The sequence below is a fragment of the Ascaphus truei genome, chromosome 1 (assembly GCF_040206685.1).
Source record: "Ascaphus truei isolate aAscTru1 chromosome 1, aAscTru1.hap1, whole genome shotgun sequence".
Classification (NCBI taxonomy): Eukaryota; Metazoa; Chordata; class Amphibia; order Anura; family Ascaphidae; genus Ascaphus; species Ascaphus truei.
The window spans coordinates 441,391,979-441,464,067 of NC_134483.1; positions in this window are offsets into that span (position 1 = coordinate 441,391,979).

Consider the following 72,089-nt stretch of genomic DNA (forward strand, 5'->3'; position numbering starts at 1 on the left):
CTACCTATCAGGTATATCCCAGCATGTATCCATCACAGGCTCTATGTCCGACCCCTTGGATATGACCTGTGGTGTCCCGCAAGACCTTTCTGAGGCCCCTACTCTTCTAACTGATCATCAATGATATTCCTAAAGTTTATAAGAGAGCTTCAATACCCTTGTATGCAGCTGGCCCCATCTTATGCGCACACAGCCATAGCCTCTCTGATCTCGATCACCTATTTCCATGTGACTTTGAGACATGAAAATTTGGATTTCCCACAACAAGCTGTTTTTCAAACACTAACAAATCGGTAACAAATGCTATTTGGGACCAAATCTGAATTCCAAAGCTTCCCACTGGCTGAGCAGACACCGGTCACTCCTTGACACACTGTTACTCCTGAAACATGTTTCCAATACTTGGGCATCTGGGTTGACTCCCATTTAACATTCGTGATGCACAATGGTACCCTGCCATACAAAACCTCTGCAAAACTAGGTATACTTAACCGGAACAAAACCTCCATACATCTGCTGATCAGCAATCGTATCATGCAGCAAATGCTAACACCAAATTATCGCCTGTGGGGACATAGTATCCGTCTCACTGTAGGCCATGTGGCGTGAGAGGGGTGGCCACATGGTGCGCATGTTTTGTGTACAAATCTGAATCCCAATGCAGTAATAGCTGCATTAGTTAATGTCATATTCCATTCTTAAATCACCTATAACTATCCCAACTAAATATAATTATAAATCTAATCCCAGTAATAATCTGCGTTAGGCTCAAACATTGCATTGTCCTACACAATTCTTGCGACACTCAAAAGAAACTTGCACCGCTCAACCAGCTTAAGGTAAAGATAACCCCCATGGCCCATGAACCCCTTGGTGCCCCCAATGAGGCAGCCCTCGGCCATGCAGGGCCCCCCGTGGCACCTGCGGGGCACGACCCAATTGTTCAGATTTTCCATGCCGCTAGATGCATGGCCTGGCGCACTGTACACATCCTACGCCACATGTTGCACCACCTGCCAAACTGTACAAATATCCCATGCCAAATGGAGCAAAAACTTGCCACATTGTACCAAACTCCCCTGCCATATGGCGCAAAACAGGCCCCATTGCACCATTAAAAAACCCTGCCTCCAAACATACCGCACCGAATTAAAACCCACAAGCGCAACGTTTAAGCAGTGACTACATACGCTGCCCCAATAAGGTATGGCTACCTGCAGAATATCTGCCTCGCCCCCGTAAACCATGGAGCACCTGGTGAAATTGTAAAGAATGCCCAACTTGTGTGGCCCCTTACGTACCTGATCCCCCAAATACACTCCTTCCAGCACGATATGTATACACTGTACTACACTGTACTACATGGTGTAACTTGAACCACCAAATGTAAATAACATATACTCATACACATGCCCACATATACATATATATATATATATATATATATATGTATATGTGTGTGTCATTTCCCAGAACCCCTTGCTGCTGTGGGACACTGTAAGCTGGGTGATAATGGTGAAAAGCAGGGTTGCAGACCTGCCTAAGACATGTCAATGTGCTCACAAGTGATCTTTTTATTTGAGGTATATAGCTGTATACACACAACCACCAATTTTTTTTTTTTTTTTTTTTTTAAGTTTGTTAAACCACGCAATAAATGTAACACTCAAAAACCAGCACCTATTGTTTTTTTTTTTTATGAGGCAATTGGCCCATACTCCCGAGGAGGCGGAGCTACACATGAACCCCACGCACCTGCCTCCTGTGCTCCTCCCACAAACTTTCTCCTCCTGTCACCAGCCACTGCAGGGCAGACTAAAGCTCTGCTAATACCCCCCCCCCCCCAGGAACCACATATACCCCAGAAGAGAGGCGCGAGCCACAGGGGGCAGCGCCAAGCGGGACTCCTGTGCTCGCCCAACTCCCCTGCCACTGACACTCTCCCCCTGGCACGCCCCCCCCCTACCGTAGGAGCAGCGCCACACGGGAGACCGTGCGCCCGCCTACACTGCCGGCCAGACGCCTGACATTTATTTCCCTGGGGCAGCCGCGACCCGTAGGGGCGGTGCCACGTGGGAAACCGTGCGCCCGCCTCCACTGCCAGCCAGACACCTGACCTCCCCCTGTCACTTTCGCCACACTGCAGACCCGAGCGCGCCTGCCCCCGTGGCCTGTTGATTCCTCTGAACGGCTGTAGGAGGTAGCGCTACACGAGAGACCTGCGTGCCCGCCTCCATGACTGACCCGACCACTGGGGACTGTGTCCCTCCCCCCTGGGGGAAAACCCAAAGGAGTCCCTCTCCTCACCGTGTCCCCCTTGCCCGCCGCCGCTAACTCAAACAGCAGCGGGAGGCGGCGCCACACGGAAGACCCAAGCGCTCGCCTCCCTTGTCCGCCAATTCCCCCGACATTCTCCACTCAAACAGAGAACCCTTGTCTGGGCGGGCAGAGACGCCGCACAGAAACCACTCCCCTCCACCGAGTCCCGGCATCTCACCTGCTCCTGCCCCCCACAGATCGCTCCATGCTGCACTCGGTTAGGCCGCAGATGGAGGACAGGGACGGCCCGGCCAGGCCAGACCAATCTCCCCTCCTCCCCACAATCCCTCTCCACCTGAATCTTGCCTCCCCCCTCGCCGCTAACTAAAACAAAGCGGCAACACAGAGGGGGGGAGTGCCACCTTTAAGATTCAGGAGAGGAAAATATAAGTAAAACATCCAACACTGAGGAGGAGGAAGAGAGGTCTAAACTGCTCCAACGCCACGGAACAAGTGACAGTTGCTTGTTCCTTGGCTCTAATTTGAAACCCAACCGCCCCAACTGACTCCCTGATCGCACTCGCGACCACCAGACCAGATGGGGGGGGCCGCACCCCCCGGTCAATTGCTGTTGCCACCCATACGGGCTAGGCCAGCTCTATTTTTAACACGGAATTGAAGCAGGGGGTCTTCGTTGCTGAACCGCATTACTTTCAGCCTCGAGGACCCCCTGCTTCCCAGGTCACAGTATGGGGTGCCGGTATCTCAACAAAGTTTAAATGTCCCGGTCACGTGATGTGGGAGATTTAAACAATACAGGGGGATGCTGCCATCCTCTACCGGGGCCTGTAACTCAGGTAACAGGGGGTCCCCAAGTCTGATATTAATGCGGTTCAGAGACCCCCTGCTTCAATACTGTGTTAAAAAAAAAGCTATGTGTGCTGTGCACGCGCATAGTAAGGGAAACTTCTTTGACTTTTGTCACAGAAATTGTATTTGTGTTGGTGATGTTTTAATTAAAAATCAAAATACAATTTCATTGACAAAACGCAAATAAATTTGACTTATAACGCGAGTGCTCCGCACACATCCCCTTTATTAGCTATTTGCACTAAGTGTGAATTCCTTGTGTGTATGTGCGTCAGTCAGTGAGTGTTTGTGTGTGTGTGTGTCAGTCAGTGTGTGTGTGTGTGTGTATGTGTGTGTGTGTGTATCAGTGTGTGTGTGTGTGTGTGTGTGTGTGTGTGTGTGTGTATGTGTGTCAGTCAGTGTGTGTGTGTGTGTATGTGTGTCAGTCAGTGTGTGTGTGTGTATGTGTGTCAGTCAGTGTGTGTGTGTATGTGTGTCAGTGTGTGTGTGTGTGTGTGTGTATGTGTGTCAGTCAGTGTGTGTGTGTGTGTGTGTGTGTGTGTGTGTGTGTGTGTGTGTGTGTGTGTGTGTCAGTCAGTGTGTGTGTGTGTATGTGAGTCAGTGTGTGTGTGTGTATCAGTCAGTGTGTGTGTGTGTATCAGTCAGTGTGTGTGTGTGTGTGTGTGTGTGTGTGTGTGTGTGTGTGTGTGTGTATGTGTGTCAGTCAGTGTGTGTGTGTGTGTGTGTGTATGTGTGTCAGTCAGTGTGTGTGTGTGTGTGTGTGTGTGTGTGTATTGTGACAGAGTCACTAACTCAGTAGGCTGGAATAGTGAATGGAGAGACGCTGCAGCCAGTTCACAGAGTGTTAATCTCCTCAGACAGAAAGAAGCACACCTGCAGCCTAATTATGCAGGAGGCCTGAGAGACTGCAGGTTTAAAAGCAGGAAGTGACACACACACAGAGAGCTTGTTTTTCCACAGGAAGGTGGAGAGAACTCTCCCGGCTGGGAAGCCGTTGCTGTTGCTCTGGTCCCCCAGTCCTGCGAGGAGCTAGGCTGCTGGGACCAGCTGGGACCCCAACCCAGGATAAAGATACAGATACAGATTGCTGCGAAGAGCTTGTTTTTCCACAGGAAGGTGGAGAGAACTCTCCCGGCTAGGAAGCCATTGCTGTTGTCTGGTCCCCCAGTCCTGCGAGGAGCTAGGCTGCTAGTCAGTGTGTGTGTGTATGTGTGTCAGTCAGTGTGTGTGTGTGTGTGTCAGTCAGTGTGTGTGTGTGTATGTGTGTATGTGTGTCAGTCAGTGTGTGTGTGTGTGTAGGTGTCTCAGTCAGTGTGTGTGTGTGTGTGTGTATGTGTGTCAGTCAGTGTGTGTGTGTATGTGTGTCAGTCAGTGTATGTGTGTGTATGTGTGTCAGTCAGTGTGTGTGTGTATGTGTGTCAGTCAGTGTGTGTATGTGTGTCAGTCAGTGTGTGTGTGTGTGTGTATGTGTCTCAGTCAGTGTGTGTGTGTGTGTGTGTGTGTGTGTGTGTGTCAGTCAGTCAGTGTGTGTGTGTGTGTGTGTGTCAGTCAGTGTGTGTGTGTGTGTGTGTGTGTCAGTCAGTGTATGTATCTGTGCCAGTCAGTGTGTGTATGTGTCAGTCAGTGTGTGTGTGTGTGTCAGTCAGTGTGTGTGTGTGTGTGTGTGTCAATCAGTGTATGTATCTGTGCCAGTCAGTGTGTGTATGTGTGTCAGTCAGTGTGTGTGTGTGTGTGTGTGTGTGTGTGTGTGTGTGTGTGTGTCAGTCAGTGAGGGTCAGTGTGTGTATGTGTGTCAGTCAGTGTGGGTCAGTGTGTGTATGTGTGTCAGTCAGTGAGGGTCAGTGTGTGTATGTGTGTCAGTCAGTGTGGGTCAGTGTGTGTATGTGTGTCAGTCAGTGTGGGTCAGTGCGTGTGTGTGTCCTGCTGCAGCCAGCCCCCTGGCGACAAGTTAACAACCCTCCCTCCCTCACCGGACCGGAGCAGGAGCCTTTCCTTCCTCCTCCTGCCCCGTCTGGCAGTGCTGCGTGATAGGGGGAGAAACTCAGTGCCCCTACCGGCCGGGTCACCACACTCCCCCCCACTCCGCAAATTCTGCGCATCACATGACCGGGGGGAGAGCTCCCATTGTCCGCGCATGCTAACCAGGAAGTGCCCGTGTCTGCCTGGTGCTGGAGGGCAAAGCGGAGGCCTCGGCTATCACAGCCACCATGAGCTTGCCGGCGCTGCAGGAGTGGGAAGACCTGCAGGAGCACTACCAGGAGATCCAGGTCAGTGTGCTGCTCGGCCTGCACCCGCCGGGGGCAGATACGGCTGCGCACCACGCCTCCCCACTCCTCCCGCGGTGATTGGATGAGTCAGTGGCGCCATCATAACTGCGCATATGCGGCATGGCAGCGGGCGCGGGCAGTGGGTGGGAAACGGCGGGCGTTAGGAGCGGCGCCGGCGGCTGTCAGCGGCCATGTGTGGGGTGCGGCGGCCATTACGTGACGTCACTTCCGTTTCACATTTCGTCTCCCATCTCTCCAGTTTTGTCCCATCAGGACTAGGTGCCACTAAAGAAGTTTCACTTCAATAAAAACAGGTTCATTACCTCAGCTGCTAGCCACTAAGGTAATGAAGGGGTTAAACTAGAGTACCTCGTTTGTTGGGGGTAGAGGGGGCGGTGAAGGGGGTTGGTTCCCCCATCATCTCTTCCCTTGACATAACTGGCTGCAAGTGAACTTGTTGTAATAGAAAGAATCACCCAGGTACTTGTAATAACAAAACATTCCCACTATCAAACCTACCAACCTGGTATGCATTCTTACAATACAACTGCCATCGTGCTAGTGGTACATGTAATGGCTTGTAATGAAAAATGTATTCTAGTCAGTAATTATTTTATCTACCTCTGCTGATAACTTCTGAATATTCTTAGAGATTTTAACTTTCTGCTCTTGCACCTAAAATAGAGGGTGCTGCCAAGTTATCCTGAAGAGTAAGAAAAGCTGTGATAAGAAGGTAACGTGTTGGATAGAAATGATATCATTCAAGACTCAACTGTAATTCAGTGGTACAGTCTGAAAACGCAATGTAAGTGATCCTGAAAGATAACACCTTTCAGTTAGCCATCAAACAGTATCCTATCAAGCATGCATACACACACACATACACACATACATACATACATACATACATACATACATACATACATACATACATACATACATTCATACATACATACACACATACATACATACATACATACATACATACATACATACATACATACATACATACACACACACATACATACATACATACATACATACATACATACATACATACATACATACATACATCTTATTGCACCTATAAAAATGCAATAAGGAAATGTTTTTATCTTGGGTTTTATTTCATAACGACATGAATTCCACCTCATTGGCATATAAAACAGAAAATCATTTCAGTTTTTCTTCAAGATTGCAGATTCCACCAATAAATAGGAAAATATTTATATCCATTGTACCTTGAAAGTGAGCATTGAAGAATCTCCATTGTGTATTGCCTGAAAATTACATTTTAAATTGCAAATGTTGGTTCTATTTTATACAGATGAAATATCTATACAGCATATTTAGGTACAAGCATTTTGATATTGCCTCATTTGCAATACAAGCACATGAAGTAAGGAACAGAGAAAATATATTTTCAGTATAATTCTTATACGTCTTCCCATAAGGACAGATATCAAACGGAATTTTAGGTATGTGTGACCAAAAATGACAGTCACGAATTACGACTACACCAATTTGCTGACTTATGGAAAAAAATGGCAAGTATTGATAGGAAAATGAAAAGTCTTCAGTGATAAGCTCATTAGCAGTGTGCTATAAATCAGTAGTCTAGCTGCATTTATATGGTTTAGTGTGATATATTGTTTCTCACATCTTCATGAGAATATTTATCTTTAATTAAATAGACTATTGCAGAAGGTCAGCCGTGTATAAGATATAGTGAGTCTAAAAATCCGCTGTGGACATTTTGCAAAGCTTCCATCCACACAGCAAATCTTTTTTTTAACATGTATTTTCTAATAATATTTGATGCAGTTTGTAACTCTACTGTATGTCTGAATTGTCTCCGGGCTGGTACTGTATGCGATACAAAGCTTTGCTTGGTAAATCTATAGTACAACAAGTACAAAATACAGCACCTTCTGGACCATATAAGATTAAAGTCGTTAGTTCTGAGTTGATCTAAATTGGTCTTCCTTTATTGAGTAGTAATAAGTTGGTATGGGAGATAAAGAAAAGAAAACCACAAAGAAACCTTGCTGTGATAGCATTTACAGAAGGCTGTGTAAGTGTTTTTATATATTTTTATTACACCCACCTTCATCCATTAGAAGTTATACACACTATAGTATAATCCCTCAACCTGTGCTCCCCCTTTCTTTCTGTATCCCTGTACCAACAAGGATCCTGGATAGATCCTATTGGGGCCAGAGCCATAGGACGAGACGACGAAACTGAGGGGACCCTTGTATATGTTTTTAAGGTTGTAAACATCTTGTTATATTTCCCCGGTCACACATTTTGGAGGGAGCGCCCGGGTTTTCCCCTGTTCCATGTCTAGATTAAACCCAGAACATGTTATGGAAGTTTTCCTGTTTTGCATCTTAAACTTTCTTCAGAGACTGTGATAAAATCGGCAGCAAGGCTTCCTAAACATCCGAAGCACTGCCCTGTTGCTTATGCTCATCAGGTTAAGCCTGGAGTTAATGTTGGGCTCCCAGGTTTTGCCCTGTTATTCCAATATGCATTGTACGGTGTTTTTACTTTGTGAAAGCGGTGCCACGGCTTTGCCCAGTGTTCAGGGACGGGTGGGGGTTTATCCTGCTCTTGTTCCATATCAGTTCTATTCCCCATTGTATTACTATGTTTCCTGGTAATTCCCGGTAATTTAATCACTATACCTGGGCCGTGTGCAGACACCAGGCCAAACAGCCCCCCACCGGGAAAGGCTATGGATCCCAAATCAAGTGTGTAGCCCTTTTTCTGAACCACCTACCTAAGGGACTACTGGTAGCTGTATAACACCTGCGGCTCCAGGAGATCTGAGCCTCCGCTAGCTGGGAGCCTGGGGTAACACTTACATACTTACACAGCGCAGCGCCTCCACCTGCGATGGCTCCCACCAAAGGGGGAGTGGTTCCTCGCAGGACACTTAATAAACACATACACAGTAGGAATAATAACTAAAACTTTACTAACACACATATAAAACATAACACAACATTATAACCTGTGTCCCTCGCACGAGGAGACACCCACCGTAACGTCCCGCCGGAGGCTTTCCCAACACCCGGCGAATCCCCACCCAGTGTCCAACGAACCCCTTAGCATGTCCCGTACTCCTACGGAGAGTCAATGGTTGACTGCGCAGTCACAGTTAAGCTAGGTCCCGGTGGTGCACTTATATATTTGATACCTTCCGAGCACTCCGATGCTCGGGTCAGCAGTCTTAGCAAAGGCTCAGTCGGCGATGACTCCTCCAACCGAACTCCTGCACTTGCGGACCGCTAGGGCGGTCCCCTCTGGAACACAGTCTCTGTGGACCCCAACGTGGGTCCAACCGCCTTACGGAAACAGCAACCACCTTACGGAAACAGCAACCGCCGCTATTTCCCTATCTATCTAAAGGGCACTAACGTGACAGGAACCCTAACCTAGGGCCTGTCCCTGTTGTACCGCAACCTGTAGGGCTTGGGGGAAACTCCTAGGGCCTGCGGGGTTAATGACCTGCCCCACTCCCCTCGCTCGTCCCAGTCCTACCTCTAGCTACTAACTCGCTAGTACTAACAGCGCCTGCAGCAGACACACTGCTCACACAGTCAGCCTGCAGACATCCACACACGCTGCACACACTGCACTCAGTACATGCAGCGACAACACACAACAACAATACACCGCACCTGGAACCCGCAGCAATAACACACTACGTACACTCAGCATCCGCTGCACACCCTGTGCCTATTTGTCAGTGCTCACAGCACTACCCGCTGTGGCACTGCGAAACCTGCACCCTCACACACCTAAGGGTGACCTCCCTATCTAGGGCCGTCCCTCTTCAGTTACCCCCTGCCCTAACAGGGATTTGGGGCCTGCCTGGGACTTGGGGAAACCTTACCTGGTGCAGGAGCCACTCGCTCCCTGCACCCTTCCTTCCCCTTCCTCTTCCTCAGCCTGACTGACGTGACACTAAGCCCGCGAAATGTATCCTTTCTCCTGGGTGGGAATCCTCCAGCCCTATTGGCTCTTATCAGGCACCTGGTGCCTGTCTCCCTATGCCTCCTGGGAGTTGTAGTTCCCAGGGGGCTGTCTGTGTATTGGGGCCGCGTGCGCACTTGCCCTGCGCATGCGCGAACTACTAATGGCCGCCGCAATCTCTCTCTCTCCTGTCCTGCCCTCGCGCGACTTCTCCCTAGCCGCCGAGTCCCTCCTGCGCATGCGCGACCTCCTAAGGGCTGCCTTCGCTTCCTACACCTATCCGCGCATGCGCAATCCCGCGCACGCTCGCGCGATCTGTCATGGCGGCCCCCGCTAGCCGGGTGCGCCGCTGGAGCTCCAGGGACGCCGAGCGCTCCCTGCACTGGCCCCCACCCTTGCGAAGTGCCGGCGGGTCCGTCGCTGCCTCCGGCGGCACCTGCGACCACATGGCACTCGCGGAGGGGGGTCAGTGAGTGACAAATAACCTCGGGGTTACATTCTCCCCCTCGCAGAATCCCAACGACCTCGCTTGGGTAGCAAGTGTTACACAATGAAAAATGCATGGCAAACGGTACATCACATACAATAGGCATTTGTTCACCGGTACCCAACATACCCGCATGGATACCCGAGGCCAGCTGAGTTTCAAAGTGGAGTGCCCCTAACTGATTGGGTGAGGGTATCCCACCTTGACTCCTGTGAGTCTTTTGGAGCTCAAGGTCAGTCTCTTCCGCCAAACCACCGCCTCCCCCTCGTAGAAAAAATAGTAAGGGGTCCAGGGTATTGACCCTTGCCGGATCCTCCGGTTTTGTCTCACGGGAGACAGGGAGGTTCAGTCTCTTGCCTCGGTCCACTACATGGCGAACAAAACGCTCCATCGGGCGCATGGGAGAGGCCGCAACTACCAGAGCGGTCTCAGCACAGTCTTTATCCGCTCCAGCAATCCCTTTAACGGTGACATCTTCTGCGGACAGCACAACCTCTTCGTGCAGGCCCGAGTCTTGAGAAGTGAAGAAGGGGGTCATCGGGAAGCGCATACCATGTTAAAACAAAAGACAAATGCTTATAGTGCAATAATGTAAAGTCAAAGATGTGATTTTAAACTGCTAGCTTGAATGGATGTACAGAATACTCACAAACGTGAGATAGATACTGGCACATAAAGGTATCTTTAAGGGTGGCTGTAATCCGTGCAAACGGGATATCACCAGACCGGTAGTCTTCACACAGGACCTTAATGCAAGACGATACTGGACATAGTGTAGACTGTATAACACATTTAATACAAGATAAAAACAAATCCAATCAACTCACATGATGTGTGTAATAAAAAAGCATTTAGATCACGCATGGATCTCTGCAACCACTGCAACCGGATGGGACTTCTCTTGGGTTTCCCTCTGTGCTAGCGTGCGTTCCACGAATGCGTGTCACCGGCAGCCGGAAGTGACACGCATTCGTGGAACGCACGCTAGCACAGAGGGAAACCCAAGAGAAGTCCCATCCGGTTGCAGTGGTTGCAGAGATCCATGCGTGATCTAAATGCTTTTTTATTACACACATCATGTGAGTTGATTGGATTTGTTTTTATCTTGTATTAAATGTGTTATACAGTCTACACTATGTCCAGTATCGTCTTGCATTAAGGTCCTGTGTGGAGACTACCGGTCTGGTGATATCCCGTTTGCACGGATTACAGCCACCCCTTAAAGATACCTTTATGTGCCAGTATCTATCTCACGTTTGTGAGTATTCTGTACATCCATTCAAGCTAGCAGTTTAAAATCACATCTTTGACTTTACATTATTGCACTATAAGCATTTGTCTTTTGTTTTAACATGGTATGCGCTTCCCGATGACCCCCTTCTTCACTTGCCACAAGGATTGAGAAAGCAATTCTACACCGGGTTACAGCTGCATCCGCCGTTTGTATAAGTATCACTATTTATTATATTATGTGTTTCACAGGTCTGCTTTAAGTAACACTATATATATGAGCGCCACACTTGGTATACCTCCCCCTTCACATATACCGAGTCTTGAGAAGGCCAAGCTTGGAGATTCCTCGCGCAGGAGTAAGTGTCGCTCCGGTCCGTTGTACCGGATACCTTGATGAGGTCTAATCCGCTCTCCGGTCTGCAGAGATCTTCTGGGGGAGACACCTCCACCAGGACGCGATGACGGGGTGAGCCCATCGCCCGGGTGACCCTACCTTTGGAGTCACCAGGCTCCACGATCACCGGGGAGTTCACACCCGACACCCCTGGGTAGTCAAAGCACCCCTTTCGTTGTTGGCAGGTACTGATCCCAAGCCTGGGACCGCTGGTACCTCGGTGGTAGGCCGGACTGGCCGTTGCAGGGCACACGGGCCCATATCATGGTCTGCATCAGCTGAGGTGGTTCGCTCGGTGACCTCACTGGAGTGGTCCGCCGGCAGGCGCATCACCACGAGCGGTTGGCCGCTGGAGTCACCAGACAAGGATGGGGGTATAAACACCTTACCCTGGGATTCCGGGATCTGCGGTTCTGGTCTCTGTAGTTCCTGCTCGGGAGCTGGGTCTGGAACCGACATCTGGGGTTCCAACATCTGTAGCTCTGCCTTCAGCAGCTCCGGCTCAGTGTCTATAAAGTCCATTTGGGCACGCGGCCCCTCCACCACCTCTATCTGTGAAGTGGAAAAACTAGTAGCGGCTTCACCTGCCTCGGTAGAACCATCAGGCGCATCTTTCTCCGCAGGTTCCGCCATCAGAGGTTCCTGCTCTACCACTTGAATGTCCCCTTGGAGAGGGTCTGGGACCGTGTCTGCAACAGGGGTCCGGACACACGGGTCCCTGGGGGTCTCTGGAAGCAGGGGTATGACAGACTTTAAGAACCAGGCACCGCAGCAGTTACATTGGGGCTCCTACGCCAGTGCACCTCTACGACAGTCACAGGTGGTGCTAAAACACTGGGTAAACGTTTCTCCGTCCACCTCGGTTGACTTGAAGCCTATCGGTAACTGGGACAGTTCGACTCCCTTTTTATAGGCTTCACTCAGGCAGGGGCACATTAGCACAGTGACATCTATTCCTGGCAATTGCCAGGGCTCATACACATCAGGGTGTAACCCCTGGCAGTCTCTCTCATTCTTGGAGGAAAAATCATCAGTTTCTGCAACTGTGTTCTCCTCTTCCTCTGGCGGTTCTGTGGGTTGCGACAGTCTGGGTCTCAGGAACTGCGCCTCACAGTCAGGGCACTTAGGCCCTCGGGTCAATTCACCAACGGGACAATCACATTCGCTCAGGCGGCCATGCAGGCATTCTTCCCCATCTACCACTGTCATCATGAGCGCCACGGGTAACATAGGTGACCCGTCCGTCCAGCCACCAGTCACATTGTATTCTTCACACACACATGGGCATACTACCATTGGTGAGCCTAAAGGTGCGACCCGTATGATTCTATACAGCCAAGGGTGTTTTTCTCGGCATCCCTTGCTTTTCTTAGGGGGAACAGAAATTGCTGATTGCTGCTCAAGGCACTCCCTCCCCCTGGTGGACTCTAGAGGAGGGGCAGCACAGTCTTTCAAGGAGTGTTGCGAGCTCTGCACTGAGTCACACAGTGTGGGGGCGGGGCTCTGGTTTTCCCGCCAGTCCTGGGCAGAGGCTTGCAACATTCTGGCAATCAGCCGCACATGTGCCATTTTGATTTGGCGGGAGCCGCCATTTTAGGTGGGACTCACTGTTAATGTCAATAGGGCTCTCGGTGCAGGCAGGAACTTCCAAGTCGGGGTAAATAAAGGGGCACCCATCGGTCGGACCCCCGGGCAGATTTAAGAATTGGGGGCCATCCTCCTCGCTTGTGGCCTGGCCTACATATATCAATACAGCACTCCATTGCAATGTGGTATCATACCTTCGCCCTCTGACCCACGTACCAGCTAGCCCAGGGAGCTTCCGAACCTGCGCCTGGACATCTAACAAGGCCACGCCAGCCGGGACTGCCCCCACGGCAACCACGCGGTTAGGAATCATGTTAACCTTCAAGGCCCATGCGTAGACCTCCTGCTTTGAGAGCACCCACATGGTGGAACAAAAATAGGACACAATTTAAAAAAAAAATTACAGGGCACCCCAGGTCTGATCTCTCAGCAGCGCCTCCAAATGTAGCCCTTTTTCTGAACCACCTACCTAAGGGACTACTGGTAGCTGTATAACACCTGCGGCTCCAGGAGATATGAGCCTCCGCTAGCTGGGAGCCTGGGGTAACACTTACATACTTACACAGCGCAGCGCCTCCACCTGCGATGGCTCCCACCGAAGGGGGAGTGGTTCCTCGCAGGACACTTAATAAACACATACACAGTAGGAATAATAACTAAAACTTTACTAACACACATATAAAACATAACACAACATTATAACCTGTGTCCCTCGCACGAGGAGACACCCACCGTAACGTCCCGCCGGACGCTTTCCCAACACCCGGCGAATCCCCACCCAGTGTCCAACGAACCCCTTAGCATGTCCCGTACTCCTACGGAGAGTCAATGGGTGACTGCGCAGTCACAGTTAAGCTAGGGCCCGGTGGTGCACTTATATATTTGATACCTTCTGAGCACTCCGATGCTCGGGTCAGCAGTCTTCGCAAAGGCTCAGTCGGCGATGACTCCTCCAACCGAACTCCTGCACTTGCGGACAGCTAGGGCGGTCCCCTCTGGAACACAGTCTCTGTGGACTCCAACGTGGGTCCAACCGCCTTACGGAAATAGCAACCGCCGCTATTTCCCTATCTATCTAAAGCGCACTAACGTGACAGGAACCCTAACCTAGGGCCTGTCCCTGTTGTACCGCAACCTGTGGGGCTTGGGGGAAACTCCTAGGGCCTGCGGGGTTAATGACCTGCTCCACTCCCCTCGCTCGTCCCAGTCCTACCTCTAGCTACTAACTCGCTAGTACTAACAGCGCCTGCAGCAGACACACTGCTCACACAGTCAGCCTGCAGACATCCACACACGCTGCACACACTGCACTCAGTACATGCAGCGACAACACACAACAACAATACACCGCACCTGGAACCCGCAGCAATAACACACTACGTACACTCAGCATCCGCTGCACACCCTGTGCCTATTTGTCAGTGCTCACAGCACTACCCGCTGCGGCACTGCGAAACCTGCACCCTCACACACCTAAGGGTGACCTCCCTATCTAGGGCCGTCCCTCTTCAGTTACCCCCTGCCCTAACAGGGATTTGGGGCCTGCCTGGGACTTGGGGAAACCTTACCTGGTGCAGGAGCCACTCGCTCCCTGCACCCTTCCTTCCCCTTCCTCTTCCTCAGCCTGACTGACGTGACACTAAGCCCGCGAAATGTATCCTTTCTCCTGGGTGGGAATCCTCCAGCCCTATTGGCTCTTATCAGGCACCTGGTGCCTGTCTCCCTATGCCTCCTGGGAGTTGTAGTTCCCAGGGGGCTGTCTGTGTATTGGGGCCGCGTGCGCACTTGCCCTGCGCATGCGCGAACTACTAATGGCCGCCGCAATCTCTCTCTCTCCTGTCCTGCCCTCGCGCGACTTGTCCCTAGCCGCCGAGTCCCTCCTGCGCATGCGCGACCTCCTAAGGGCTGCCTTCGCTTCCTACCCCTATCCGCGCATGCGCAATCCCGCGCACGCTCGCGCGATCTGTCATGGCGGCCCCCGCTAGCCGGGTGCGCCGCCGGAGCTCCAGGGACGCCGAGCACTCCCTGCACTGGCCCCCACCCTTGCAAAGTGCCGGCGGGTCCGTCGCTGCCTCCGGCGGCACCCGCGACCACACGGCACTCGCGGAGGGGGGTCAGTGAGTGACAAATAACCTCGGGGTTACAAGTGTATTGTTTTTCCCCAGACTTTGTGGCTGCCCCCTGAGTGGGGTAGAAGTATAACCACTGCCACCGCCGGTCTACAGTTATTCTGTGACTCTTCTTGCAAAGTTGCTGTCAGTACCTGTAGTTATTGCCTACATTGACTACTGTACTTACAGCAACTCTGCAAGAAGAGTCACAGACCCCGTACAGTGTGTTAGTCTCAGTGATTGAAACTAATATGAACTTTTCTTGTGATTTCTCCAATAAGGATCAAAGAAGAAGAGTGAGGGTTAGCATGCTTTGGCAGCGTCTTCCACCTAGCCAGTTAGGAGTTTTCCTGTATCCCCTTGGATAAAATCCCTGGTAGTCCGATCAACCCTGATAATGAGAAAGACAAATTAGCGTGACAAATTAAGGTGGCATGGGGACCTCATTGATCGGCAATCTATTCTCTTTTTTACGGAATTCAAATCCGCCACAGATTGACCACTTTCTTTCACCATGGATCAGTTTCCCAAAGGCAGATTCTGTTTTTTTTTTCCAACTACTTAAAATTTATCCGACAAATTCTAAATCCGAACGTCCAGATGGAAATCCGAATCAGTCAAACGTAATTATTATGGGAGGAGAAGCAGATAAATATCAATGTAGAGATGTTATGTGGATTCGGATTTAAGTTGAATCCGCTGACAGATTCTTTAAAATCCGTGCGGCTGAGAACCATTGGATTTTTTTTTAAATCCCGAAATTTTACAATCACATAATCCGACGGCAGATTTCATTCCACAGTTCGGATTTGACCAGGAAAGCCAGGGAAATTCCATATAACAGACAGGTTTGCCCATCTCAAGACTTCTCTTGTTTCAGCCATATATTCATGTGCCTCTTTGTGTCTTCACCTCATGCTTCTTCTTCACTTCCTTCAAGGGGTGCCTGGGGGGAAGCAATTACAGCTACCCGGATTTCTATTCTTCTCTTTTCCTCTAATCCGCACACTATTCAGTGTAAAGCTGAGAATATAGTCCGCGCTGGCACGCATGCCGTCGCACATGCCATCACACACCTCTTGCCTGAGCGATGGGTGAATTCAGCTTCCAGCGATCTGGGAGGCGTTGCGGAGGCGTAGTGGACGTGTCATAAGGGCTGGTTCATCGTGATTGGTTGAACCGCTTGTGACGCAGCCGTCGCTTGAAAAAACCTAGACAAAAACTAGGGGCGGCCTCATGGGGATTCCGCCTGTTGTTCTTGTCAAGCGCCATCGCACGAACTATAATCTCAGCATAAAGTACTATTTAAGTATGTATGGTCAGATACAACCACTGGGGGATCATGTGTTTTTGCAATCAAGGACACAAACATTCCACCTAAACATATGCTAATACTTTTATACCTTGTTGTATAGCAGCAGTTTCCCTCCCTCTGTGTCAATGTCTGAAAGTGTAGAGGAGCCACACGGCAACTAGAGAGCCGGTAGTGGCGTCCTCGTGTCCGTCATCACAGCGCCCGTCATCACAGGAACGTAATGACCTCCGTACCTCAACACGTTTCGTGTCATTTGATGCTTCATCCGGGGTGGGTCTCTGACTGTAGGTGCTGGTGTATTTATACCCAAATAGTCCCTCCTTTAGAGCCTAAACCAATCGGAGCAAGTGTACTTCCAATTACATAAGAAACAAACTAAAACATCTCTCTAACAGATATATATACACATATGTAGCCAGGTACCCTCCGGTCTCCCCGCGCTCCCGTTTCCCCCCGCCCCTCTTTAACCTCAGTATGTATGCAGGGTGAATAGAGTTGCCGGTAGTTCTCGCCCCAGGGCGCCGCCATGTTAGGCGCGCGCGCGCACGAGCGCAGAGTCGCACATGCGCAGAAGCTGCGAGGGTCGGGAAGAGCCTTAAAGGTTGCGCATGAGTGGGGCAAGGTCGCGGCGGCCATTAGAGTCGCGCAGGCGCAGTGTCCTATGCGCACGCGGTCCCAACGTTAATTGTGCAGCACAGAGACTACAGCTCCAATGATGCCCAGGGAGAAAGCTGCCTAGTGACACACGAGAGCCAATGAGATGGCTGGACTGCTTCACAAGGAAGGAAAGACTACTGCCTGCTGGGAGAGGTAGTCAGGACTCGGGACCAGGAACCTGAAGGAGCAGGTTAGGTCCACGGAGCAATGCTCCAGGGGCTAGGCCAGCGGTATCCCCCAGGGCCCAGTTTGTCCCCTGAGACACTGTAGATAAGTAACTGTTTGGTGTAGGGAATTGCCTTAAGACAGGGACTCCTTCACTTTACTCATAGAGAGAGAGCTGCTGCAGGACTGTGCCTGACTGTCAGTACAGCGTGTAGCTGAAAGAGTATCTGACTCCATAGCAGAGACTATTGGACAAGGGATCATCCGGCTCGGGATCCCTCCCCTGGGGAGTCAGCATGTGTATCCAGTTCGGCAGAGAGCCACGCAGCGCATCGTCGGATCACGTTGCGGAGTGGCTGAACATTCAAGGATTATCCTTGTTAGGACAATAAACAGGAAGGTAGTATACTAAGTGAACCAACGGGCCCTAACACAGGGAAGCGCTATCCCCCACATTCACTCTATAGCTGGTGGACACTCAGAAGTTAAGTGCCCTGGCACATTGGTACACAAAGGACAGAGGGTGATGCAATGATGGACATGTGGGCTGGTATGCATTCAGGGTGATGCAATGTTATGTGATGTTATGCTAATGATATGCCAAGGATAGTATGCCGATTAGTAAATACTGTTTCATTCCATCGTGTGTATTTACTGTCTGATTGGCCTGGTGAGGGCATACTCCCACCACGCTGGGATCCCTCATCAGTGGAGGCGCTGCACGGAGTGTAAGTATACCCCAGGCTCCCAGTGGCGGAGGCTCAGGCCTCTTGTTAGCCTCACAGGTGACAGCAGTACCAGTAGTTATAGTACCCTAGGGGTACACCCACTACACATACAAAACCATAACAAAAATGTAAATAACTTAACAAATAAATATAACAATTTATAACTTTAAACACATCTTATTGACCAGCTAGGTATAGAACAATTACTAAACAATTGATCCTATGCAGTCTACCTCATCATCCCCGTATGAGGTAACATTACATAACACCATAATTTATATAATAAAAATACATTGGCATGATACAAAGTGCAATACAAAACAGTGCATAACAGTTAAACAGGGTTCTTCTATAAAGAAGAACCTACATAGCATCATATATAATCTCTGAACACACTACGCTCAATAATAGTGAGCAGGGTCTGGCTTTTTGATTAGTTTGCATGTATGGTCAGGTACTGTCACAGAGTAGCAGCGTTTCTTCCCTTTTTCACTAACGTACTCCACCCTGTCCATATAGATGTTGCGGCCTTCATGCTATACCCTGACTAGATAGCCTACTCTATCTTCAGTGCAGTGTTTCTGACTGCTGCTCTTTGTAGCCATATAATCTTGTACTGCCTGCTATTACCAGGATTTACAATACTAGGTCAGAGAAATATACTGTAGTAGGGGGCTACATAAACTTGAATATTATCTTCTGTAGCCTTTATTTGTCCATAAGTACACATTGTTTACATTGTTCGCCAATGTATAAAGGAACCATGTTGCAGCACATTACTTTAGTATGATTAATGATCTTGTTGCCTGTAATATTTATACAAATAATGTCCTTGCAAAATGTGCTGAGCCAAACAAGCCACTTTCTTCCCTATTGGTTTCTCTTCTTCCCCACACCTCCACTGATGCCGGAAGAGAAGCAGCGGTTAAGTCATATTTCCAAACTGATTGGAGGGAGAGCTAAAAATAAAAGGGCACGTGTTTATCCCTCTCTCTAGAGAAATTGCACACTCTAAGCTTCATCCATATCATTAACAGAGATCCCTGCATTAATCAGTCATAATCCTTAGCTTCCTTCCAGGAGACATCATTTGGTAAAGTTGCATCTGAGCATAGTGGCATTTTATACTTTAAAGTTGGTGAGGGGATTATAGAGAGTTTAGAAACTTAGGAAAAGGTACAATGTGATAGAAAAGCACAATCCTAAACTAATTAATCAAATTCAATATCATGACCAGAAAATGTCCTGTTAGCTATAACATTTAGGTTTTCTCTGCCAAATGAAGCAAAAAATCAGTGAGAGGGATGTTCTTCCTGCGTCTATAAGCATCAGTGTACTGTATGAAGCTACCTTTTACCTATTTGTCGCCTTGAATGTGAATCAGGAGTTTCATGACGGTCAATAGGAGGACATGTTAGGAGGACATGTGGGGAGGACATTAAAATGTACCAAATTCAGCATCTCTGTTCATCAGTTGCCCCTTATTTTAGAATCAAACATCCCCACGTCTGACTTGGAGCAAGATTTTCTGGCTGAATGTATGCATCAAAATTATAAGACATTTAATTAATGATTTTCTTAGTTCAGATAAGAAAATGAAACGATACATTTCTCTGGATCCACTTATCTTTGTGTCGAACACAGCTGGGTCAGGCATAGACACAGTATGCGCTGCCCATTCTCGCAAGGTTTTAAACATTTTTACTCACACTAGCAGGTTTTGATTTGAGGGTTTGGAACACAGTTAACATAGAAATGGAATATTTCTCTCAAGTGCACAGCTCTTGCCAACTGATTCCGTTTGAAATTACTGATTGGATGTTTAGCCCAAATCATAGGAAGTCTAACCTAGATAACTTTTAACTCTTGCATTACTATCCTTTGCTATTTTGAGATAATGTAAATGAACGTTTTCTGTTTAAAAACGTTTAACTGTTATATTCGTGTCCTCGGTTTTCTTAATTTAAATCTGAAAGTGGACATGGTATGTAATGTTCATTGAAATCCCAGTACGTTGGGACTATGCAATGTTTTACAAATTGATATATTTTTCTCCTGGAGAGAACGATGCTGAATCGCTTTTGCGCTGAGCGCAGTCTGGTGGTGTCTCTCTAAGACGCTGCATTTGTGATATCCAAGGAATAGAAGTTACGTTTGGAGGTTTCTACAACACATGCAGTAATAGGCTTCAATAAACATATCATATCCAGTCATGGAACTAAAAGGTCAACCTGATTATTTGATTATATGTAAGGGTAACAAAATTAAGTAAATGGACATGCAATTTTACAAACTACAGTTGTCCTGATCCTGGAACATCTATATTCTTAAAAATAAGACCTGAGTGATCCTGAAAGATGCGTTGTCGTGCATCTGTTAAACAATAAAGGTTAACCAAACCATGTAAACACTCATTTTAACATACTTAGAAAAAAAAGTGTAGCAATAATAGCCTTTAAATGACTTTGCAATGTACAGGGTAATGATTCTGGGCAACGTATGTCCAAAATACCCTATAAACTAGGTCATCTGAGCATGCACTACTTTCACAGAATGATAATAAGCAGCCAGAAGCTGACGGGCATGTATTTGGCTGTATTTTTGTATCTGTACTATCCTCTGTAACAAATGTTTAATCAATAGCCTGAGGTAACATCAAAGCTAATTGAAAACAAATTAGATGTTTCTGTTGAACATCAAATACAAGGGGTTTTAATCACTCTTTTTCCCACAACACTACCTAGGTCAGTACCTCTGTGTGTTCACTGTAGCACAGAGAAAAATAAAAATAAACAAAATGATGCAGGAAGTCGGGTGCCCGTGATGCACTGTAAACAAGTGTATAGCATACACGATCCTTCTTATGGATCAGTATGTGAGATCTTAAGAGATGCAGCTGCACATAAGCAGCTGTGATGTTACAAGTCTCTTTTTCAGATCTTAAAAAGTCTACAACAATTAAAGATCAGGAAAACATAAAACACTGAAAGTTGTAAACATTACTCTAAACAAAGGTCCCTGTCAAGGACTGAAACGTTGACATAATAAACTAAACATTTATTTTTTGCACACTGGGGTGTCAGTGAAATTTTATTTTCTCTAGTTGCATTAGTTTTTATAGTTTAAACTTCATTATAGGCTAAAGCAGCAAAGAAGTAAGTGGCTGTCTGCAGTTTCTTTGTGGCTGCAGTTTGAGTGTGTGTGTCAGTAGCAGTGTGTGTGTGCTGTGCTGTTGTGTTGTATATCTGTGTAGAGGTGCTGAGCTCAAGAGTGTGTGTGTCAGTGTCAGCAGCAGTGTTTATGGGTGTAGCATGTGTGTGTAGCAGCAGTTTGTGTGTGTAGATGTGCTGTGTTGTGTGTAGAGGTGCAGTGTTGTGCGTGTGTGTTGTGTGTGTAGAGGTGCTGTGTAGTGTATAGAGGTTCAGTGTTGTGTGTGTGGGGTGTGTGTAGAGGTGTTGTGTGTAGAGGTGTGGGGGGGGGGGGAGAGTTCAAAGTTTAGTAAGTGGCTGCATTTTTTATTGTGGCTGCAGTGTGTGTGTGTTGTTGTGCTGTTGTATGTGTAGCAGCCGTTTGTGTGTGTGTAGAGCTGATGTGTGTGTGTGTGTGTGTGTGTGTGTGTATAGAGCTCCAGTGTGTGTGTATAGAGCTCCAGTGTGTGTGTGTGTGTGTGTGTGTGTGTGTGTGTGTGTGTGTGTGTGTGTGTGTCAGTGTCAGAAGCAGTGTTTATGGGTGTAGCATGTGTGTGTAGCAGCAGAGTTTGTGTGTGTAGAGCTGCTGTGTTGTGTGTGTGTGTAGAGCTGCTGTGTTGTGTGTTTAGAGCTGCTGTGTTGTGTGTGTGTAGAGCTGCTGTGTTGTGTGTGTAGAGCTGCTGTGTTATGTGTGTAGAGGTGCTGTGTTGTGTGTGTAGAGGTGCTGTGTTGTGTGTATAGAGGTGCTGTGTTGTGAATGTAGAGGAGGTGCTGTGTTGTGTGTCTAAAGCTCCAGTGTGTGTGTGCGTGTGGTGTGCTTGTGTGTGAAGAGCTGCTGTGTGTGTAGAGGTGCTGTGTTGTGTGTGGTGTGCTGTTGTGTAGCAGCAGTTTGTGTGTGTTGAGCTGCTGTGTGTGTGTGTGTGTGTGTGTGTGTGTGTGTGTGTGTGTGTGTGTGTGTGTGTGTGTGTGTACACAGAGGGGGCGGCAGTGTGTGGATATAGATAGCTGCAGTGTAAGCGTATATAGAGGTGGTTTCATGTATTTACCATTTTATTTTAATAAAAAAATCTATTTAACTATACAAAAGTGTCTATTATTTATGAAATAAGCCTACATTTAGCCTATAATAGTAATAATCCCCTCAGAATAGGGCTTCGCCTCGGACCTTCAACTCTTCCAGCCAGGGCATTATTGGCCAGTAATGCCCTGTTCTTCAGGGATTATTACTTAATTACTAGTCAGTTATATTTAATATTCAAGGACTCCATTTCCACAGGCTCATGACCACAAAATTGGCGTAAAGCAGACATGGTGCCTATATTTAAGAAGGGAGCTAGATCCCAGTTAGAACCTGTAAGTCTGACATCAATAGTGGGGAAGCTACGTGAAGGTTTGATACTGGCAGGGCCAATGACTGGTGGGGAGAGCCGGGACAGCTGTCCTGGGTCTGGCTGCTGTGGAGGGCAGGGCCGGCACTGGAAGTAACATCTGCATCCGGCTGCCGGGGCTCTGTTGGCTGCTGTACCTTGGCTCTCCCCCGCTGCGGCCTTCACTTGAGACCCACCGCCATGCACACCAGAAGTTAAGCCCACCCAGAATTCGGGCCCAACTTCCGCATCCGCTGCTGGTGACACCGGAGTCCTCCCCTCAACGTAAGAGTGTGTACTGAGGAGGGGTTATTGTATGTTTTGGGGATTAAGGGTGGTATATTGTATGTATTGGGGAAGGGTGGGTTATTGTATGTGTAGCACACTTTCCCCCACCCCCTGGGAGATATAGCGGCTACGGTCTATTATGTGCTGCTTTACCTGCGGCTTACAGGAGGCCTGAGCCTCCGCTGCTGGGAGCCTGGGGTGTACCTGAGGCGTCAATCAGTAGCGCCTCAACCTGTACGGGATCCTAATATGTGGGATAACCCCGTTAACAGGAACCCCATACAATAAAACACACGATAATACGTATAACAGTTTTACTGCAGGCAAACAAATACTGAGCATATATATATATTTATATGCCAGAAGAATGACCTAGGCACAAAAAATAGGGAAGAGAAGACCAAGAGGAGAACAATCATAGGGTAGTATGTTCAACCAAATATACCTAGTTGATGGTAAAATATGCACTCGCAGTTATATAGATAAATAAATGCCTTTATCCACCATTGTGACCAGGAACTCAGCTTGAAATCCTCCTAGAGCCAACAGAGATCATCCACACCCTCCAAACAACTTCAGTAACAGGATCCACGATTAGAATTAGTACCCCGGACACACAGCCTCTGTCTCAAGGACAGGTCCCATGCAAGAGGTAAGGTAGGAAAAACAATATAGTGTAAAGTTGTTTTTAATAAAAGTTAATATAAGATACCTCACAGGTAGTAAACTAACACTCTCGGAGTATAAAAGCGCAGTTGAGAGATTTACAGCTGAGTCTCTCACACTCAATGCTGCTCCGGTACCGGCATCTGCATTCACCCGCGATCACATCCGCATCACGTGATCGCGTACAGTCTCGCTCAGAGCTCTGTGAGTCACTGTGCAATTGCTTGTGTAGGAGCAGGCATCTGAGCATCCACTAAGGTGGATATGATTGTTTAGTCCACTACAGAACCGGAGTCCACAGCGACTATAGCGAAGCTGAGATCTGTAAGGGATCTGTATAGTCGATAATTGGCATTAGTATCTGCTGCGAGATACGCTTTCTGACCAGCAGACTTAGGGAGGATTTGTTCCTGTAAAGTACACCTAGTTTGGCATAGTTTTTGGATATCGGTTTCAATGTGCAACCCAAATGTTAAATCGGAGTCAAACTCTATGCCCAAAAATTTAAAGCTAGGTGCAAGGGCTAGGTAGGATAGTATTAGAGTTGGTTCTGATCTGAATCTCATTCATTGAAAGCTTTAGAAACTTAGCCGTAGTCCCAAATACCATTGGTACAGTCTTCTCAGTGTTTAAAAACAGTTTATTTAGGGAAATCCAATTTCAAGTCCCACAAAGTCAGATTTGATGTACGTGTCCAAGGTCAGAGAGGTTAGGGCTGGTGCATATAAAATTGTGTCATCCGCATACATGTGTATTGAAGCTCCCTTACAAGCTGTGGGAAGATCATTGATGAACACTGAGAAGAGTAGGGGCTCCAGAACAGAGCCTTGCGGGACTCCACAGGTGATATCCATGGGGTTGGAGTTAGAGCCTGAGATGGACACATGTTGGGATCTTCCTGACAGGTAGGACTGAAACCAGTTTAAAGCATGCTTCCCTATTCCAGAGCTCTGGAGTTTGTTAAGCAAGATAACATGATCAACAGTATCAAAAGCCTTTGCAAAAACCGAGCTTCCTCAAGGAGATAGATCCTCGTTATTTCAACATATTGTGTAAAAAAAAATGTATTACAAACCTCTCCCGCAGTAGAAGGGTTAACTATATTGGATTTTAAAAGCCTTCCCCATTGATAACATAGTAAAATAGACAAAAAGTTTAGTATGGTGAGCAATGAAAAGTGATGCCAGTTGTAGAGTGTGATGCAAAGCAGTACAACAGAACACCAGAAGGGTGAGCTGAGGGAAAGACTTGAGGCTGGAAACGCTGCAAGTAAAACGGATGTCAGACAAAGTTGTTATTAGGAAACAACTTTGCATTCTTTGTGTTATTCATAACAATTATTTATTTTGGGATGTTTGGTGTGACAGGCCGCTACACGAAAAATGATATTATTAATAATATTCCCTGTAATTAAGTCTATTGTAATTCACTGTCTATCACTTGTCAGAACATGCCTCATTTCCCGTGTACAGCTTAATGGAGCAGGAAATCTAGTGCACTGTGGGGTCAATGCAAAATCCTCTTCTAAAAAAAATGTGGTTTTTAAGTCGTTTATTTTTGTTGTTGTTGTTGCAATTTAAGCAGCATATCAATTATACAAATTTATATTTAACGCATAACATTTAAAAACCACAAAAGTGATTTGAGGTCTTTCATTATTATCTGGAGCTGTGATTAATTATCACATACTGTACTTCAATAATACATTTCTGTCACATTGGTTCAATACTGTTGAATTTCTACAAGACTGTGTTTGAAACAAAGATTTACTGAGGTGAAATAATCTAGACGAGTTTCCCAGCAAATGCACATCATTGACACTGCAGTGATTTTCAGACAATTGTACTCATCAATGTCCATTACAGAAAGTTAAGCTGTAAGATCGGTGGAGCAGGGATTCCCTGGACCTTGTGTTACATTAAAATGTCTCCCTGTATGGCATATGTAAGGCCTCGGATATAGTGCAGGCACGTGCGCGCCTGTCGCCTGAGCGATCAGTGGACTTCAGATCGCTCGCAACGGGGAGGCGTGGCTGTGACATCACAAGGCTGGTTCGTCCTCATTGGCTGAACCACTCACGTGATGCGGATATATATAAAAAAGAGTACTACTGAGCATGGCCAATGTATACAAACAAAAGACAGGGGTGCACAATGCTACATCCAATTGACAAAATATGTAAAGTAATAAGTATAAAGTTTAAATACTTCAATAATAATAATAATAATATTTACTTGGTTAAACCCTTTGGCCAAAGCGTAATAAACCTGCATATCATGTCAAGGTATAACCAAATTAATGCAGGTCCTAACACTAAATAACACACTACTGTGTGTGTTAATGTAGTTCCTGACTGGCAACAGTTGTTTGGAGGTAAGTGGCCCCTCCTCCCTGAGCTCACCCCTCCCCACCCTTTTAACTTGGGAGGTTCTAGCATTTTGATCAATGGACAGGACTTACTGTGGTTGTTTCCCCTCATACAGAGGTAACAGGAAGGGTTCACAGTTTAGTGTTAGGATCTGCATTCATTTGGTTATACCTTGACGAGGTATGCAGGCTTATGACGCTTTGGCCAAAGGGTTTAACTAAATAACCAAGTAAATATTATTATTGAAGTATTTCAACTTTATACTTATTACTTTATGTTTTATCAATTGGATGTAGTATTGGGCACCCGTCTTTTGTTTGTACTAATAAGGTTATGTCAATTTCTACAATAAATCCAAATGTATGCAGGTGGGTATATCAGAGATGCAGTTTTAATTATCTGTTACCCTGAACCACGACTGCTATGGATTTTTTTTAATGCAGTTGTATATCCATTACTAATTTATATGTATAGACTAAACTATATGCTCCTATGACTATTATAATTCTATGCTCTTTCATTTATGCCTCTAAAGGGCTGTTTGCCTTGTCATCCCAAAATTAAATATGTGGATAAGATTGTCTCTGGTTAAAACCCCATAATATTGAACAAGTTTCGAACTCATTTCCTTTTCAGCTCTAACATCCTCATTTTGACTGAAGAAACACCTAATTGAAAAGAAACATTCTACATCAGCGTTTTCCAAATGGTGGGTCGCGACCCGGCACCGGGCCACGGCACCAAAATTGCGTGGTGTCTCCCGTCCCCCCTGCTCAATTAAAAAAAAATGGCGGCGATTCCCCCTGCGGTCCTGCGCGCTTGCGCAGGGCCCGCTCCCTTCCTCCCCCCTGCTCCCTTCCTCCCCCACGGCTCCCTTCCTCCCCCCCCGCTCCCTTCCTCCCCCCCCCGCTCCCAACGTGGAACGGAGGAGGAAGTACCAGCTCCTCTGCGGCCCGCACGTTACGTGGGACGGAGGGGGAAGTACAAGCTCCTACTGCGGCCTGCTTCCCCCCGCGGCCAGCTTCCCGAGCTCACCTCCCGTGGCACCCCCTCCCGAGCCCACCTCCCGTGCCCCCAAGCCCACCTCCTGTCCCGGGCAGCAGGGGATATCGGGGGCAGCAGGGGAAATCGTCCGGCTGCAAGGTAAGTCACCCCACCCAGTCACTGCCTCCCACCCAAGTGCCCCTGCCCCCCTCCCTCCCACCCCAGTGCCCCTGGCCCCCTCCCTCCCACCCCAGTGCCCCTGGCCCCCTCCCTCCCACCCCAGTGCCCCTGGCCCCCTCCCTCCCACCCCAGTGCCCCTGGCCCCCTCCCTCCCTCCCCAGTGCCCCTGGCCCCCTCCCTCCCTCCCCAGTGCCCCTGGCCCCCTCCCTCCCCAGTGCCCCTGGCCCCCTCCCTCCCACCCCAGTGCCCCTGGCCCCCTCCCTCCCACCCCAGTGCCCCTGGCCCCCTCCCTCCCTCCCCAGTGCCCCTGGCCCCCTCCCTCCCTCCCACCCCAGTGCCCCTGGCCCCCTCCCTCCCACCCAAGTGCCCCTGGCCCCCTCCCTCCCACCCAAGTGCCCCTGGCCCCCCTCTCCCACCCAAGTGCCCCTCGCCCCCCCTCTCCCACCCAAGTGTCCCTGGCCCCCTCTCCAGTCACTCACATCCGTCGTTGCCTGTAATCCACTGTTTGTGTCTGGGTGCGTATAGGGGAGAGCGAGTGTGTGTGTGTATCAGTGTGTGTGTAGCAGTGTCTCTGTGTGGCTGTGTGTGTGTCAGTGGCTGCGTGTGTGTGTATCAGAGGCTGTGTGTATGTATCAGTGTGTGTGTCAGTGGCTGCGTGTGTCAGTGGCTGCGTGTCTGTCAGTGGCTGTGTGTGTGTGTATCAGTGGCTGTGTGTGTGTCTGTGTGTGTATCAGTGGCTGTGTGTGTGTGTGTGTGTGTGTGTGTGTATCAGTGGCTGTGTGTGTGTCGTTGCAGGCCCTATAGGCGATAAAATTTTTAGTGGGTCACGAAGGAGAAGTTCAAAAATAACCAGTTCACGGAAAAAAAAAGTTTGGGAAACCCTGTTCTACATGGTTCCCTCCGGTCCTCCAGACTAATTATTAGTCATTAATCTACCTTTAACATCAATATAATACATATGGGCTATGTAATCTATTCCAGTTTTGTTTTTTTACCACAGCTCAGCTGCTATCCTGTGCTTTTTGTGTGTTCTGCATTTTTCTCTGTTCTTGTTTGTTTCCAGCAGGTTGCCTAGCAACGTGACATCATCACGTCATATGACATTGCTATGCGCGATGACGTCAGACGCAGAACAAGCAAGTGATCAGGCTGTAGTGGCTGCTCAGCTCTGAAACACAGGTGATGGGGTAAGGTGATTATGTAACCCCTAGGAGTATTTATACTTGCTTTTTGACATTCATTTGGTTAGGTGTATGGTCTGAAGAAAGGACTGAATAGTCCTGCAATGTTACTATATGTATATACCTGCTCTGATGCCTTAATACAGCAGAAGTTTATTTCACTCAACCAAAGTCCCCTGTGTGCTTCCTCTATTACAATACTTTCTCATAGAGATGGCACTGTTACTGTAACCGGAGGATTCCATTTCAGAGGTCAGTTCCTTAATCACAAAGCTCCTCTTTTTCCACTGCTCAACTCACTGCCACTCTAACTGGGTCACTCCTTTGTCAGGGTAGAATTTGTTGGTTCCATGCAACTGACATGCATCATATTTGGTGCTTTCTCCGTTGTTTGCAGGGGCACAAAATCATTTGCTTTGTGAATACTTATGAATATATAACACTACTTTGCTGAAACAAGCAGTTGATCACAGTTTTGGAATTGCTGCAGTATTTTTTCTTCAGTAATGTAAAAAAAAACAAAAAAAAAATAGTGTAACAGGGTTGGTCATGGTTGCCTCTCCGCCTCCTGTCATGTAAGCTCTGATAGCACCAGGCTGTGGCAGGCAATCCTGTGGGCTTTTGACCCCCCTCCTTCTGACTCCCTGAGTGACAGAAGTGGTGGTGACATAGGAATCTGTGGGTAGCCTATCATGGTACAGATCCTGTGCCCTCCCCTTCTGGTCCTCAGGGAGGAAGTGCAAATTGGTTAGTCAGTCTGTTTCCTTCCTAAGGAGTGGATGTGAGTGCCCTCTTCTCCCAACTGGGAGGGGGAGAGGCCAGTCAGCCCTCCATTTGAGCAGGGGGGGAAGATCTGTGTTTTGGTGGGGGCTGACTCTGGACACGCTGAAGCTCACCACAACTGGAGGCGCTGAACACCTGAGGAATCTCAGACGACACCAAAAGCCTGTCCTGGTCTCCATATCACCGCAGATAACTCAGCTCTCCTGAACCCTCACAGGTACGCCACACACAACACCTGTTGCTGCAACACGTATCTCCTAGAGAGTGGGGGTATATGTGCTACAAATGGAGGTGCTGCTGAGATCAGGAGAGGCTTTAAGGACTTTAAACAGCAGCAGCAATAACAGCAGGATGCAGCAGGGAAATGGTGCATTAAAGGGGCCAGGGCCCCTGATGCTACCCCAGGGACCCTTGGGCACCCATTCAAATAGAGAAAATGACTTTCTCCTTGAGGAAACACTGGGGAGGGTACACCTTCAAGATCTTTCCTGTGAATGGCTTGGCCCGGGGAAATGCAAGAAGCAGGACCTGGTAACCTATTCTGTAAAACTAGCACGACGTACTGTGCTGTGGGGGAGGCTGTGGGGGAGGCGCACCAGATGGAGGTGTTTTCTGGGAGCATGACCCCCACACTCTTCTTCAAATTCGCGTTTCAGGGGGATTCCAGTAGGAAAATTATCCTGGAAGCGTGAACCCCATCTCTGTATTATAATCAGAGAATTGTGTGTTTGGGAATATGCTATGGATATTCTGGAGGCCAGGGTCATATGTAAGATGATTTAGCCCAGATAGCTTCAACTCGGCCCTCTTTTCAGTTCTGTTTCTTTTCTTTACTTTATTTGGGGAAAGTAGCATGAAAGACAGGCACTTGTGAAGAGATGTTGGTGTTTAAATAGTGTCTCTCTGTGGGTGCCTTGTAGTTAAGTATAGGTGAAAAGGGTAATCCTACCACTACAGCAGTTACAACAGGGTACTCACTCATCCAGAGGTGATGGTGGAAAAGGAAGTGAGGGGCAAGGGTCACACTAAAAGTGAAGTGAGACTGCACTAACTGTCAGCAAGGACAGGGGGAAAATGCGAAAGCCCATTAACTTGGAGGATCTCAGAGGCTGCAGTAACAGTTCACTGATTACATGCCCAGAGGCAAGAAATGCAACATTGTTACATATCACACAGGCACAGTATGTGTGTGCAAACTCCATGCAGCTGAAAATAAGAACTGACAGGCAGAAGCTGCAAAGGAAAGAGGGGGGTGAATCAGAAATGCAGTTCTTGTTCCATGACAATGGACTCTAACATCAAAGTCTGTAGTGTGGACTGTTTTAAGATGGCAGCAACCGTGTGGTTGCCTGTGTTCAGTATCTAAAATGGCGCTCCCGCAAAGAACATGGGACCGCATGGGCTGCAGTCACTAATTTGCAAACGTTTTGAAAAACAAGTTGCATCATTTCGGCGCCAAGCGTGGGCACCGCCTTTCAAGATGACTGGCTCATCCGGAGTCAGGTCCTCCTTCAACCCAAAAAGCCTGCCTCTAATTCCACCCGGGGGAGGGACTATCTACTAGCCACCAACCAGAGCCTGTCTTGTGCTGGGAGGAGTTCTTAAGTATTGCACTCTGCCTCATTTATCACAGAACTGAGAAACAGTGAGGAACGAATATACAGCTTCTGTTATACGTACCTCGATGGCTACCAGTGAAGCTACAGACGATTTGGAAATTACCAACTATACCCTCCCAGGCGGCTACCTGGTCGTACGGTTCCATGGCCAGGGATCCCTGGTTGCTGCTGATCCGGACGGTGAACGGACTGCCCCAGGGGTGTCGGGTGTGAGTCCCCAGGTGGCCGAGGAGCGGGCAAGCTCCATATGCCTGGTTGCCCGGGCAACTGACTCGCGTCCTGGAGGTGGTGTCCCCACCCGGTGCTGGAACAGTGGAAATCCTCCCAGGGGAGGTCTGTACGCCGCACAGCCGTAGAACAAGGACTCCAAAGAAGGCTGATTAGTGACCCATAAAAAACTTTAATGAAACAAAGTGCAAACAGTTTGTTTCATTAAAGTTTTTTATGGGTCACTAATCAGCCTTCTTTGGAGTCCTTGTTCTACGGCTGTGCGGCGTACAGACCTCCCCTGGGAGGATTTCCAGTGTTCCGGTGCTTGCTGCCTGCACGCCGGGCTGTTACTGGTGCATCTGCGTCCCCCTGCTGTACCCGGAAGTACCGGCACTGCCGTCGGTCAGGTGACCACCCACCGCGATCGAGCGGATGCAGGGTTGGCGGCAGAAGACAGTGCTGGCGGCTTGAGAGAATCAATTCATCCAGAGGAGTTGCAGGCAGAGGGATATGTAGCATCTACAAACAAGAGGACAGACCAGCCACTTCACTACATCCCCCAGCTGTGAGTTATTTCCTTCTATGTTTTCTCAAACTTTATCGTGCTTATGGTTAGCCAGTTGCTGAGAATTACACCTGTGAAGGCAACACTGGGGGATAGTGGCGATCATCACCCACATTTATTATTGTTCAAACACCAGTTCACAGCTGCAGCTACATTTTCTGAGCGCCTGGTGGGTTAACTTGCAGTTTACCCGTTTCACACCGGTGCTGGAACAGATTACATCAGCTGGGCGGAACCTGCGGAGAAGAGCCCATCCCTTACCTACCATTCCAAGAAAAGATCCGGTCTAGAGGCGTCCATCTGAGAGGCTGCAGAGGTTCCGGCACATCGGAGGAGCTCCGCGACCCAAGATGACGATGGTGCTGCTCAAGATCCACTTGCAAAGGAACCGGAGGACATCTCCTACCTCTTGATGAGTAAGTCGTCCCTTTCTTACTTTACTCTAGGTTAGTGTGGGACTGCTTCCGAAAGATGCCACCTGCTTCATGGCCCAATGTATGGGACGGGGTCATCGCGTCCCTGCCACCATGCCCTTGTCACCTCCGTGGGGCAAAGGGAAGCCCCCAATGTATGGACAGGCCATGGACTATGCTACGCCCCATACACCGGCCCTAGCACCCCATGTCCCATCCCATGCCACCCCTGTGCAGGACATTGTGGACATTGCCCAAACACCTTCTGGACCTACCATTGCCTCGTTCATGACACTTAGTTCTGTGAGGGTAAAACCTCTTGACCCTGCTGTCACCCCCTTTGTACTCTCACGTTTCCCATGTGATGTGTCCCCTGGGTTATCTCCTGATGTGAGGGATTGGTCTTTTGGAGGTGTTAGCTCTAAGGAATCTGAGGGTGAGATAATTGCAATCTAGTCGCATTAAGAGACCTACATCTAGGGATTCTTTGCAATCCTTCAGGGAACATCCAGGTCCCCATCCCAACAGTCTAATATATCTACGCCTCAGCGATCTAACACCTCTAGTGTGTCTTCTCCAATATATACAAGATCTAGTAGTCGCGGGCCTGAGCCTTTGTCAAGGGAACCCCTTAAGTGGTGGGACTCCATGTTCTGTGGATATGTTCCTACTATGAATCGGACAAGGTTTGTGTTAGTTAATGGCCCTATAGTTGACCACTGGTGGGGGGAAGGCAAATTCTCTCCTGAGGATGTAGCAGAGACAAGGAGAGATCAAACTTTGTGTAAGAGTATCTAAGGGCCCCTCTATATTATACCAAGAAGTTGACCCTAATGACCCCGGGTTTTGAGTATTACCTGGCCAAGGAGCTGTCCGGAAAATAGTACGTCTGAGTAGAGCTGACATTGCCATAAGAAATAGGTATCACCAATCACACGGCTATAATTTTTCATATGTCCCAGAACCAATCATTCAGGAGATAGATGACAACATGCATGATTGGTTGAGATTAGCCGCCACAGAGTACCTCCATTCTAAAACCAATTATCAAGAGCATGTTACTGATGCTCGTATATGTGCCATCATGAGGGAATGGATTACAGGACCTGTATACTGTATTCAAAGACCGGGTTGACGTTCGCCTGGACACTAGTGGACCCAAGGTTTACTATGTTTGGGTTAAGGATTTTGAGGGACGGGCAATTAAGAAGCCCGATCCCAAATATTATAAGTTGTTCCCCATACTCTTTATGTTGAAAGCGTTAGTAGAGTAATCATCACTGTAGTCAGTGGGTGATTTGGGTTTCTGGGTACTGTGATTGTAACATGGTTATATTTACATTCATGCTGGTGTAATATGTTATTTGTATTACAGGTCCCAGACTGACCGATGGTGCAACAAATTTGTTCCAGTAAGGACATGGAAATGTCCACCCAGGGGAGAGGGTAACAGGGCTGGTCCTTTCATGTACGCCCTGATAGCTACAGGCGGTAGCAGGCAATCCTGTGGGCTTTTGACCCCCCGCATTCTGACTCCCTCAGTGACGGAAGTGGTGGTGACATAGGAATCTGTGTGTAGCCTATCATGGTACAGATCATGTGCCCTCCCCTTCTGATCCTCAGGGAGGAAGTGCAAATTGGTTAGTCAGTCTGTTTCACTCCTTCCTAAGGAGTGGATGTGAGTGCCCTCTCCTCCCAACTGGGAGGGGGAGAGGCCAGACAGCCCTCATGGCTGACTGGCCATGAAAGATCTGAGGCTCCAGACTCAGTGAGCACGTACCATCCAGAGGCCTGGGATCCTCTGTCCATCATGTACTGCTGTATAAGATCAACTGCAGTGACTGCCACAACAATAAATCCCTTTTGCTTTTAAATACTCCTGCTTGAGTGTTCAGTCCATGGGAGCAGGGGGGGGAGAGAGATCTGTGTTTTGTTGGGGGCCGACTCTGGACACTCTGGAGCTCACCACAACTGGAGGCGCTGAACACCCGAGGAATCTCAGACGACACCAAATGCCTGTCCTGGTCTCCATATCACCTCAGACAACTCAGCTCTCATGAACCCTCACAGGTACGCCGCACTACAACACTTGTAGCCGCAACACGTATCTAATAGAGGCGATGCCGTGCGATGTCACTCCGCATGACACTGCGGCGTCATTTGGTGCCGCGTTGCCATGGCGACGGGTCACACAAACGCGTCTGAACGCCGATAAGTTTGTTGCAGAGGCCTCACGCGATCCCCTGGCATTTTATTTGAATGGCTCGGGGAGGAGCGCGGGGCCTCTGCAAGCGCCCGCGCTCCCCCAAAAAATCTTGTGCCCCCCACCGCTCTACACTCCGAAAGCCAGCACTAACAAAAGTGACCAATGACCTACTTCCAGATAAATCTAAGGGTAATTTCTCTCTATTAATTCTCCTGGATTTCCCTGCTGCCTTCGACACTGATCACCCTCTTCTCCTAAACATTCTTCACTCCATTGGCCTCCGTGACACGGCCTTCTCCTTGCTCACGTAATACCTTTCCAACTGATATTTCAGTGTTTCCTTCTCTGGTGTCTCCTCCTCCTCACTCCCTTTTTCTGTTGGAGTCCCACAAATGCTCTGTCCTTGGCCCTCTGCTCTTCTCACTGTATACCTCTTCTCTTGGTGAACTAATACAATCTTTTGGCTTTCAGTATCATCTTTATGCCTATGACACCCAAATCTATCTCTCCTCCCTTGACCTCTCCCTCTCTCTCCTGTACCATATCTTCAACTGTCTCTCTGCAATCTCTTCCTGGATGTCTCACTGCTACCCGAAGCTTAACGTGTCCAAAACAGATGGAATATTCTTTACCCCTTCCACTGCCACTACTACACCAACACTTTCCCTCACTGTCAATAACACCACAATCTCCTCAACACCTAAAGCCCGCTGTCTAGGGGACTCTGATCTCTCTTTCATTCCTCACATTCAGTCCCTCACGAAGTCCTGCCGTCTCCACCTCCAAAATATCACCCAAGATTCGCCTTTTCCTTACTCACGATGCATCTAAAATCCTAATCCACTCACTCATCATGTCCTGCCTCCATTACTGCAACCTTCTCTTAGTTGGCATTCCCCTTGTCCGCCTCTCCCAACTCAATCCATGCACAATTCTGCTGCTAGAATCATTTACACGGTACCACTCACCGCTCCACTTCTACTGCTCCACTCTGCAAATCTCTACACTGGCTTCGCATAGCCTCTAGAATTACATTTAAACCCTAGTAATGACTTACAAAGTTCTCAATGAATATGGAAGGTGTGTGGTGCTCCAAAAACAGCCTATTATCTTGAAAATAAACTTGATTGAGAGTTGACACCTTGATAAAGAGCTTACGCTCGAAACGCGTTGGTGGGGGGCTCTGTACCCCATAATGTGGTTGTTTTTTGCTGAAATCCATTAAATTATTCTTTTTAATGGGCACACGCTCTCTGGGTGTTCTTTTATTTTTTGGTTTTGTACTGCTGGTGCCTGCTTTTTCCCTATCCATCTTCAAAGTTCTCAATGACACTCCCTTACATCTCAGCCCATCTTCACAAATACATACCTTAATGCAGGGGTGCGCAAACTGGGGGGCGGGAGATTTGTCAGGGGGGGCGCGGGCGGTTGCAGAGGTCCCGCGCTCTTCCCCCAGGCATTTAAATGAAATGCCGGAGGATCGAAGCGAGGACTCTGCAACAATAAAACTTACCGGGATTCGGACGCGGTGATGCGTCTCCATGGCAACGCGGCGTCAAATTACGCAGCGGGGTCATGTGACGTGATGTCACAGGCGTCAACTGACGTCGCGGGTTACGTGACATCACGTGACCCTGTGCGTGCTGCCAGGTAGGGGGGGGGGCGCGAGATCCGGAGCAGGGAGACAGGGGGCACAGCAGGAAAAGTTTGCACTCCCCTGCCTTAATGCCCTCTACTTTCTGCCCACTGCACCCGCCTTTGCCCTCACCTTATTACGTCACCTGACTCCAATCTTCAAGATTTCTCCCATGCTGCTCCCTCACCCTGGAATTCCCAACCATGCACTATCAGTCTCTCCCCCAGCTTTCAGATGTTTAAAAGACATGCAAATGCACATGTGATATTTGTATTTGCTGTTCTATACACATACATGTTATGTTATATTATTTCTTACCTGCAATATACATTTTCATATGTTACTTTGGTATTGATAAGCCTATATAATGCTCAAAGTTGAAGAAACATTATTTAATATCTGCTCTGAAACTGACTTGTATAATATTTATTTCAGTGTTACAAAGTGTACTTAAATATTTTTTATTAAGCTGTTTCTGTTTCTGAACCTTTTCCATCTCTGAAGGATTAAACATAATCTGGTACTTGAGAAGTCATGTTGTTAATACATGACTCGTTTGGCTCTTATCATTGGGCATTTCCTCCCTATCATCAATGCTTCCCCACTCCTGTAGTGGAACAGTGATTTCCTCTTCTAAAAATAGGAGAGGAAATGTGTACACTAAAATATGCTTTACATGATTACACACACCAACACGCAGGGCCGCCAAGGGGGGCGGACAAAGGATACTGGCGTCCTGGGCCCCGTGAGTCAGGGGGGCCCGGGCCCCCTGCCCGGTTTGGCGCCAGTTAAACTAAACTTTAAAAAAAAAAAGTGCCGGGTCTCCCTATTGGCAGTGCCGGAAGTCAGTTGCTGGGTATGCTTCCAGTGCGCCAGCGTGAGAGGGAGGCCCGGCGGGTGCAGGAGCAGCCTCGTGAGACAGGTGCTTGCAGCCTCGCCCCCCCCTGCAGCCTCGCCCCCCCCTGCAGCCTCGCCCCCCCCTGCAGCATCGCCCCCACCACCGGGACACCCCCTGCGCATCGCCCCCCCCCCCCCCACCCTTACCGGCATCTACTGGACCCGACATGATCATCCACAAGGTAAGTCTTTTTTTTAATATGATTTGGGGGGCTTGGGGGAACTTTTATATGTATTGGGGGGCTTGGGGGAACTTTTATATGTATTAGGGGGGCTTGGGGGAACTTTTATATGTATTAGGGGGGCTTGGGGGAACTTTTATATGTATTAGGGGGGCTTGGGGGAACTTTTATATGTATTAGGGGGGCTTGGGGGAACTTTTATATGTATTAGGGGGGCTTGGGGGAACTTTTATATGTATTAGGGGGGCTTGGGGGAACTTTTATATGTATTAGGGGGGCTTGGGGGAATTTTTATATGTATTAGGGGGGCTTGGGGGAACTTTTATATGTATTAGGGGGGCTTGGGGGAACTTTTATATGTATTAGGGGGGCTTGGGGGAACTTTTATATGTATTAGGGGGGCTTGGGGGAACTTTTATATGTATATGGGGGGCTTGGGGGAATTTTTATATGTATTAGGGGGGCTTGGGGGAACTTTTATATGTATTAGGGGGGCTTGGGGGAATTTTTATATGTATTAGGGGGGCTTGGGGGAACTTTTATATGTATTAGGGGGGCTTGGGGGAACTTTTATATGTATTAGGGGGGCTTGGGGGAACTTTTAAATGTATTAGGGGGGCTTGGGGGAACTTTTATATGTATTAGGGGGGCTTGGGGGAACTTTTATATGTATTAGGGGGGCTTGGGGGAATTTTTATATGTATTAGGGGGGCTTGGGGGAACTTTTATATGTATTGGGGAGTTTTTTTTAAATCTATTTGTGTGTGTGTATATACTGTGTGTATATACTGTGTGTAAATATACTGTGTGTGTGTATATATATATTTACTGTGTGTGTGTGTGTTTATATATATATATATATACTGTGTGTGTATATATACTGTGTGTGTATATATACTGTGTGTATATATACTGTGTGTATATGTGTATATATATATATACTGTGTGTATATATATATACTGTGTGTATGTGTGTGTATATATACTGTGTATATATACTGTGTATATATGTGTATATACTGTGTAACCCATCTACTCCCCTCCCCCCCCCCAGTCGCAGATCGGACCCCTAGGGTGTACTGAGGGCTGGCTACATGTCTCTTGGTGGTGCATACCTGTGAGGAACAGGAGAGCCTGAGTCTCCCGCGATGGTATGGGGGACAACAGGGACAGGCTTCTGGGGTTCTTGCCTTCATCTTTTAGTGGTGATACAGCGCCTCCATCTCTGGCAAGCCCTATCAGGGTAGGGTGAAATCCTTCCAGAGAAGCCCCCTCAATGGAGCAAGAGATTTCAGTCTCAGTCTTTGGTAAAACAAGCAGCACTGTATTGTCCACACAGCAGCACACAGCATACAGTGGCAGCAGTACTCAGGTACAGTAGATCCTCTCCTCCTCCAGACTGTTCCCCTTCAGGATGGGCTGTCTGGGACTCTCACTGTTCCCTGCCACCACCCCAAGGTACAGACACTCAGGGTGGGGCTAGCTTTTCCCTCACCCCCTAGGCAGGGCGAGGGGCACTGGTCAACCACAGGTCTATAAGCTCTACTCAGGTCCTGCCTGAGTTCCTCCTCCAAGTGTAATACATCACTCCACTCTGAACATAGGACTCTGCTTAGACTGACTAAATTGGATGTGCACTGCCCTTTATGACTTTGGCAGGCCCCTCCCCTATGTCTCTTGCCTTAGACACAGAGTCAGGGTGCCTACTTCCACCAATCAGGGCAGGGCTTGAAGTGGGGGAAACCCATGATAACTACTGGCAGCCTGCCCTTAGCAGGACTTACACCAGTAGGAGGAAAGACATATAGCCCAAATTCTTACCAGGGCTACAACTGTGTATGTGTATATATACTGTGTGTGTGTATACTGTGTGTGTGTGTGTGTGTGTGTGTGTGTATACTGTGTGTGTGTGTGTGTGTGTGTGTGTGTATACCGTGTATATGTGTATACTGTGTGTGTATACTGTGTATATATACTGTATGTGTATACGGTGTATATATACTGTGTGTGTATACTGTGTATATGTGTATATATACTGTGTGTAAACTGTTTATATGTGTATATATACTGTGTGTATATACTGTGTGTATATACTGTGTGTATATACTGTGTGTATATACTGTGTATATGTATATATACACTGTGTGTGTATACTGTGTATATGTATATATTACACACACACATTCCCAGTAAGATATCTCTCTCTCTCTCTCTGTATGTATGTATGTGTAACGGGTTTCCCCCCCCCCCCAATCGCAAATTATACTGTGGGTGCGGAGGAACATACGGTGTTACCATAGGTGTGGTGCATTACCTGTTGGCTCGCAGGAGGGCTGAGCTTCCGCCACGGGGAACCTGGGGCAATTATACTAGGGGTACTCCCTTACAACGATGCAGCGCCTCCACCTGCGATGGCTCCCACCAGAGGGGGAGTGGTTCCTCGCAGGACAATCACTAATAACCAATACTCACACACAGTGATATATAATAACTGATACCATTTACTTAGGAACATAAGATAACACATAACATGACAGGTTGGAGACACTAACTGCGACGTCTCGCAGTACGCTTCCCCAACACCAGGTGATCCCACCCAGTGTCCAAAGAACCCCACCCAATGTCCCGCACTCTTGCAGAGAGTCAATGGGTGACTGCGCAGTCACAATTACACTAAGGGCCCGTTGGTGCACTTATGACTGTATGATACCTGCCGAGCACTCCGGTGCTCGGGTCAGCAACACTTCACAAAGGGTCAGACGTGCGATTAATCCGTCTGATCCCAACCTTGAGTTATTCTCTGTGGCCCCGACTTGGGCCCGAACTCCTTAACTGGAACCGCAGCGTCCGCTGAGTCCCTACCTAACACTATAACAACGTGACACACACTGGCCGTCCCTACAGCACAGCATCCTTAGGTGGCTTAAGGAAAACTCCTAGGGCCTGCGGGGTGCCTATCCTATGCAGGTAGGTCCCTGCACCCACCCTACTCGTAACACGGGCCCTGGGCCATGGCTCCCCGGATTGGTTACTGCTATGAACCCCCCAGTTGCCTCACACTACGCGCAACGCGGACCTGGGCTATGGCTCCCCGGACTGGTTACCGCTATGAACCCCCCCAGTTGCCTCACGTCGCTTAACTCACCTAATTCCTGCAGCAACGCTCTGCAGGCTAACATTCAGCCCACTTGTCCCTTTCTATTCCCCAGCTCTAACTACAGCAAGTGACAGGGGTCCCTAACTTGAGACTGTCCCTGGCAACACTCACTAACCTAGTGGGGAATCAGTGCTAACTTGGACCTTAGGGCCATTGGCCTAGTGCAGGGAGTCCCTGACTCCTGCACCCTACCTCCTTCCCTGGGCTGCTCCTCACTCTGACTCCTAACGTGCTGCAAGCCCGCGAAAATGTATCCACTTGCCTCTACAGCCTTCCTAAACCCTATTGGCTCCCTGGTATCACGTGGGGCACGCAAAGGCTCGTGGGACACATAGTCCCAGCTTATAGCCTCCCCTAATAGGCTAGGGCTTTGCAGGCATTTACTACACTCCTCTGCGCATGCGCGAGCTCCCTGGAGTCCTCCCGGCGCTCCTAGCCCTTGCGCATGCGCAACGCACCTCTCGCTGGCGGCGCCCTGCTCTGTGAGTCGCCGGGACCGTGGTAACATGCTCGGGGCCTTAGCGACGGCCCGATCGCGTCCCCGGCAACCGGCCGGCACTAGGGGGCAGCGTGCTACTCCCTGCTCTGGCCCTACACTCGCGCGATGCCTACCTAACTCCGGGGCCCTTCCTGCGCATGCGCGATCACTGTGCATGCGCGAGTGGCTGGGGAATGGCTGCGCCCTCTCCGCCCGGCTCAGAGAGCGCCGGGATCCCCGTGACACGCGTGCGGCCTTGGCAACTGGCCGCACGCGTCCCCGGCAACCCCCGAGCCGGGACCTGACCGCCCTCACCCCTGCAATCGCTGAACGGAGCCGCCATTGGACGTGGCGGCCCCCGCGATCGGCAACCAGGTGAGGGGGGTGCTGACCGGTTGGGGAGACCAGGTTACATATGAGAGAGAGAGAGAGAGAGAGAGAGAGAGAGAGAGAGAGAGAGAGAGAGAGAGAGAGAATGAATGAATAGGTTATATGTATTGTTTTTTTTATATGTATTGGGTAGGTGGGTTTATTGTATGCATTTGGGGGCGGGGAGGCTGTATATATTTGAGGGGGCGGGGATTTTTTTAAAATGTATTTGAAGGTGGAAAGTTTTTTGGTATATATCTTGTGGGAGGGGGAGGGAAGGAGTGAGCGTGGGGTAAATGACAGAGGGAGAGGAGAGAGGGGGTGAGTGAGGAAAAGAGAGTAAGGCTGCGTCCTCGCTAGCGGTGAGCGGGCGGCGCTTACCGCGGTTACTTACATATATAGATATATGTAAGTCCCTGCTCATGCGGTGCTCGTGTGTGGGCACAGACGCTCACCCACACTCGGCCCTTATGTAAACAAAAAAGACTAACTTTCTAGCGCACTCAACTACCCGCAATGCCCCCCGCGCACGCTTGCGTAAATGCCAGGACACCCGGCACTCATGCTTGGAGCGCTTTCCAAGCATGAGCGCGCTCAGCGCCAGCAGGGCCGCAGCCTTAGTGAGAAGCAGAGGAGAGAAATACATGCGAGGCGGGAGAGTGAGATGGGGTAAGACAGAAGGGAGAGAAATACATGGGAAGGGGGGAGAAAGAGAGGGGGCTCGTGAGGTGTGAAATGGGGGGACGGGGACGGTGGGAAATACCGCCGACACGGGGATGGTGGACCCTGCTTAAAATGTTTGTCCCAGGCCCCGATTTCTGTTGGCGGCCCTGCCAACATGGGCTACTTGCTTTACATGAATGCATTTTTCTTTTATATTACAGTCATATTAACCTTTTAATTCCATAATGGATAAAACACTATTTTCATTATTGCTCACATACAGTACATTATTACTGTAACCTATACCTGTGCGTAATAGGTGATCACTTCATAAACTCATACCGTTATTTAAAAAAATAAAAATGCATTTATGGTCACATTATGACTAAATCAAGTTCAGCATTGCTTTACAGTAATAAATGTGTTGGACGTTTTAAGTGTACAATTTTTACTCTATAAACAAATGATGATGTCACCATAGGGGGACATAAACCACCATCTGTAACCAAGGAAGACGGGATAGTGCTGTTCACCTTTTCAGTCTGCTGCTCCCATCACCTTTGACAGAACAAGCAGGAAGGGCGGCAGCTGCGCCAGGCGCCTCCACAGCCCCAGCATAGTGGAGATGCCGGAATACCACCCCACCCATTTGCACGTCCATCAGGAGTAGCAGACCCCTCTCACTGAAAATTGGTTAATTACAAGGTTTGCAATGCATAGCTACACCGGGGTTAATAACAGCCAGTGAAGGGTTGATCTGGGACAATTTGCTTGACTTACTGTAAGTCACCATGGCCACTTTTTCTGTGCTACACAGACACAACATTGGGTTTTTTTTAAGCATCCAGCTGGACTGTTGACGGAGGTGACTAGGGGGAAGCATAACAAAATATACATTTATCTTATAATCATAAATACCCTCAGAAGAGGACATTACTGGCCAATAATGCCCTCACTTCAACTCATACAGCCAGGGCATTATTATCCAATAATGCCCTCTTCTTAGGGGATTCATGCTTCAATAAGGCATGCAAATATATTATACTTATTGTGTCTAGTGTAGCCAGGTCTCCCCAGCCTGTCAGCACCCCCCTCACCTTGCTGACGATCGCGGGTGCAGTCGAGTCAAATGGCGGCACCGCGCGGCGATCGCAGGGGTGAGGGCGGTCAGGCCCCGGCGCGGGGGTTGCCGAGGACGCGTGCGGCCGGTTGCCAAGGCCGCACGCACGTCACAGGGCTCCCGGCGCTCCCGGAGCCGGGGGAGGAGGGCGCCGCCATTGCGTATCAGTTCGCGCATGCACAGTAAGCCCCCGGCTGCCCGACAGAGTCGCGCATGCGCAGAAGGATCTTCAGAGGTAGGGAGAAGTTGCGAGTGTAGGGAAAGGCCAGGAAAGGTTGCGGCAGTCCCAGATAGATCGCGCAAGCGCAGAAGAGTTCAACAAAAGCCAGCGAAGCCCTAGCCTACCAGGGAAGGCTCTGAGCAGGGACTACGAGTCCCATGAGCCTCTGTATGCCCCACGTGACCCCAGGGAGCCAATAGGGCTGGAAGATGACTTGGCAGAAGAAGGAGATACATTGTTTGGGCTGCAGCTACGCAGTCAGTTGGAGCAGCGGAGCAGAAGGGGAAGGAAGGGTGCAGGGAGCGAGTGAAGCTCCTGCATCGCGTAAGGTCCCCCTCTCCCAGGTAGGCCCCAACTCCCCACCAGGTTAGTGGGTAATTGATAGGGACGGCCCCAGTTAGGGACTCTGCCCTTAGTGTGAGTGCTGTCTTGTCAGAGTCACGGCTGTCAGTGCTGTGAGGTCTGACAGGCAGGCTCAGTGTTTGTGCAGCACGGTTGCTGCACGTACCAAGTAAGTGGCCGTGCGTTACTGCAGGGCCTAGTTGGTTAGAGTCAGGACTGGGAAGAGCTAGGGGGGCGAGATAGGCCAGTTAACCCCTTAGGTCCCAGGTAGGTCCTCACTCCCCAGTTTGTGGTGCTACAGGGACAGGCCCTAGGTTAGGGACCGTGTCATGTAGTGCCAGTGTTAGATAGGGATCAGCGGATGCTGCAGTTCCAGTAAAAAGGTCTGGGTGCAAGTCGATACCCAGAGATCAGAGACTATCTCCAGGGTGGGATCGCCCCTGGCGGACCCCAAGCAAGGATTCACCGGACCGGATCAGACGGGATCCAGAACGACTGATTCTTTGTGAAGTCCTTGCAGGTCTGAGTGCAGGAGCACTCGGCAGGTACTCTATACGTGCACCAACAAAGATCATAACATTCTGTTAACACATAGTGGCAGCGCTGACCACGGGACAAAGGGGGTTGGGCTGTGGGCACCGTGTGGGGATGTTATACGGTGGTGATGTTCTGAGTATGATGTATTAGTTATCGTTTATTCATTCAGTAAATCTGTTATCCATAATACTGGTGTATGTGGTTTCTGGGTCTGTTCCTATGTTAGGGTCATTCTACATTTCCATAGAATCCTACATAGGTGGAGGCGCTGAAACCGAGACCGTTCCAGAGGATTCACCCCAGACTCTCACTAGCGGAGGCTCAGGCCTCCTGCGAGCCTGCAGGTATATGCACCACACCGGTAACACTATATGTTCCTTGCACCCACAATATATTTGCGATTGGGGGTGGGGGAGAATACCCGTTACACTAGTAAAAAAAAAATCCTTCTTCTGTAAGAATATGACGTTCCCTAACAGAAAATGTTTCCTTAGGTATTGTCTGCATTAATGTACTGGGTAGAATTGTAGAAAGCCTCATCTGTTGGGAAATGCTGCCCTTCTCCACAAACACTTTCATGTGTTCTCATTCAACTGCCAAGTACATAAATCATGTTCCATATCATTTAGACATTACTGTGACACTTGTAGCATCATTTCTATATTAGAGCATTCAGAGAACTCCATTACTCTCACATGGGATCTAAGGCATGGGAAATGAATGCACGTCATATGTTTTGGTTGCACGTTTAGCAGCTTGGGGTTTTCTGCCACATTCACTCTTTTTGTCCCAGATGCAGGTTTCTGAAATGACTGCGCGTGTGTTTGATTTCCAGAAGAGGTCTGCGTATGTTGTTTCTGTGCACCTGTTCTCTTTCAGATATTATTCAGTTAATTGAAGATTTACTGTAGTTCTTGCTGTTTCTGTGAGAAAACTTTGTGTATGCCCCAGTTCTCTGCTAGTACTTTGTGACAAATTAAATGCAGCACACGACAAATTAATATGTAAAGGATGTGATATATGCTGAAAAATATTAGTACTGTTTGCGCTTTCCATAACATTGGGTGTCACTTGTAATGAATTGGCCACTGTGCTGGAATGTTCCTCCACCACCTAATGAATTTGCACTGGCACCATGATACTTTCTGCTCACATTATTATGTGCATCCATTATGGAAAGTGTCATTGCAATTGCTGACTTACAGGTAATATATTAAACTGTTAATGCAAACAGCTTTAGTAGGTGAGACTTGCAAATTATTGATGGAAGTATGTTCTACCGTTCTCTTTATATGCATTGATGTTAGATAGTTTGAGGTAAAATTTTCCTCCATTTGCTAATGTAACGGTGTTTCTGACCCGGCCTGACCCACCCAATCTCACATTGGCCCCTGTGGTCTAACCGGTCCCCATTACAGTGTGGTAGTGTCTGATGGTGCACCTGTTGGCTACAGGACTCCTGAGTCTCCCGCATGATGGTGTGTGGGGAGAACCCGTCCAGACAGGCAGCTGAGGTAGTGTGCTGAGTCTCACCTAGTTCCAGTGCAGCACCTCCACCTCACCAGGGTCCCTGCGTCCGCATGGGGATGATCCTGACGAGGAACTCCTCGGTGGTGCAACCTCCTGTGTAATCATTGGACTCTCACACACAGGGGTTTCTCTGATCAGCTCCATCTTTATTGTCACGGTGGGCATAGCTGCCCTCCACAATGGGGTGTATTTAGCCGATCATCTCGCCCGTGCTCCCCTTTGATAGGTATGTCACCTAAATCAGGGATTCACTATTCCCGCAGGATTCACTGCCCTGTGCCAGGTCCCTGGACACAGTCTCCCATGGAGTTACTATAACATAACTGACACTCTAGCAGAACTTAAACTACTCCTCTTAGCCGAACTCCTTCCTCAACTCAGACTTCAGGTAGAACTTTCCAGCAACTAACTTTTAGACACAGTGCTGTGCCTTATGTAACTTCTGAGGCTGACACACCTCTGACATCACTAACCATGGAGTCAGAGCATGTGACCAGTCCCATCCATACACAGGGCACCCCACCAGGGTGTGAGGGAAAACCTCCATGATTACTGCTGGCATGCCCACACTTACCAGGCCTTGCTGCCAGCAGGAGAGATGACTGTAGGCATTTTACATGACCGCTACATTCTCCCCCTGGTGAATCCCATCGTCCTCGCTGGGACCTAAATTTGTATACCTCTTTCCAGGAAGCACTGTAAAATGAATGACATACATAATTAGTCACAACATTACAGTACATAACTTCATCACACATAGTAACAGATACATCCTAACTTTGGATGATAACAACCCGGATTACTCCCTGATGGAGTATCCATTACTGGTACTACCATACCCTCTTAAGGTGGCTTGCGCACAGCATGGTCCACTGGGCTTAAAGCAGCAATGCTGTAACCCTCTGCGCGACACTTCTCATGTAACCCGCCAGGATCCCAATCTTCTTCCCCTGATCCTTCCTCCTCATCAGTGCCATATCCCCTATCCTCACCAGTGGAACCCATTTTAAACTCAATTTCTCCCTCCATGAGGGGTTCAGGGACATACAGGTACTCCAACCTGTGGGACGCTTTGTACTTGGCAATAATGGCCCTTTCTGCCCGGCTACACCGGGTTAGCTCAGCATTCCCTGCCCGTCCGGGCAGCACCCATGATAGGGGCTCATCAGGGTCTACTGGATCGGACATAATGTCAGGATCCATGGGCTCTATTTCCCTGCGCTCAATTTTGAACCACCGTTCCTGTAGCTCTCTCTCCCTTTGCGCAGGTGTAAACTGTCCTACTGCCCACCATCGGGTCTCCTTACGTCCCCCAGACCCCCACTCTAGTGAGTCCCCCTCCTCTGTATTCCCCCAAGAAGATATCCCCGCGGTTCTTTCCGAGCGAGGCTTGGACCATAGGTATGATCCCGGTACCTTTTCCTCTGCCGAATCGGTTACATTAGGTACCCACCGGGCCATCGATGCCATACCCAGTTGCCCTCCACCCCTGGAACCCCCCTCTGAAGCGTAACTGTTCAGTCTCTCCCCAGTCCGTTCCTCACCGGTTCCCTGGGACCCTCCCGACATTCCCAAACTGGACGTGGACCCACGGGAAAAGGTGACAGGGACAGGGGCTTTACCTAGGGCATGGGGTTGGGCATAGGGACAGGAAATGGGCATCCGCGGAATTCCGACCCGCTCTCTGCCCTCGGATAGTCCCGTATCATTGTGCGGACGTGCCGCTGGTTGGGCCTCACCCGTCTCAGCTCTCCTCGCAGCCTGCCAGCTCTTTGTTGACACAGGTGATCGGGAAGCACGGCCCGATCGCCGAGGCGTTGTTGTCATCTCTCCGATCGTTCCGCTACCTCCGCCGGAAGTGACGTCATCACCGGAACCGGATACTCCACCATCTTGCGATGGATCCCCAAGTGGGATCTCTTCCTCCACAACGACATCCGCCGCCGGAAGTGATGGTTCTGCTCTCCGCTCCGTTCGGGCCTGGGCTAGGCCTTCCTCCTCCGTTGCCACCACCGGCGCCTGGGGAGGGTAAGGATGTATCTCACCGCTCCGTCGGCTCGGGATGGAATCTTCTCCTTCCACGCTGTAAGTCACCACGGCCGTGGGACTCCGCCGCTCCGGTTGTCTCTGCACCGGCGACACGAGACTCCGCTCCGCCGCGACACAGGTAAGTGCCGGTTCTTTTCCCGTACCGCTGTAGTGGTCCGCCGGTAGGCGCATCACCACCGTCGTTAGGGTCGCTTGTTCCTCTTCCGAGGAGCCGAACTCCGACTCGGGGAGTGGCACTCCCGCAGGGGACCGACGGTGAGGTTCCGGGTTCTCACCGCGGTTGTAGACCCCTCTCTCTTCAGGCTCCGTTCTGATCATTAGGAGCGATCCCCATTCTCCGGGATCAACTGGTTCGGTGCAGGCCGCACGCGGGGCATCAGCCGTCAGCATGGCTGTGTCCGCCCCCGCCTTTACTACCAGGGAGCCTCCTGGCAATAAATAGGGATATACCCCAATGTCCATCTCGCTCTTTGTTGTGCTGGTTACGGGAGACACTTTGCACAGTGGTCTCTCCTGTTCACCAGCTCGCAACTGTGGGACAGGAAGCTCACACCCAGCTCCTCCCTCAGACAACTCGGGTCTTGGCTGGCAGAGATAGAGACCCCTCCCCCTGGTGAATATTTGGGGAGGGTCCCACAAGTTAATTGGATGTCCTTTAATTGAGGCCGCACCTCTTTCAGTCCTGGAGGGCGTGGCTTCAGGTTTCGCGCCATACCTCCCCGCAGGGTGGAATTTTTCTTTTGGCGCCAATCACGGACAACTTTCTGCAAGTTTTGCATTTGCAGCATTTTCTGCAACTGGCCCACGCGGTCTCCCCGGGTAGCGGGAACCGCCATTTTGGATCGCTCTGCAATCCATATTCGCAGCAGCTGCAACCTCATATTCCTCTATCTCACCCAATAGCCTCCCGAAGGACAGGGGGACACCCCGCATCCAGGAGCACCGCATCTTAGCCACGACAGGATGGTCAGGTATCGCTCCTCTCAGGATTTGATCACAAAAGTACACCTCCACCTCAGTGGCCTTAATATGATCCCCCTTTCGCATCTCCTGTAAGACGGCTCCAATCCGCAGGAGGAACCCAGGTAGATCCTCTCCGTCATCCTGACGAAGACTGAAGTACCGCTTCATCAATTGTCCCATGTCCTCTTTACACGCACACACACCATGTGCGCTCTCTCCATTAGCCCCCGTCCGCCATTTTGGACTATCCGCACCGCGCGGATCCTCCATTCTTGCGGTCGCCATTTTCTCGCTGCTGTTACTGTACATGGGGCTCCGCTCTGCGGGGCTGCCACCACACCAGTACAATAAAGATTAGCTTCAGATGCACCACCACATGTGTACCTTATCTAGGTGTGACCCAGTATTGCACTACCTCAGGCTAGGCTCACTCTCTCAGTGTCTGCTGTGACTCCTTCCTCCCAGTCTGTGCTCCCTACGGTGAGTGTCTGGAATGGGCTAGGTACTCTGGCTCTGCCATGCAGTACTTGGGGCGTCTACCTGTCTTGGTCAGCCTAGCACAGACCCTCTCCAGGATTCCTGACCATGTTAACAGGCTATCCCTTCTGGCATCCTACCAACTAGCACTGCCTCAAGGTGACTCGGTCAGCTATAGCCCTGCTCCAAACCCCTCACCCCTTTCAGGCCCCTAGGTTGTCCCTGCGAACTGACAATATCCCGTCAGCCCCTGACCACCCCTAGGTCCGTCCCTACGCAGCACAGAGTGGCAGCAGACTCTATCCCTGTTTCCCAGTGTGCCTAGCTAGAGCCTGTCCTGATGACAGATCCGATCTCAGCAGCGCCTCCAAATGTAACGGTGTTTCTGACCCGGCCTGACCCACCCAATCTCACATTGGCCCCTGTGGTCTAACCGGTCCCCATTACAGTGTGGTAGTGTCTGATGGTGCACCTGTTGGCTACAGGACTCCTGAGTCTCCCGCATGATGGTGTGTGGGGAGAACCCGTCCAGACAGGCAGCTGAGGTAGTGTGCTGAGTCTCACCTAGTTCCAGTGCAGCGCCTCCACCTCACCAGGGTCCCTGCGTCCGCATGGGGATGATCCTGACGAGGAACTCCTCGGTGGTGCAACCTCCTGTGTAATCATTGGACTCTCACACACAGGGGTTTCTCTGATCAGCTCCATCTTTATTGTCACGGTGGACATAGCTGCCCTCCACAATGGGGTGTATTTAGCCGATCATCTCGCCCGTGCTCCCCTTTGATAGGTATGTCACCTAAATCAGGGATTCACTATTCCCGCAGGAATCACTGCCCTGTGCCAGGTCCCTGGACACAGTCTCCAATGGAGTTACTATAATATAACTGACACTCTAGCAGAACTTAAACTACTCCTCTTAGCCGAACTCCTTCCTCAACTCAGACTTCAGGTAGAACTTTCCAGCAACTAACTTTTAGACACAGTGCTGTGCCTTATGTAACTTCTGAGGCTGACACACCTCTGACATCACTAACCATGGAGTCAGAGCATGTGACCAGTCCCATCCATACACAGGGCACCCCACCAGGGTGTGAGGGAAAACCTCCATGATTACTGCTGGCATGCCCACACTTACCAGGCCTTGCTGCCAGCAGGAGAGATGACTGTAGGCATTTTACATGACCGCTACACTAAGGTTGTAAGATTTTATACTTTGGTTCTCAAAATAATTAGTACATAACAAGCAAGCTGCACCAATTTGAGTCAACACAAGTGTAACGCTTGTTCGTCTCTGGTCTGACCCACCCAATCTTACATTGGCCCGTGTGGTCTATCCAGCCCCGTTACATGTCTGTGTATGGTGGTGCACCGGTAGGCAACAGGACTCCTGAGTCTCCCGCATGATGGTATTCGGGGATGTCAACAAAACAGGTAGCTGAGGTAGTGGGTGACGAGTCCTACTTACATCACGTGCAGCGCCTCCACCTCATCAGGATCTATGCGTATGCAGGTAGATGGTCCTTATGAGGAACTCATTCTTGGTGGTGAGGGCCCCAGGAGAGTAATTGCAGACTCACACCATGGGGTTCTTGGTAAACAAGCTATATTTATTGTGCGTGGTGATAAGGGCCAGCTGCCCCTCACAGTCCTTGTCTCAGCCGCACATTCTTCCGTGATTCCCTTTAAAAGGTACGCCCTCCCAATGGAGTGGGATTCCCTCTCCCCGTAGGGAGATCACCCCTGTGCCAGGTCCCTGGACACAGTTAGCCTTCTCTGGCTTGATATAAATTGATGCCACTAGTTACTGCACTAGTGGGCACCTTTAACTGGCTGCTTCACCTTTGCACCATCAACTTGCAGCAACCACACGCACTAACTTTAGGCAGTGCAGTGCCTTATATACCTCAAGAAGCAGGCACATCTCTGATGTCACTAACTCGGGACTCAGAGCATGTAGCCACTCCCATCCATACATAGGGCACCTCACCAGGGTGTGAGGGCAAACCTCCATGATTACTGCTGGCATTCCTGTAACTTACCAGGTTTTACTGTCAGCAGGAGAGATGACTGTAGACATTGTTATGTTAGGCTGGGACCTAAATTTGGTGTACCTTTCTTCAGGAAGCACTGCAAAAGGAACACACAATCAAAAGTCATAACAATGCTTTTCATAATTGGTTATAACATAGCGCTCACTGACCAGCAGGGGCGCTCAAGATTTCTTTGCACAGACCTCATTGACTCTCTCCCTAATAATAGTGATGAGGATCTGGCTTCTTCACTTCTCTGCCCGCCATGTCGGTCACTGTTATACTATACTCCCTGGGCAAGCCACGTTCCCCTCTATACACCACCTTATGCATATAGATGCTGCGCCCAATACTCCAGACGCGCATCAACTGGGATATACGTTCCTCTGCTCTGGGGCCCTCAATGGCACCTCCCTTGGTAACCATGTAATATTCAATATCCTCCCTGAGCCACCCATCCCGGCGGTCCTCTATCTCCTGCATGAGGGGTTTGGGAACATATGGATATTCTAGCCCATGGGTTCTTTTATATTTAGCTATAATGGCCCGTTCTGCTCGGCAGGCCCTTGTCAGCTTAGCACTGCCCGCTCTCCCTGGCAATACCCATGACAGGGGTTCCTCGGGATCCACCGGATCATCCAACCCATCGGGACCCAGGGGTTCTATTAATCTTCGCCCAATTTTGTACCACCTCTCCTGAATCTCCCTTCGGTGATCCTCCTCCGTAAACTCCCCTGTAGCCCACCAATGATCTACCACCCCATCCCGATCCCATGATGAACCGGGTCCTATCAATCCAGGTCACATATCCCTCAAATAAGGGGGCCCACCATCGGGTTTCCCTGACTTCTTCTAGCGATTCCTCCTCAAGATCTCCCTCTTCTGGTACACCCCCAGATGATATACCCGACATACACTCGGACGGTGCTTGATTGTCCGAACCCTTTTTCTGACTCCCAATAGTCACGCTCACATTACTGGGACAGTCACTGGACACCGACACCTGCCGTGTAATCCTCCCACCTCCCACTGACCCATCATCAGAGGTCCCATAGTCCAGGCTCTCAGTCCGTTCATCGGAAGCGACCTGTGAATCCCCTGACATCCCTAAACTAGAAGATGACCCAAAATGGAAAGTGAATGAGGCTGGGACTTTAACTACACTGGCGACACACTTTATTGGAGCTCGGCTAGTCCCACGAATTCGGGTATACCCGGGTGTATTGAGGTTTGTGACTGTTTTCTGCCCGAGTGCATTGAGGTATTTTCCAAGCAGGGATTGAAGCATTTTATTCCCGCTGGCTGCAATACTGCACAGTATATATATATATATACTGCATTACAATTCATGAATTTATGCCATCTGGTAGACACGCGAAGCATTGCAGCCTATTAAATCCTAATCATTATCATTTAATAGATCAGCCGCCCGTCAGCCAGGCATGAACCCAGGCTGGGAAGGCAAACACAACGGGGCTTGTCAGAGGTGAGGAGCAGCGCATTCCAGGTATCTGCCAGGTACATACTGGGTATTTGCTCGAATAAAGTGTGTCGGTGCAGTAGGGCCTGGGGTCTAGCTAGGACTGGGGTTTGGGGATAGGGCCGCACCGTCGGTATCCGCGGGGCTAGGACCCGCTCCTCTCCGCTACCTGGTCCGGTTCCGCCGCAGGGACTCTCCGTCTCTCCGGTCTCCCGACTCCTCGATCGCTGCGTCGATCGCCCGCTCCTCTTGGACTTGGGTGTCCGACCTCCACTGCTCAAGCGACGGGGCACGATCATCTCCTTCGACCCTCCACTGGAAGTGATGTCCGGACACGCACGTGTTCCGCCGCCATCTTGGGTTGGGTCCCCAAGCAGGACCTCTTCCTCCACCACGATATTCGGCAACGCTTTTTTCCGTCGTGGCGCCGCCGGGGCCTGGCTCTTTCCTTCCTCAGCCAGCACCATCTTGGGAGCCTGAGATAAGCATGGACTCTACTTACCACTCCAGGGCGTTGGAGTGGACCTGCCGCCATCGGATCCGCTGGTATGGTACGACTTCGCCGCGGTATGGGCGACACTTGGCTCCGTTCTTCGCCGACACCGGTAAGGGGCACTCTTTTACTTGTACTGCTGCTATGGTACGCCGGCGGTCGGGTCGTAACGGCAATAATGCTGAGGGACTCCTCGTCCGAGGACTCCAATTTGGCGTTTGGCCGGGGCATTCCGCCTGGTGATTTGCGGCGGGGGCCCCTCTTATCACCGCGTCGGTGACCGGTTTTCTCGAGCGGCTCTGTTTTGATTACCGGAGCGAGTCCCTGTTCACTGGGACTCGTAGCCTCCCTCCAGAGCGCACCAGGAAGTTCCGCAGCCAGCATAGCGGCATCTTCCGCCGCCTCTACTGCTTGAATCGGCACAAAGGTTGGCATGGGCCATAGATATTGTAGTCCACACTGGGCACATCGTGCGGTAGAGCTCACCGCTCCGCCCGGCAGTCGACACTGCAAGCATAGGCATGCTACTGTCTCTACGCCCTCTACTCGAAGGATCAGGAAGCCTCCTGGAGCCGAGTAGGGATGCGTTGTTATCAAAGGCCCTTGTTCTTGTTTACAAGCCATAGTCACTAATGTAGGTGCTCGCACTAGTGGTCTGTATGGCTTGCTGGTTCCTCGCAACTGAAGGGCATGGGCTGGGTCACCAACCCTTCCTCAGCTTTCTCCATCCGCATCTGCCAAGACAGGAAACCACTCCCCCTGGTTGAAACTTGGGGGATGTCCCATAGACTTGTAGGCTGGCCCAGCACAGGGGCGGAACTAGTCACAGTCCATGTGGGCGCGGCTCTAGCTTTCGCGCCATACCCCCCAATAGGGCGGGGTCTCTCCGTTGGCGCCACTCCTGGCCAACTTTCTGCAGATTTAGCATTTGCAATATTCTCTGCAACTGGCCCACGCGGTTTCCCAGGGACGTGGGAACCGCCATCTTGGATTGCACTGTCAATCAGATTCATTGTTGAGGTAGCGTTCGATTGTTTGTATGTTGTATGACAAGTCCATTTCGTGCCTCCCATTTCACAACACTGTCTCCTTCACTATCCTCAGGGTCAGTACCCCAAGGTCCTAAGCGGGCCATACACGGCACTACTACTGTCTTCACGCCATTCCACAACAGGCTCACAAAAGTCTCCTCTGTAGCTGGCTCCTCTTCCTCATACATCATCTCATATTCTTTCTCTCCTTCGGCCTCCGTCAGCCATACTTGAGCTTCCGCACTGCGCCGATTCTCCCTTCTGTCGGTTGCCATTAGAATACTGTGTCTTGAATTATTGTACATGGAGCTCCACTCTGCGGGGCAGCTGCCACACCGATACAATAAAAATGCCTTGTGCACCACCTTGTGTACCTAATGTAAATCTGATTCGTGTTCACACTACCTCAGGCTAGGCTCACTCCTGCTGTGTCTGCTGTATCTCCTTCCTCCCAGTCTGTGCTCCCTGTTCACTGGTCTGGAATGGGCTAGAGTACTCTGGTTCGTCCATGCAATACTTTGGCGTCTACCTACTGTTACTAGTCTAGCGCAGACCCTCTCCAGGATTCCTGCTCTAAGTTACCAGTTTATCCCTTTAAGGCGTCTTACCACTAGCACTACCTCAAGGGACTCGGACAGCTATAACCTGGCTCCAGACCTAAGATTCCCAGGGCGTCTATGCGTTCCACGTCTTCCGCGGCCTCCCTTGACTACCCCTGGCTCCTTCCCACACAGCACAAAGTGGCAGCAGACACTCTTCCCGTTCCTGGTGAGCCTAGCAAAAGCCTGTCCTGTTGACAGTTATCTCAGCAGCGCCTCCAACTGTAACGCTTGTTCGTCTCTGGTCTGACCCACCCAATCTTACATTGGCCCCTGTGGTCCATCCAGCCCCGTTACATGTCTGTGTATGGTGGTGCACCGGTAGGCAACAGGACTCCTGAGTCTCCCGCATGATGGTATTCGGGTATGTCAACAAGACAGGTAGCTGAGGTAGTGGGTGATGAGTCCTACTTACATTCACGTGCAGTGCCTCCACCTCATCAGGATCTATGCGTATGCAGGTAGATGGTCCTGATGAGGAACTCCTTCTTGGTGGTGAGGGCCCCAGGAGAGTAATTGCAGACTCACACCATGGGGTTCTCGTTGAACAAGCCATATTTATTGTGCGTGGTGATAAGGGCCAGCTGCCCCTCACAGTCCTTGTCTCAGCCGCACACTCTTCTGTGATTCCCTTTAAAAGGTATGCCCTCCCAATGGAGTGGGATTCCCTCTCCCCGTAGGGAGATCACCCCTGTGCCAGGTCCCTGACACAGTTGGCCTTCTCTTGCTTGATATAAATTGATGCCACTAGTTACTGCACTAGTGGGCACCTTTAACTGGCTGCTCCACCTTGCACCATCAACTCGTAGCAACCACACGCACTAACTTTAGGCAGTGCAGTGCCTTATATACCTCAAGAAGCAGGCACATCTCTGATGTCACTAACTCGGGACTCAGAGCATGTAGCCACTCCCATCCATACATAGGGCACCTCACCAGGGTGTGAGGGCAAACCTCCATGATTACTGCTGGCATTCCTGTAACTTACCAGGTTTAACTGCCAGCAGGAGAGATGACTGTAGACATTGTTATGCATGGCTGCACAAGTATGAAATCACATCACCTTAGCGTCTACATGTATGTGTGACAGCCAATGGGGTATTGGGCTACTAGAGATGATTCAATGCAATTAATTTTTCCATCCGTTAGTGCCAGTGTCAGATTTGTGTGTGCTGCAGGGTGGGGGGGGGGGGTTTATCTTGTGTGTGCTGCGGGACGAGGGTTATCTTGTGTATTTGTGCTGCGGGGGGATTCAATTTGTGTGCTATGGGGGGGTGTTTTGTGTTGGAGGGGTATTTTGTGTTAGGGGACGGGGGTATTATGTGTATTGAGGAGAGTATTATGTGTATGAGGAGAGAGTGGTATTATGTGTATTGAGAGGGTGGTATTATGTTTATTGAGAAGAGGGCGAGATGGAACATTTAGGGCCGGCAAAAAGGTATGGGCCCAAGGGCAGCAACATTGTAAATCCACCACTGCTCTTATCAAGTAAAAAAGGTGCATTACATGAAGATACCATAATAGGATATATGCTAATAGTCAGTTAATTGATTAATCAAATTCAATGTTATATTTATTGGAATGTACCTTTTTGAGCCTTATTGGAAGTGAAGTCCTTAATCAGATCACTATAATCTAAACCTCTGCCATTTTTATGTTCAATAGAAATCAATGCTAATCCCACTAGACGTTCTTGTGACATAGACGAGCGTAGATCATAATTTTGCATTTCAAACTTTGAAAATGACCTCTCCCCAGACGCAACTGTTACAGGTACAATGAGAATGATACAAAGTACCACACATACATTTGAGTACATATCGTAAACGTTACTTACTGTATGAATAAACTAAAGGGCAGCTAAAGCTGTGTCTTGTTCTTGAGGTTGCTTATATAACCTAATAAAAACTCTTTATTGCAGTCAGCAACTCTGTAGAATCTGTGTCACCCTCTAGGTGTAAAGATATATCTTTGCATCCCTTTTCAAGGTTATCATCACCCATTAAAGCCAAAGATTTAACATCAGATATGAATGATACCTGTCCTTAAACGGCACCACGTATTTAAATCTGTCATCTAGTTTAGCAATTGTTTAACACACCATGACGTTAAAGAATTTAATGCGAAATTTGCCTTGTGGGTAAAGTATGGGCTAATTTGATGCTTTATCCAGGAAAAGTCTGGGCCTCTCTCACATGCTGCTCTGGAAATGTGATCTCAATATGGATCATTAAATGTTCCAGCAACCTTCTCAGCAACTTATACTTCGTTTTGAAAACCATGATCTCTATTTTCAGTCAATTAAGCGATTTCTGTACCAAGACAAATTTCCCTAGCCAATTCCAATCTGGGTTTCGTCCCAAACACTCCACCGTAACTACCCTGCTAAAAGTTTGCAATGAAATCCAGTGTGGAATGGAACGGGGACAACTCACTGGTGCAGTATTCCTAGATTTTGCAAAGGCTTTTGACACAGTTGATCATGCTATCCTGCTTAACAAACTCCAGAGCTCTGGAATAGGGAAGCATGCTTTAAACTGGTTTCAGTCCTACCTATCAGGAAGATCCCAACATGTGTCCATCTCAGGCTCTAACTCCAACCCCCAGGATATCACCTGTGGTATCACGCAAGGCTCTGTTCTGGGGCCCCTACTCTTCTCAGTGTTCATTAATGATCTTCCCACAGCTTGTAAGGAAGCCTCAATACACATGTATGCAGACGACACAATCCTATATGCACACAGCCATAGCCTCTCTGACCTTCAACACATACTTCAGTCTGACTTTTTGAGACTCGAAAACTGGATTTCCCAAAACAAACTGTTTTTAAACACTGACAAGACTGTAACAATTGTATTTGGGACCAAGGCTAAATTTTTAAAGCTTCCAGTGACTGAGCTCCTGATTAGAACCAACGCTAACACCACCCTAATCCCTGTCACTTGTTTTAAATACCTGGGCTTATGGTTTGACTCCCACTTAACATTCGGGATGCACATTGATACCCTGACAACCAAGACCTATGCCAAACTAGGGGTACTTTACAGGAACAAATCCTCCCTAAGTCTCCTGGTCAGAAAGCGTATCGCACAGCAGATGCTAATGACATGCTGAGATGCTGATCAGAGGTTTCCAGGCCTCTGGATGGTGCAGGACCTCAGGTAGTATTGAGGCCTAATGTCAGCCTTGAGGCGTAGATGTTCCCCAGGCCACTAGGGGCTGGAGTGGGCTTGTTCATCCCTGATGGGAGAGACTCACAGTCCTTCCTCCAGTCTCAAACTCCAGACTGGACTGCCCAACTAACTTTAGCACTTCCCTCTGACATCAAGAAGGGGAGGGCATAGTGTTTGTACCACCATTGGCTATACGCACACACACCATGTCACCTCCTCTCCTGTCAATCAGAGGATAGCAGAAGGGGGGGGGGAGGTCAATAGCACTAGATCATGCTGTCACAGCCTACAATACCTATCAGAGCTTGGGTGACAGGAGGCAGAAAAGCAACAGGACCAGCCATGTTACACAAATATAATAGTCAGTGATAAAAAATGGTAGAACTTGCATTCTCCAGCCTGTGGTATAGTAACATCACCAGGTGCTATAATCCTGCAGCCAAACCGACAGGCACATATAATAATCAAATACCTGGCTGGTTCAGCACTCGGTAACAGAAAAAAAGAATAGAGAAAAATACACTCACGTGTTCCTTTAAGTATCAACTAGGAGATTTTTTTCTGTTACCGAATACCAGGTATTTCAAATATAATAGTGCCTTGAGGAGCAACCAAAATATTGTTTAAGAAACTAAATAAAAGAAGAAATTGAGGTTAATTTGTATTTTTCTTAAAGCGCTTTAGTCTTCCTGGTAGCATTAGAACTGCTCCTTACTGGTGTTCCTATATTACAGCTCTCTCTGTATGATTATTCAGTATGCATTGTAGCACTTTAATAATCTGAATTTAGAAGTTAATCCTTCATCTATTTTAACATTGACATTGCCTTCCTTTAAAATAGCTATGCTCAAGGTGCACTCTTCCCAGGCAAGTTATGGAAATGAGGGCATGCTCGTGTCAATATGACTCCTGCATAGCATGCTGGGAAAGGGGACACAGAAAAACTGAAAATCCAATTAGTCACAGCGAATATTTGAAGAAGAAATTGCAACACTTTACTTTTGCAACATAAAAGTAAATTATACTCATGAATTCATCATTTATAAAAACAGAAATTACCATTGCAATATACATAATTTAGGCAATCTACATTTATCATAAGTAACCTATATAATTGGCAGAATGTTTGCAAATTACAGAAAATAAAACCTGTTCTTTTTGTTTTTGTTTTGCTGGGACTCCTCGCCCCTTCGCTGTTGGAAGCATCTGGCATCTAGCAGCGATGGGTTTAAAGAAGTGGTGATACTGTAGACTACTGTAAGATGAAAACTGTTACATATTACAGCCATTGGTTTTCAACCTTTTATCTCTTGGGTCACCCCAACCACAGTTCTTAGTTGCTGAGGCATCCCTACAACAAGACGGGGTCACGGAAAGCACAGGTCAGAGAGACTGTCACAGGAGAAAGAGACAGATAGATAGTCAGATGGGTCAGGGAGTCAAAGGGAGCAGGGAGTCAAAGGGGGCAGGGAGTCAAAGGGAGCAGGGAGTCACAGGAGAGTCTGAGGGGGCAGAAGAGTCTGAGGGGGCAGGGCAATCAGAGGGCAGTCACAGGAGTCACAGAAAACACGAACACACACACGACAGAACAAATACACACAGGACAGAGACACACAGCTTCCCCTCTCTACTACCCACCCTGCTTCTTCCTTCTGTTTGGCCACACCCCCAGGCTCCTACACCTCCTCCTGATTGGCTGCTGCTGGATAATGCAGCCAATCAGGATAGAGTAAACTGCCCTGCCCATCTCTGGGAGATCGGGTAAACTCGCTGACGCTGTACCCCCGTTTGGAAACACTGTATTAGAGGCTTGCAAAACCTATCCAGCATTGAATGCAATTGGTAATGCTGGGGAAACTGGCACATTGTACAGCAATGATTTGCTGGATCTCTAGTATTAGACTGGCTCAAATACTAATTTAGTTATGCAGCCCCCTTTCCCCGTAACTAAGGGAACTACCCGTGCTGCTGTCACCTGTTCGGCCACCAGAAGGTCTGAGCCTCCGCCACTGGGAGCCTGGGGTATCACTTGTTCGCCTCCGTGCAGCACCTCCCTCAGGGAAGGGATCCCAGCGTAGTGGGAGGAGCCCCTCACCGGAACAAATATATACAGTAATTACATGCAGGTATATTATAACAGTATTTACTGAACACATATACTGTAATACACGACAAGAATAACAAGGCCATGCAAGGCTGCACCCACACAATAACACCTCCCGGGTGTAACCCCCAAAATAATGGAGTGCCTGGGCACTTAACCACTTAGTGTCCATAAACTAGTCACTCCCCAAAGAGCATGTGTGGGTTAGCGCTACCTACAGTGTGTTGGGCCGTTGATGCACGTGAATAATACCTCCCTGGTCTCAGTCCAGGCCAGGTCAACAAGTAATGGACTCCGTGAATCCGTGCCGTGATCTACCGGATCCTCTGCTGTGCTGATCCGTAAGCGGTTGACTCAGGAAGAGTCTCCAGCTGCATTGTACCCCTTTAAAATAGTATCTAACAATATGACCTGAATCTGGTGCCAGAACGCAGGCTGTACTTCAGCATTTGTGCAGTGTTCTGCTGCAGATGTCTCTCACTGACACACTACGGGGGAAGGGTCCCTATCTAAGGCCTTTCCTTGCAGCATTCGCGAACTACAGTGAGTTGGGGGGTCTATCTTGGACCTGGGGGAAACCTGGCCTAGTCCAGTGGAGCACTGCTCCCTGGACATTACCTTCACCCTCCCCATCCTGCTCCCGACTGCAGCCTCACGCTCCTAGCGCGCCACATGTAGCTAAATCCCCTCTGGAGATCCTAACAGCCCTATTGGCTAATACTGCCCACCTGATCGGGGCGCCCCAGGGGATCCTGGGATACGTAGTTCCCTTGCGGAGCATTACCCAACATGGCCGTCACTGGTCTATGGCACTGCACATGCGGCAGCTTCCTGCTCACCACCGGTATGTCAGGCACCCTTTCTGTCTACTGCCATGGTGGCCCCCGCTAGCCAGATGCGCCGCGGGCCACCAGAGCAACGGAGCTCCCTCTCCCTGCACGCAGCCGCATCAGCCTCCCCTTCCCCGCACCGGAGGTAAGGGGGGGGGGCAGGGGGACACGGCTACAGGTGTATGATTTAAAATAACTGAATTAAAGATGTTAAAAAAGGGTACATTACACGAAAAAAGGCAGTAATTTATGAAAAGGGGGGATTAAGATGTCAATCTGCTATACCCAATGACCCAGCATATTTCTATGGAACAATCATAGGCAACATCAGGATAAACCAGTCAATGTCCTTGTCATTCATCATACAGTAGCTCTTTCTTGCTGCCTGGGAGTTGGATGCAAACTTCAACTATGTCATATGTGTTATAGTAGAATATGAGACATACTTGTGGAGAAACAATTTACAAGCGCACTTAGGCCCAGATACAGGTAGTCCTCGGTTATCCGACACAATGCGTTACTCAAAATGGCGTTGTAAAGCGAAACGTTGTAAAGCGAAACACGTTTTCCCATAGGAACACTGTTTAAATGAAAGGTTCCGTTCCTGAAGGCATTTTTAACACTAAAATACACCAAATATTTTATGCAGGCAATAAGATATGCAGCACACACATAAATTATATAGTGTATATACTGTATTAAATATATAATATAACATAATAAATAATATATTATATAGTATATTATAATATTATATAGTATAATATTATATATATACGCTCTGAGGACGCTTTGCAACGTTGTTTATGTGAATGTGTATATATATACACACATACACAACGTTGCAAAGCGTCGTAAAAGCGTTGGATAAGCCATTTTGGCGTTGTAAAATGAATATAGGTATGCATTACATAGCGTTGGATAAGCCATTCGTTGTAAAGCGAAGCGTTGTAAAACGAGGACTGCCTGTACACTAAACTCCATTAGCCTATTTAGTGGAACGCTAACCTAAATTAACGTTAAGTTATTAGTAACGCTTATCCACTTAAGGGAATAACCTACCATTAACCCAGTTTTACTCCTTTAAATAGCGGGGGGTTCATTTTCCCATCCGTTAGTGCTAATGAAACTGTATGCAAAAATGTTCCCCATAACATCACATATCCACTGAAGGTCATTCAGGTTAACGCAGGGAACTAATTTTATGGAATTTAGGTCATGCCTAAAGGTGGCGTTACTCTCAGACAGACCCTGAAATATAGGTTTTGGAGGAGGGAGATGGAGAGAAAGATACAACTGGGAAATATTCTAATTTAAATCATTTGAATATACTTATCAATTAGCATATTTCACAGGCAACTCAGGTTTGTTCAGTTTTGTTCAGAGGTATATTTTTACGTATTGTATAAAGGAGTGTTTGTGGAGGAATATTATTCACTTGGTACAAGTGCCACCTTGTAGATTTAAAAAATAGGTCCCCTTTATCTCCCGTTATTTTTGCATATAATTAACACTGAAGATACGCATTTAGCTCTAGGAAAATACCATCAGTTATTGGTTTAGGTAACCTGACTTTATTTGCTCTGATTTAACGGAGCTTAGTGTATATGGGCCCTAGATGAGTCTACAGCAAGTTCTAAAGTACAGTATCAGAATTAGCATTCCCGAAGCACTAAGGGTCATCTTGAAATGTATGATATGTAGTGAAGCACTGAATACCAGTACTTTGATTTATCAGAATGAATCCCAATAGATAAACAGAGTGTCTATCACACTATCACACTGGGGCTATTATCATCCATAACAGGCCTGCACAACATACGCGACAGACCCCCTTCTGTGGGGGGCTGCTGAAATGGGCTGTGGGGGCTGTTTTAGGGGGCTGCTGAAATGGGCTGTGGGGCCCGACTCTGTTTTCTTTGTGAGTGGGGAGAGTGGTGTGAGTTGCAGGGGGAGAGTGGTGTGAGGTGCAGGGGGGGGGAGGGATGTGAGGTGCAGGGGGGGAGAGTGATGTGAGGTGCAGGGGGGGAGAGTGATGTGAGTTTCAGGGGGGGAGAGTGATGTGAGGTGCAGGGGGGAAAGTGATGTGAGGTGCAGGGGGGGAGAGTGATGTGAGGTGCAGGGGGGGAGAGTGATGTGAGGTGCAGGGGGGAGAGTTATGTGAGTTGCAGGGGGGGAGACTGATGTGAGGTGCAGGGGGGAGAGTGATGTGAGGTGCAGGGGCGGAGAGGGATGTGAGGTGCAGAGGGGGAGAGTGATGTAAGGTGCAGGGGGGAGAGTGATGTGAGGTGCAGGGGGAAGAGTGATGTGAAGCGCAGGGGTGGGTGGGATGTGTGTGGTGTGCAGGTGGTATTGTGTGTTTGATGTGGAGGGGGAGTATTATGTGTATGGGTGAGGGGGAGAGATGGGGGTATGAGAGATCGATGGGAGTCTCGCAAAGGTTGATGATGGGTTTTGGGGGAGATATAAGGATGATGATGATGATGATGAAGGGTGCTGGGGGAGATATATATGAGGATGATGATGAGAGGTGCTGGAGTAGAGATGATGATGATGATGATGATTTACCCGTGCGGCCCAAATCTTTTTTCCTTGGAGCAGTTCGGCCCTTCTCACTGTACAAGTTGTGCAGGCCTGATCCATAACATTGGTTACATGAGTACTTTGCTCACCTTAGCACTTAAATGGGTGAAGTTTTTTGGTGTTTTTTTATTTATCGTTGGTTATTTTAATTACTCATCAAAAGTACATTTTTATCACCTATAATCATTCCAGTACTGAGGGCTATTGAGTGCCCACAACTGGGATTGCTTTTATCTTTTTGTAGTATTGTCACGGTTGTGCTCGCCACAAACCAGGGTCGGACTGCGTGGCTGAGGTGGTGTTATATAAGCACCGACCTTAGACCGCGCAGGCTGATCTGGAATGCGAAATCCATAGTCAAACGAGCCAGGGTCGTGACTGGAGAGAGCAGCGTAGTCAGTGGACGAGTCAGGATTGGAGACATCAGGGTAAACGTAGTCCAAGCAGGGAGTCGGCAACAGGAAATCAAGCAGGTCTTCCTGCTTCAGCGTAATTGCTGCAGGTCGGGAACGGAGTTTGCGCGAGTGGTGTCCACGGCCCATGGCGCTGGTCTCAGGAAGGAGAAGGCTGACCGGAGTGGGCACACCGCCAGGCAGCACTGGTAAACCAATGCTTCAGCGCAGGATTCCAGAACGGCCTCTGCAAGAAGAGAGAGCAGCAGACCTTACTATTAGGAACACATGTGTATGACACACAGGCATATACCCAACACCCGTATATGCACACTAGAGTTACCAATGTGAGTGGAGATTTAATCCACAGCACCCATTCATGCATTAACCATTTGTGTGCTGTATATACTCACATCCAGCTTTATTGGTAACCCACCCTGACTGCCACCATTGTGACTGTGCCCGTTACGTTCACATTTTAATTGGTTTTATTTAGTTTAGAGCAAGCGCTTCATGTTGTTAGTCTTGAATTTATTAATAAAGTATTTGTTATTTTTGCCATTTGGCGTTTTAGTGGTAATTGTCCACTCACAGTGATGAGAGCAATTACTTACCTGTACTGAATGGTTGACTGAACCACTTGTATATATTTGGTATTTAAACCTACGAATTTATCCTAGCCTTGTGTGCAGCTATTGAGGATCTTTGGGGAGGACTCTATGCCTCCTCTGTATGTCCTTGTCTGTTAACCATATCCTCTTTGCTCCGGCAGGTATAAAAAGTATACCTATACTTTATACATCATCATACATATGATATCAGGGCGAGCGGTAGACCACAAGTTATGTATACATAAACGTAGTCCAAGCAGGGAGTCGGCAACAGGAAATCAAGCAGGTCTTCCTGCTTCAGCGTAATTGCTGCAGGTCGGGAACGGAGTTTGCGCGAGTGGTGTCCACGGCCCATGGCGCTGGTCTCAGGAAGGAGAAGGCTGACCGGAGTGGGCACACCGCCAGGCAGCACTGGTAAACCAATGCTTCAGCGCAGGATTCCAGAACGGCCTCTGCAAGAAGAGAGAGCAGCAGACCTCAGGACTCGGAAGGCAGGCCTCTGCTATGGGAAAGGCAGCAGGCCTCTAGGAACGTGGGGCTGAAGGATACGCTGGGAAACCAACGCTTCAGCACAGGAACCAGGAACTAGGAACATGAACATAGAACCATGGAAATAGGAACAAAGCGGCCAAACAGGTAGCTGTGGCAAACACAGTGAACATCCAAGAAGGATTATGCTCGGCATAGAAGCATTGTGGGGAATGCAGTATTTAAAGGCAAGCGGGCCAATCTCAGAAGGGGGAGTGTAAGAGCATTCTTCCAATGAGAGAGCACAGACTGGAGCTGCAGTAAATAGCTTGCACAGCTGCTGTAGATACCAGGAGGAGTGTTCCAGGACTGCCCAAGTCTGCAAGGCAAGGTAACCAGTAAACTCAGGTGTGGATTCCTAACAAGTATATACCGTTTATCTATCCCAGAGGAGAACATTTTCCGTTCCAATTAGGCAGAGCAAGGGTTGTTTCCACACACCCCCCCCCTCCCCTCTCCCCCATAAGTATAGATATCCAGTTGCCTAGTATCCAGAGTGATATTGCCAGTATGGAAACTGCAGAATGCACCCACCCCCTTTAAGTGGGAGTCAGAGATTTTGAAGGGAAGTGGTGGTCTATCTTTAATGTGTGTCTTGGCTCTTTACAGCTCCACATGTTTGATTTTCAGGGATGCACTCTTGATACTATGGGTAATATTTTGATCACGGTGATGATCCTCACACCAAGGACATTTTACATTTGGAATTTGACCTGTAATTTCTTCGCGGCTCCTCTGACACTAAAAGCATTACAGATGCTTGGTTTCTACTAGGTTAAATGTAGGTTCTGTAACGTTTATTACAAAACAAAGGGACAGAACACATAATCAAATCCAATGTTTCCGGGAGGGAAGTCAGAAGGGAAGCTTAACATTATTAGCAGCATCATTAGATGAGTTTCCACTGTCTTGAATATTACTTTCTGTGAGAGAGGATAATGAATCCAGTGACATAGAGCAGTACTAATACAGTAAGTGCTGCGGTTTCTGGTTATCCAAAAGGGACCAAAAGTAAGGTTATTTTCCCCTTGGTGTTGCATGAATAATTTGATGCCAGAATTGCACCACTTTGAGTCAATGTTGGTCCTTTTCTTTTGTCGAGAACCAGTTCTAAACTCAGCACTGATGAAGTGATCATTGTCCCTATTAATTTAAGGTTGCCAGTGGGATAAGTTTTGTAAGCAGCAAGTAATTCAAGATCCTGTTGACAGAAAGAGCAATTTAATAGATATCTAGTAGTCTGTACAATATTTTCCATACAGATACCACAGTCCACACTAGGGAAAATTAATAAATGAATTTGGGGTATTTTTAAATGGCTGCCATGCTGTCAGAAAACGTGGATTTGTACCACATGATTTAGTGTGAAGTAAAGAAGAAAAGGGATTAAAGCAGAAGGAATGAAGAAAATAAAAACAGAAAACACTACAAGCAACAGAGAATCTCCTTCTTCAATCAATGCTGGAGATGGTTTATTGAGGGACAAGAGATTAATTGAAGAGGACAACTAGTTCAGTGGATTAGACCTAAGTAGGCCAAAGATTTTTAGACTATTCTTTTCTTTAAACGGGCCCTCAATAGGTGAATATCAAGATTGTATTTGTGCATTAGGACTTTTTTTTCACCATGGAGTAACATTTTGGAAGATAGGGTCACAGCTGCCCGAAGACTTCACACACGTCATAATACAATTAGTTTACTTACAGTATAATATTTTTGCATATAGTAATGTTGGTGAATAGGAGATTTAAATCGGATATGGCATTGCCCATTTCAACTTTTAAAGAACGATGGTTTTGAACAAACAAATTTAATATATATCTACACTACTAGAAATAAGCCAGCATTGAATGTAGATGAAAATGCAACGTGTCTCGCCTTGTCAGTATCTTAGAACATTCCTAATAATGTTATCATCACTGTAAGTAGTTTTTGAGCGCAATAAAAGGTGCCAGAACTCGGATCAAGTAAGTTTCCCACAACAAATGCCTGACAGTAGTTTTCTTTTACCAGCTATGTATAAGCCGAACTAGCCTCAAATCAAAGCAATATGCCTTGTATATAGAGCGAAATATGAGGCGCGCATCCGCAAGTGACACAAAATCTGACAACATTAGAGTCACGCCACATAAAACAATACTATTATGTATAATACAGACGTGCTCCACAGAAGATACCAATTAAATATACCACTACAAAATCCCAAAAAGAAGAGCTGGGAAGAAGAAATCTTCTATAGGTTGGCACACACTGCAGTCAATTATGGTAACTATTGTTAATATTTAATTTCAACCACAATAACGAAAAACGGACTGAAATACAAGTTAAACATAAGTAAATGATACCCTATCATGACCGAAGTTTCTGAAGGACAATAAACATATCAAAAAAGAAAATACATATATAATAATGTGCAAATGGGGAAATATAAGTCAATATGGAGTCATAACAGAATCCAAAAATATTGGCATCTCCCTAGTATACGGCACAGGTTTTTCATCCACTGAGGACATTGCTTTATAACACAGCACCACCGAGAATTTTAAACTCCTTTTTTGTTTGCTACAGGATGAGTTTCATCATGCCCCAGCAGTGAAAAGTGTATGTTTTTTGTTTTTAGATACTAGGAAAGAAAATATGTTTTTGTCAGTTGCTTTTATGTTGTATAAAACAAGAACTGTCAAAAGGAATCTGAAGTCGGACATACCCTAGGCCACGAGATAAATCAGAGGTGCACTAAATATCAAGCAGACAGAGGATGAGATGAGAACAATCATATTGAGCTCTTTGACTGCAGTTCTTTTCCTTCTCAGGCTTACAGTATACAGCTTAGGGGAAGGGATTTGGTCCTCCAACTCTATGCGCTAAGTATAAAAAGCTAAAGAAACACGCCAGGTGCACCGTACGAGGCAAGGAAACTGACAAAGGAAATCAAAATATTCCCTGGCTGTTAAGACTAAGTGAAGAGAGGGGAAGACAGAAGTACTACATGTTTATAAACAGCTATTTAAATAGAGATGGGCAAAACTTTTTGCAGGAACTTGCAAACCATGCAAAATGTGCCCATATTTTTTTAACACTATGCAGCCTAATCAGAGTTCACAAGTGACTTACCAAGCATTAAGTCAATTTCGCTTAATATGCCAATTTGGGAAATTCTCTCAATGATTTGCTTAATTATTTTATTTATTTTTCAAAATGATCAGGAAAAATTACATTGAGAGTTACCTCTCGTTTTCAAGTATGTCCTGGTGCTGACACTTTAGCTGGGGCACATACACCATGCTGAGATCACTGGTGATATTTCATTGAAAGCTTGTGTAACAGTGTTTCCCCCACCCAATTGCAGATAGGGGCCCTTACAGGGTATGTGGTGCATATACCTGCTGGCAACAGGAGGGCTGAGCCGTCCGCCGATGGTAGTGGGGACACAGGAACAGGCTCTTGGTGTTCATACCCCACATATCTCCTTAGCAGTGCAGCGGCTCCATCTGCCGTAGGCTCCAGGGAAATAGAGATGATCTCCCACGGTATAACTGATTACCTCACCCCCCAGTTAGATCACACACCAGGCCGGAGGTATATTGCAAAACAGGAACGATTTATTACTACGATCTGCAGTAACACAACAGGTACTCAGCAGACTTCTGCCGGGATACAGTCTCTCTCAGATCAGCTATCACTGAAGATGGTCCCTGGACCACCACTACAGGCCAAGGGCACTCACAGCCATCCTAACTCTTCCCCACCTCCCTAGCGGAGGCAGAGGTATTGGTCCACACTCACTCCTCCCTGTTGGGAAGAGCACATGGGAAGGCCCCAATCTCAGGCTCCCAGTCGTGTGACCTGCCTTCCTCAGAGGGAAGGAACAACAACCTAGCTTTAGGGCGGTACTGCCCTTAAGTACAGCGAGAATGTGGGCATCTCGTTGTCCCAGCTACAACAGGATGTACCACCACCTGCTGTCACTCAAGTGCAGTACCAAAGGTGAAGGTGAAAACCCCATGATAAACTACTGGCGATCCTGTAATACCAGGGTTTACTGCCAGCCCATAGGGTAGAATGGTAGCCAGGGGGTACCCCGCTACACTTGCAAAATGTCCAAATCTCCGACTAATTTTAGGTAATTTGCCCTTTAAGGTTTAGTAAAACCTTTTGCTTCAGAAGTACAACCGACATCTTCTGCCTTGAGAAAACGCCATGTAGTGTGAAACAGCTGTCACTAAGGCTAGTGGGATCGCTTTTCTGTATTCCCGCAGGATCATGTATATATTATTATCAGCTAAAGTTTAGTAGTGGTGCAATTTCTGTATGTGGTTTTTCACTCCTTATCTTTCTGCTGTTTTTATGGTATATTTAAGAATTAAGAATTTAGATTTTTTTTTATACATACGAGTGTACCAGCACTTTTCTCTTCCTTCTTGAATTTGTATACATCTGTATATGTCCTTTTTCAATTTCATTTGCATCAAATGTTAAATACTCGTTTTCAAATAAGAATCTTTCCAAATAGGACCAGAGGAGCGCAGCTTGCAGCCATGTAAATAAAAAACATCACATAGTACAGCAATGTTTAAAAATTGAAAATAGTAATAATGTAAGGCTCACAAATGGCTTCTCACATATAAGCAGCCAAACTGAGCGGTCATCCAACTTATGGGGTGGATGTTCCCTGTGACAGATGCAGCAACTGCCAGCAGACAATCTTGGAGTCTCCGTTACAGAGAGCCATGAGTGGCCGAGGTGTCGGCGGCGGCTCGGTAGGAGGGTGGATGGCTGAGACAGAGCTCCGCTTTGGCGCCGGAGAGAATCGTGCTGGTGAGTGTGTGATCCGCCGTGAGTAGCTGACTTCTGAAACGGTCTCCCACCAAGGGTTGAGTGTGTCTGCTAAGCCTCTTCATTTTTTCACATTATAGATCACTGTATATTGTCACTTGTACTTTGTTATTTACACATTGTCACAAATTATTCTTTATGAAATTTTACACGTAATTATATGCACTAAGTTTGGGATTTGTTAGAGCTGTTTAAGATCACGTTTCACTACCTTTTATACTGTACATAAACCTCAGTGGTTTTTTGCAGCAATGGTTTGTTCAGAACTGTAAAGAGTCACTATACATGACATCTTCTCTCAAAACGCCCAGTATTAAAAGTGACAGTGTAAATATACAATGACTTCCGGCTTCCTTCCTCATGAGGAGATTGTTAAGTTAATGCACGTCAGCAGCACAGATTGTCTCATTGTCACAAATTACATCAGTATTCATCCTACCATCACTCACTGGCATTGTATTAATGCTTTATTTAGCATTAAAAATGTTTACGTCTATATTGAGCATCACCTTGTCGCTACATATCAGAAAAAGGTGTTTCCTGCATCTAGTAATGTAGGCCAGTGATTCTCAAGAGGGGTTTTGCCAACCGCTAGGAGTTTGTGAGATATCTTCAAGGGGTTCGCACCAAAAATATGTAATGGCGGATCCTAGGCAGTATAATGGGCAGTATAGCTGTCAATTACAGTACAATATTCCAAAGTCGCTACCCACAATGCTTTGCATCCCCAGCAGCAAGGCATTGTGGGGTTTGACTTTGCATCCCCCAGGCATTGACAGCTTTACCACCCATGCTGTTTGCACTCACCGAGGTGCTGTTTGATTCCTTATTAAGCGTATTCCACCTACATGCTCAGGACACAATAATTCCTGGGATCGGTCAAACTGTTTTGTTAGCAACAGTCAGATGACTGATTTGGGTAATAAGATTGATTAATTATGGGTTCGTGTTACAAATATTTTCTAGCAGGGGTTGCAGTATGCAAATATGGTTTAGAACCACCTGTGTAGACAACTGACTGGTCTTGTTCATTGTCATTAGATACAGTAGGAATCCAAGTGAAGAATGAAGGTGGAATTACTGGTTTGCAAAGGAATGGAGCAGATAAACTGTGGCCCCCTATCCATGATGTGAAGTTGCTTTTCCCAACTCTTCTCTGAATAAATCACACAAAGATCTTCACTGGGAAGTGTCTTCACAGCATACTGAATAAGACCCTAAGGTAGAAACACCGAAGAATTTTAAATACAGTATACCTATTTGATTAGTATTGTCACCTCTTTATAAAAATAAAAAAAAAAAATCTTGCTTCATTCTGTACGGAAGATCACTTGTCTACTTAGATTTTGCATAACGAGACAGAAAAACATTAATGAACATCACCAGGGAAACAGAATTCACTGTGACAGGAGATGTCAGAGTTCCAGAAGATTATTTTTTTTTCAACTTTAATGGTGTGCACGGGTAACATTTTCACTATGAAAAGAAAGTCCACCTTTGCTCCTTTACTGTCAATGCTGTTTTATGAGATTGTATAACTGTCATCCTTACTGCTGGGGAACCTATGGGACAGCTAGCTAAGAATTCCGGCTCATAAAGATGCTTCTCCATTCATCTAATGAACTTCATTGTAAAACTTTTCAGATGTTGTATCTTTGTGTAGTATAGCAATTCAAGTGCTGTTTTTGATCACACGTAGGAATTGCGTAGGGAAATGTTCATTGTTTATTTTAGCGTCGTTCTAATTAGCGCACTCTGGGGGCCATTCAGCTGATACACTCTGATGCCAAATTGGGACCAAAAAAAAGCCCAAACACAAACTATGAAACCAAACTGTTACTAGATTCTTTCCCTATGATATTTACTGTAAGTTCAGTCTCTGCCATAACTTGGCACCAGCGAGTCATTGATGTGTAGCCCCATATGGCATGTGTGTATCACACTGCCTTTTTTAGTGACATGCAGTGTCCCTTAGTGTCTGTTTCCAACATAACAATTCTGGTATCCTGTGTATAGCTGCAGCAGTGTGAACGATGCGGGTACAAAACACATCAGCATTTCCTTTTTATATAAATGACAATCCACTAATGACATCACCCTGTATCTCTATGGCTTTCATGTGAGTCCACTGAGCAGCAAATAGCTTTCAAAAGAGCCCGGAAGGCTCTAATTGTTAACCCCTTCACGGCCAGGTGCTGTTGCTTTGCCATGCATTTCTGTCTCGTCTGGCAGGGACTCCTTTTCCTAAATGTTACGTTTATGTCTGAAACGCTTCTTCCCATTATGTGTTATTTGCATTACTTGTTGTTTATATGATTGGCACGTGTATTACTGCTGTGAAGCGCTATGTACATGAATGGCGCTATATAAATAAAGATATACATACATGCTTACTAACCAATTGTTTTAACTGGGAAGCTTTTGTGACGACGAGAAGGATTTGGCCTGGGATTTAAGGGGTTACGACCCCATTTGGCCACCCTCTACTCTCATCAGGGAAGCAAGGGGTTAACTGGACTGAGGTCCAGTAATGTGTTTTGCCTTGCTTCAATATCCAAATGTGTATAAATGTATTGTTTCTGGGCCAGTGTCTGCACCACACACACACACTGGGGCTTAAGGGGTTAATGAGCTACAGTTTAAGAAAATACAAATGTGGTGTGTCTTTTCAGAAAAATCTGGGCTTCAACAGGCTTCATTGAAG